At 36.3% G+C, this 67,939-nt stretch overlaps 4 protein-coding genes across 4 annotated transcripts; 3 read left to right on the top strand and 1 right to left on the bottom strand.

The window, feature by feature from the left end:
- Positions 1–1,467: 1,467 nt before the first annotated feature.
- PEX7 (peroxin 7) lies at positions 1,468–2,926 on the bottom strand. Its single transcript, XM_086666706.1, has one exon. It carries the CDS (start codon positions 2,601–2,603, stop codon positions 1,653–1,655), a length of 951 nt encoding a protein of 316 aa, XP_086522832.1. The 5' UTR covers positions 2,604–2,926; the 3' UTR covers positions 1,468–1,652.
- Positions 2,927–13,112: 10,186 nt separating this feature from the next.
- Positions 13,113–13,946, top strand: LOC147548592 (uncharacterized). Its single transcript, XM_086669788.1, has one exon. It carries the CDS (start codon positions 13,298–13,300, stop codon positions 13,808–13,810), a length of 513 nt encoding a protein of 170 aa, XP_086525914.1. The 5' UTR covers positions 13,113–13,297; the 3' UTR covers positions 13,811–13,946.
- An 18,317-nt stretch (positions 13,947–32,263) lies between these two features.
- Positions 32,264–36,136, top strand: LOC147548591 (trihelix transcription factor ENAP2-like). Its single transcript, XM_086670980.1, has 2 exons — positions 32,264–33,458; positions 35,829–36,136. Exons 1-2 carry the CDS (start codon positions 32,597–32,599, stop codon positions 35,840–35,842), a joined length of 876 nt encoding a protein of 291 aa, XP_086527106.1. The 5' UTR covers positions 32,264–32,596; the 3' UTR covers positions 35,843–36,136.
- Positions 36,137–40,556: 4,420 nt separating this feature from the next.
- Positions 40,557–41,057, top strand: LOC147548590 (uncharacterized). Its single transcript, XM_086668079.1, has one exon. The coding sequence runs from the start codon at positions 40,557–40,559 to the stop codon at positions 41,055–41,057; it is 501 nt and encodes a 166-aa protein (XP_086524205.1).
- Positions 41,058–67,939: the final 26,882 nt, after the last annotated feature.

Raw genomic sequence — 67,939 nt, 5'->3', positions numbered from 1 at the left:
ATGATATAATTCAAGTTCTTCGTACTAGACTGAAAATAAACAAGTCTCACAGAGTCGGGAATAAACAGTTTACCCTGAAATTTATATTAATGAAACTAGACCTTACTGAAGTTTCAATTTTCTAAGCTATCAAACAAACAAAGAAGGCCAAAAGCAAGTGGTAACATAAGGCACAGAGAGTTAAGTACCTAAGTAGCTAACAATATCAAAGAAGATAAGTTATGATAACTAAAATATCTGTATCTATTGTAGAAGGTCAATAACTAAATTTTTCGTTCATTATCTGAAGAAAATATGTTTGGGGAACTTAGTTTGCATTATTTAGTAAAGGATAACCACTTGGTTTGAGTTGGACTTGGAGTACTAAAGTTTTAGTTCTGCATGGCAGGAATAGTCATCTGTCACATCGTTTAGACGAAATGAATCATATTGAACAACTAAGAGGTTAGACAGAAAATTTGGCGTAGATTTGGGACTGCAATATCAGTAAGGAGGATTACTCGGATTGGAAAATTCGAAAAGCACGAATAAATTTTTGGAGTTGCTGTCTTGCTGGACGAAACCACTATTTCTATGATGTGTTGGCAAGGGCAGTTAGAAGTTATCCTCCACAGTTGATATGAATACTTAGCTTCCTTTGAAGATGTGGTGTTTTGTTTCCATGGCTCACTCGCTTTTAGAAGACATGCAGAATAGACTGTGTACGAGAAAAGATATGGTATGTTGGTGAATAGATGCATTGGTCCAAGTATGTTGAGGAATCGATGAAACATCAATTTTCCTCTAAGCTATCGCATTTGAAGCTTCTTTACTAAATTTTTTGGATCGCTTGAGTTATTTATAAGAATCAGCGTCCTTGGATAAGATCGGGAGACTATTTCAAAGCGAGGTAGAAACTTTGGAGTTGGTTCCACACGCTACTTTAGGGCAACATAGACAGGAGAAATAAGGTCAAGTCATCTTCAAAGATGTGATCATGAGCAAGTCAAGTTATGTGGTTTCATCTTAGCCTTTTTGGTGCAAAAGGAAGAATTGGAACCTTTTAGCTTCTAGTGGGGACTTCACCCAAAATTAGGAGGCCATGGATTATCTATCCTTATGAGTCTAATGAACCTACTAGTTGTTTTCCTTCATTTTATGTTTCATTGGATCCTAAACGACCTTAACAAAACCTAAGTTCATTATCGGGTTCATTTCCAACTAATATAAAAAAATCCCTATTTCATCTTTCCAAGCTAGTAAACACAGAGGAAAGAGGAGCAACAACGAACGTAAAACGCAAAATACGGTAATGGTGCATAAAACATCAAACATTATCCTAAATATTGATCAAGTATAACAAAGCATTTCTTTGAATTTCCCTAACGAGTTGGTAAAACGTTTCAGCAACTTACAAGTTAGAGAACTAGGAAAGAGCAAAATAACAACTAACTTGTGTAAAACCCTAGCCATTAAGCAGCCACCGTCTGAATTAGAATCTACTTTATTTATTAATTGAGGGTATTCTTCAATGCACTTCAAATATATTTATTCATAACTCATTAAGCATCAAGAAACATGATTAAATTGAAGTACCGTATTCATTAAAAAATAACAACATACCCGATTCGATTCTTCCTTTCATGTAAAAAATGGTAAAGATGAGTCCTTTTTCATGGTGCCCTTGGATCAGTCCCATTTGGCCAAACATAAACCATCTCATCCCAACCAGTACTAGCAAGAAGCCCTTCAACAAGAACACTCATATCAACACCAACAGCAAATTCGGTATGATGATCATATCTTGCCATAAGTGCATCTTCAACTTGATAATCCCATAAACAAACACTCATATCGTAAGAACACGAAGCGATTAAACTTTGTCGATGAGGGGAAAATTTCACCTTTCTCACAGCATAAGCATGTCCATTTAGAACAGTAATTGGAATTCTATAATTTCTAACATCCCAAACTTTAATTGATTTATCAACAGAAGCTGTAGCAATCAAACAATCATCATATTTATTCCAATCACAAGATAAAATCTCAAATTCATGAGCAGGAAGAATCATAGTTGAAACAGGTTCTCTAACATCCCAAACCCTAACAGTACAATCACCAGAAGCAGAACAAAATACATCAGCATGTCTAGGGTTCCAAACAGATGAATAAACACAATAAGCATGTTCTTTAAATGTACGAACACTAGCAGGACGATCAACAGTCCAAAGTTTTACCGTATCATCCCAAGATGAACTGATAAACGAATCACGACGAACTGGATTCCAATCGACTGAATGAACTTCACGAGTATGTTCATGGAGAGAACGGATAGGGTTTGATGTAGGTGGAAGAGCTAGATCGTAAAGTTTAACAGAGCCATCAGCTATGCCGGCGACAAGGAGGTTATCGTTTTCCTCTGACCAAGTACAGTCATAAACACCATCGGCAGTTTCAAAAGAAGCGATTTCAGCGATTGAACCAGTCGGAGTTAGGTCAAGAACATGAACTCGTCCATTACCAATCATTCCGAAGTTTTGAGCGGTTGCTACTGCTAATCGATTCTCGTAAAAGGGACTGAATTTGACGGAGTAACCATTGAAAGCGGTTTTGAAGAAAGGCATCTTGGATTGTTCAAGTTTGTTTGTTTCTCACTCTATCTTCTTCTCTCTCTATCTTGTTTCTCTCTCTAACTGATCATCATTTCTAGGGTTAGAGCCTAATCTACTAATATTTCCTGCAAATTCAACTGATCAAGTTGAGATAATTCAGACAGACTGATGCTGAATTGCTGATGCATCAACTTCAACAACTCTTTTCGTCTGATTGCGGTGCTCGGATCGCGGTTCTAGCAAACCAGTTCTTTTTCTTACAATATGATAAGTTTATAAGCACTTACGATTTCATATAGTCGAATGGATAATTTGTAGACACTACCCCTATTTGACTAGGCAGCCTCATACTCGGGGACTTGGAGTCATAGTTTGTTAATTAAGGTAGGTTACATCATTTCTAATTCAGATAGACATTGTTCTTGTACTATTTTAACAAAAAAATATGGAATAATTTCCCATTCACAAGACAATGAAGGGGTTCGGATCGTTCGAACGATAACATAAACTAAAATATTAACATTTCTAACAACCTTAACAAAAGTAACTTCCTGAAATTTACATTTCAGCTCCTTGATCTCCTCGATAGTGGCTCTGGAGATCCAATTGCAAGTGCTCATCTCAAATGAAACTGCATCAATAACATTCGAAGAGTCTGATTCGATAACTATCTTTGAAAAACAGAGTTGGAACCCCCATTCGAGGGCTAGCGAGAGTGCTCGACACTCTCCGTCTTCGCTGTTGCGGCATCTAATAATATCTGCTATTGCTGTAAGAAAGTTAGCTTTATAATCATGAGCAATGCAACTAATAGTTGTCCGTTTATCTTCCAATATAAAAGAAACATCAACATTTATCTTGATTGTACTAAAAGCAGGAGGTTTCCAACATATATCATGAGAAGGAATTGAGTAATGATTCAAAGTATTAACTTGCTGAGTAACATTAGACCTAAAATGATTATAGGAATAGGTAATTTGGAGGATGATTTGATCCGGAGTTTGTTGTTTGTTTTCAAAGAGGATTGTGCATTCATATATCCATATTTGCCATAAGATAATAGAGTACATGGTGATTTCTATGTGGTCTGATGTATTACTAGAGATAAACCACGAAGATATCCAATTCTTCATAGTGGATGCAGTGATTAAATCAGTTCTAATGCCAAAGTAAAACCATATACAAGGAGAACAATGTAAAAATAAGTGCGTATCAGTTTCAGTATATGGTAGACAAGACAAATATTACTACATTTAATAATATAACAAAGCTTAGTAGTAAGAGGTAAAGCATTTACACAATATTTCTAAATAAAAATCTGAATACGCGGCAAAGTGTGTATGTTCCAAATGTTTTTCCAGAAAGAGACCTCATCCTGAGATGCATTAGGACTAAATATTAAGCTTTTTACAGAGAGAAGAAACTGAATAGTCCCCTGACTTCATAAGAATCCAACGCTTAGGTGTTGTTTGGCAACGAAAAGTATAATAAATTGTGTACGGAAACTAGCTGACCGGGTTCATTACAACACTACTTTCTTTAGCTGACCCACGGGCCCACCCTAATTCACAATTTAGATATAGGCAGCTTTCTAGGAACAAGCCTATCCTTTTCCTTCCCCTTTAATTAAACGGTTTGGTGCCTTAGAGTGTACCCGGTTTGCAACCCTACCTTATTATCTCTTCAACCAGGCCATTTTTTTTCTTCGTCTTCCCGTCAGATGTTCACTCCTTAAAGTAAAACCTTATCTTCTCCTTTCACTTCTTCTTCCCGAGACTTAATCTATCGAGCTAGGGTTTCTACTACCGCCTCCATTGCTAGCCGCACTTGCACAACCCCTCACGGTGACATCCTTTTCCGGCTAACCACCACCGATTCCCCTATGTATTTGGTGAAGTGTCGGTCGAATTTCTTATCGATTTTGGAATCCACCGAACACAATCTCTGTAAATTTCTCTGTTGACTACACCGAGAGAGGCTTGCTCGGACCATTTCTTATCTTCTCAAGGGATTCTCGACGAACCCTAGACGAATTGCTAATCATTAGCAGTGTTTTTGGTTTACCCAATTCAGAGTTCTAGAGCTTTATCTCTCTAGACATACACCACCATTGATGAACCTTATATTGGCTCAAATCAATTGGATTTTGACATATTTTATCAGCATACTATCGATTAGGTTTTGTTTCTCAACCCCTAATCGACTTTCTACTGAAATCCCTAAAGATTAGGTTTGAGATTCCAATCAATTTCTGACTTTGGAAACCCTAATTTTTCTTTAGAGGTTTCTAATTATCCCCAAATTACTTATTTGCGACAACTTCCCTTCCTACTAGTTTGTGACAGTCACTTGCCACAGTTTTAACTGTCGGAAATTTATTTTGTGACAGACCTCTTATATCCAACTTTTTCTGGTTGCGACACTACTTTTTTTGCCACGGTTTCATACGGTTGGAAAATTTCTTTTGTGACAGGCACTTACTGTCACCTATATCCAATTATTTCTAGTTGTGACGTAATTTTTTTGTCACCTTTCTCTTCTGTTTGTGACACTAAAATAGATTAACTTCATCTATTTTTCTTTCCGGATATACCCGTGACATTTCCAAAGTCATACTTTGTTTATCACGATTCAATTTCTCTACCAAAATTTTGGACTTTTCCTTTAACGAAAAAAGAATTCATATTTTGGATTTTAATTCCGGAATACAACCCGCTAAATTTTCTTAATCATAATTCTCTTAAGATGATTTTCTTACCAATTATATTTTGGACTTTTCCTACCACAAATAGAATATATCTATTTTGACCTATATTTCCGAATCCTCCCGTGACATTTTCCAACTCATACTTTGTCTATGATGACTTGTCTTTCCTACCAAATTACATTTTGGACAATTCCTTTCACCTAATAGAATATCTATTCCATGAATAGAATATTTCTATTTTTAATTCTGAAATTATATTCGCGATCTTGCCTTTTTTGGCAATGAATTTCAAGTCGACCATCGTTTTGGTTGTTCCTTATCCAATATTTTTGGTATTCCGACAAAGATTTCTTGTCGATTTCAAACAAAACAACATTATTTTGTTGTCACTCCTAAAGTTCATACTTGACGTTTTTATACGACAAGATATTGATCATCACAACCTTTTAATTGTTGACATTTTCTTCATACAATGACCAACTTTACATACATGAGAAAAATACATGTAATTTCGTTGTCATTGCTTTTCGCTCAATTTTTTGACAGCAACTACCAACCTTTTGGTTGTGACTTAATCATCGTTCAATCATCTTCCAACGCATCCACAATCTAAGAGTTGCAAGAAGACGACTACGACGAATCAAGAAGTATTTCATTTTTCTCTCTCCAAGTCGGACACTTCAAAATTTACGTGCTCCAACTTGGGGGGGGGGGGGTAATAGGATACATTACATAAGGAGGATCGAAAATAGGAGATCCGGCGGTCAAGATAAGTTGCAGAAATAATATACGTGTATGTACGTGACGGATCGAGAAGACGAGATCCGACGATCAAGAAGAATTCAGAATATTTGAAGATATATTGAAGATATGTGAAGATTTAGTTTCTTATATTCAGAATATCTCTTGTAACTATCTAATGGTAATATTAGATAGATTTTGTATTATTTCCTAGTTTAGTAATCAGAAACTAGGAAACCCTAAACCCTAAGTCATCTATAAATAGGAGAGGGTTCTAGGAATAAAACTCATCGAGTTATGTCTGACCAATGTAACCGATCAAACCTACGTACAATTGTATGTGGTGAATTATGAATAAAGAGTTATCTCTCCGTGGATGTAGGTCTTGAGTATTCGACCGAACCACGTTAAATTATCGTGTCTTTACTTTTATCATATATCCGATTATCACATAATCGTGATTTTAACATTAGTGTTGCCAAACGACACCTTAATGTCAGCTAGATTCTTATTTAAAAGATTAGTGAGAATATTATGAACTATGTGTGGTTTTAATGTGGTTTGATGGGTTGCAATTTGTCAATTACCATCCTGAATCAATTGACTAATTGTGCTTAGTGTGGACCCATAAGAGTTAGTGATACGTGAAGGAAAATGAGGTATCCAATTGTAATTCCAAATGCTAATATTCATACCTTTATGAACCTCTCGTATAGAATTCAATAATACGAAAAGTATTATAAATACCTCTCCAAAGCCAAGAATTATTATCTATTAAGCTCCGGAGGTTCTCTATTATGATAATATTTAGTTTGAAGTAAAAGAGTTCAAGGCTTAGGTTTGGATGTAAGAAGTTTCCAAGCTATCTTAGTCAACGTTGCAATGTTATCAGTTTCAGGAACATGTATACCTAAGCCATCATTTCTTATGCAATACTCAATTTAATTTTATAAACCTAAATATCTAAATAAACCTAAATAATTCGTGAAGGATATTTTTGTTATAAGACATGTATGTAGTTGACATGTGAACCAGTTAACTACTATCTAACAAAAAAAATCAACGCCCTGTATATTTTTATTCTGGGCACCAGTCATATTATCGCTAAATTGTTAAGATTCAATGTCTAAATAACCTAAACAAATAACAAATTGTATCTAAAAGCATGGAGTTCGGTTGTACCTCAAAGCATTAGAGGTGTGCAGAAGACTATGCCTGTGCCACAACAACCATCTAAGTCATTGCTCATAAATTTAATACCAATATTAGGTAACACATGACGAGTGATTTCTCTCCGGATTTTAACCAGTGGCGTGGCCGAGAATTTGGGGGTCCGGTGCGAAAAAATTTTTGGGGCCCTTTCTCCAATGATATCAAAACGTAAACTCTTTTCACACATTATACGTTTAGTAATTATCTCTAAAATTCGATAAGAAAAAGAAAAAATTTAACTCCTTCCGTGAAGTTGAATACTTATTCTAAGTTGTGTATTTTTTTCATCCCAAATACTTCTATGCAAAAACCATACACATTTGACAACACCCTTTCCACGAAAAGATAGAACAATAAGTATTCGACTTCGACTTCATAAACATACAAACTAAACTAATAGATTATCACTTTATCCATAACTTAATACCATAACTAATAGTTGTTATTTTTTTGTGAAGAAAATAGTTGTTGTTAGAAACAGTTGGAGATAATAACGAGTTCATTGTTATTTAATCACTTATGAATGAAATATTGTTTCGTGTGATTTCAAAAAAAAACAAAAAAGTGATTGTTGGGTGGATTGGACCTAAGACCTCTTAGTTAACATTCAAGAGGTTTGCCAATTCAACTACATCACCATCTTGTTTCATTGTGTACTGCTAAATTAATATAACCGATCGGAATTTAGGGGCTCATATCTCTATGAGAAAATTATGTGGTTTGGGGGGGGGGGGGGGGGGTCCGGTGTGACGGCACGGGTCGCACCCCCTCAAACACGCCCCTGATTTTAACCATCAAGAGATACAAACACAAACTTCTTGGTTTTGGGTAGGGTAGGACTTTGAGTAAGAAGTCATAAAAATGGTTGATCTGATTTGTTTGTATAAAACCATTATTTGCATTTGTGTAAAGAAATAATATGGTGGTAAAGCATTCCTAGAGATGGACCAGTCTGATTTCTCATAGTGTATGAAAACCTTACTCTAGAATTGCCATCAAAAGATCATGATTTTGTTCGAAAATCACACTTTCGGTACTGTAACGTGGTGGTTGTTTGATGATTCTGTGGCTCAAAATATCAAGATAATGACGATGGATTAAGAGAGGTGGCCTTAACATTCCATCTTCAACAAATTTATTAAGGTGGGCCAGTTAATTGATAATGGATGGGAATGATGAACCACTTATAAAGTTTAAAAGGAATTTGAATGCTCTTAGTTGAAAATTGGATACATCAAACCATTCGTTTTCTTGTTGTCATGATCATCTTGCTTTTTCAACAAGTATGATAACTTCAAGTGATTAGCAATTGAAAAACAGGCATTGGCAGTCCTAAGCACATCCTTCACTTCACAAAAAAGACCTAAAGCCAACTAATTAATAAAAGCTAGAGTCTAAGCCCTAAAGTCACTGCTCCATAGTTCTTGTTGAGCAAACAACAAAACTATAACTGTTAGATTAGGCAAGTGGATCAAGTTAGAGTTGACCCTATATGGGTTGGTGGGTTTAAAGTGTATAGTTTAGAACTAGAATTCACCATACCGAAGTTCCCTAATTTCTTTTTGGTTGTTGCGTCCGGGAATCAAAGTAATTTTATGGAGTATTTTTAAGTGCGAAAAAATGGTACATTTTGTTTTCTCTGAACACCACTCTTAATATTTTTCACTTTCTTTTTCTTTCATCTTTCCCTCCCACCACAACCAACAACACCACCATTAACTTTAGCGCCACCAACACTTTTTTATTCCCAATGTTGCCACCACTTTCCTTCCTCTCTCGTCTTATTATTCTTTCTTTCTATCTCTCTCTTTCCCTCTTTCGCCTCTCTCTCTCTCTCTCTCTCTCTCTCTCTCTCTCTCTCTCTCTCTCTCTTTCTCTCTCTCTCTCTTCTTTCTTTCTTCTCTTCTCTATGTTTCGGGGAAGAAAGTGCCCTTCTGGCGGAATTCTCATTTGATTTTCTAGACAACGGATATACACATTTTTAACTCAAATATATTTCTAATTCAAAGACTTACAACAAATAAAGAAATAACAAGCAAAAATAACTATAAAGAAACAAATCAAGTCTTGCAGAAAAGAACAATTATACTCCATATTGCTTGCGAGGTTTGGTTTTCGATAAGTGCTCTATAAGATTTGCTTTTAATTATGTATGAACTTCTTTTTTTGTCGATTCGGGCAAGAAGAGCAAATATTTCTTCGACTATGGCTACCCCATGTATCATCGGTTCCGTTGTAACAGTTCCATCAAAATTGGTACTTCCATCACATCCTTCATTTTCGGTTGTCATGTTATGTGTTTTATTACAAGCCTTCATGATATTAGCCAATGTTTCAATATCTCAAAAACGTATCAATCCTCAAATAACAACAAAACGAGCTTGCAGTACGTCAAAGGCTCGTTTAACATCTTTTTTCTGACTCTTGTTGTTTGAAGATGTATTGTTCTTGCAGAGTGAATGGATATGGTATGGGTTTAACAAAAGCACCTCGTTGAGGATATATCCCTTCAGCGAGATAATAACCCACATGAAATTCATTACCATTTACTTCAGAATTAACAGGACGACCCATACATGTCGTTATTGTATCAAATGCTGGAGAACACTCTAAAACATTGATGCCATTACACGATCAAGGTAACCCAAAAAAATACATGTATCGATAGATGAAATGATGCAACGACAATGAGTATGATAATTGGTAACCAGTTTACTTGCGGTTAGGCAATTTTTCCACTCCAAATGCATGCAATCTGTAATCTCTTACCTTCCTTGGAGTCTCTATTGTTCACCGAGCGATAAAAGAGCTTAGAAATATCAGTTTTATAACTTTATTTGAAAACTTTTTTGTGTTGATGGCCAACCACATAGACAATTGTTACTAAAAATTCTCTTACATATTCGATTGTAGTGGTCTCTCCAATTCGAACGTATTCGTCCATTGAATGGACCAGCGTCCCATAACCAAGCAGTCTCACTAAAATAGTTGTCTTTTGATTCGACGACAAACATTTAATGTGGATGAGGTCTCTTTTGTATAAAATTGGGATTATGGTCAACAAAAGTATCGAGGATATGTAAAAATAAATTACGACTCATCCGTTATCGACTTCGGAATGTTTCACCATCAAAACTAGGATTCTCCTCAAAACATTTTTTTGTTAAGCAAAAGCAAAAGAATAATTTGGTTTAAAGAAAAAATGTAGAAAACTTAATAGAAGAATGATTGTATTTATAGATGAACAAAAGGTGTAACTTGTTAGGACAAGGGGAAATTTTGCTCCTCTAACAATTGGGTCAAAATTGATATTCAAATTCCCTCCTCTTTTGGTTCAATTTAAAATTCAAAATTTGAACTTGGAGCATATAATTTCATTGCTGAAAATTGGTACCCAAATTCTAGAAATGTACAAAACAAATTAAATTTCCGTCAGAGACCTATTACTCTCCCATAGATATAGTAAATAATATAATAATCTGTCGGGTTTTAGGGCTCTTTCATGTTGTCGGACTTTAGACCTCTTTCATTATGGTTTAAATTATAATTTTTGGTTCTTAGTCCAAAAATCTACACCTAAACACACATTTAGTCCACCTTAATATTAATATAGGATTTAAAGCCAAAATAATAATTATAATGGATATTTAGTCTAAATTGACCCATCTCTATAGAAAAAACAGATCTTTATCGTTTCTATTTAATTATAATACCATATCCTTTTACATAAGAAAAAATCTACTTTTGAAAACCAAACCCCCAAATTCTCTTTCTTTTTTTTTTCTCAAATTTTTTCGATTGATTTCAAACTTACTATTTGTTTCGCAATATATACGTTATTTAGTATCAATTACATATATTTCTACAACAAAACACATTTAGTATAGTTAAAGTATGTCTAGATGTCAAAGTTACAGCGTTTTTCTGTTTATTGATTTTTGTTTTGTTTCATAAATAACGTGTTATTTATTGTGAAAGTTTTATACTTTATTTCATTTTTTTTATATATATCATACATAACACATTATGTATCAGTAATGTTTCTTCCAAAAGGGAAAATGACTAAAATCCTAATTTCTAGGAAGATTGGACCTTAATCCCTTTTTGAATTTTATTTTGGCCCTAAAACCCGTAGACCCTTTAAATTAGGCAGTTATCGTGCTCATCGCATCTTCATGATGTATCAATGCCTCGTAACAACTAATGTACATGGTAGTTGAAATCTAAAAAGAAATGACCTTTATTGAAATTTAAGAGAGAAAGAGGCTCATCAACACTTGGTTGTCCAAGCGGTTTAAAGTGTTGACATAAATAATCAACAACAATAACAAATTTTGATTAAAAAGCAGAACCAATTGAATTTTTCTCTGCTCTCTCTCTAAAGTTTTCTAAATAACCTTTTCCAGATCTAGTTTTGAATCTTCCGGCGAAGGGTCCTCCCTTCGCCGGAACCCTTAGTGGTTCCTTATTACTTCTCTTTTCCTCTTTCTCTTTCTCTTATACAGTAAAACCGTTTCGTGTTTTGGATGGTGGTGGGGCGAATGGGTTATATGGTATGATTTGGTGGTGTTTTGTGTTAGGATGTGGTGGAGTCTAGTAATGGTAATGGTTTGAAGGTGGGGGTGGTGCGGCGGTGGTATGACTGGTTTTAGGGCTAGATTCATTTTCGAGTGGATTTAGAGTTTTCTAGATTCATCGCTATAGGGTTAGATACACTCCAAAATCGGTTCCAAAAACCTTTCTAGATCGATCTAATGGAAATCTCTTCAATCGATCCACTCTACTTAATGGTGGTGTTAAATTCAGATCTATTGGTGGAGCGATGGGTTAATGGTAATATGGTGATGATGTGATGGTGGTGGTGTTTTTAAATGCAGGGGGTGGGTGGTGGTGGTGTTTTTAAATGCAGGGGGTGGGTGGGTGGTGGTGTTTTATTGATGGTGATGGGTGGTGGTGGTGGAGCGATTGGTTTCTACGGCAAGATCGGGTGGTGCTTCGTGAAGGTGGTGTGGTGGTAATGTGATTTCTATGGTGGTGTGATGGCGACGATTCTCCGGTGACGGAGGCGGTTTTCTGGCGGCAGCGGCGGTTTTCTGGCGGCAGCGGCGGTTTTCCTATCGACGGCGGTTTTCCGGTGACGGCGACGGTTTTCCGGCAACAAGGCGGTGGTTCTTTTATAAGTTTTACTGTAATATTTTGTCGACCTTTAGGGTCTTTTCATTCACGGTTTTTAGGATCTTTTGTCGGCCTTTAGGGTCTTTTGTTTGAATCAGTGTCTAGTCCCATTTCTTTCTCTTCATGACACACTTTGCATTTAAAGGTATGTAACTCTCATGAAGTTTTTAGAGGAGAGAAATAAAAATGACGTATCATCCATTGTAAACAATGTGATTTTATCACTTATTAATAGAAATGGTTCCCTTGACTTCAAATCCAAAAAAAAAAAAAAGAGAGAGAGAAAGAGGCTCCAAGAATTTAGAGGCTCCCTGCCTGTGTGGACGTCCCTACTGTGGACTACCATGTGTCACCCATAAATCTTGCCCTTACTGCCCCACCCAACCCCCATGAAATACACCACATACACACATTATTATTGATATTAAAGGAGAAGTGGACACACAAGAGAAAAGAGGGAACTAAATGATGAATCCAAAAGTTAAGTACAGGAAGTGGTGCAATTATTAAATCCTTAGAATTTTCCCTAAGCAACAAATAAATGAAGAAATTTCTCTTTTTTCTTTTCTCATATTCTTCTTCTTTTTTTCTTTTTATTGTTCTCTCTTTTCTCCCCTTAAAAAAAGAGAGAGAAAAAGTATATATAGAATTAACATTTCTTAACCAAAGTTCTATGTGTTTGATTCCCAATCTCAATTTTCACACATATAGAGAATAAAAAAGAGAGAGAGTTCTCTTTGTGTCTCTCTCTTAAATATATCTTCTACTACCCTTCTTTCTCTCTCTCTAAAATAAAATTTTCTCTCTCTCTAGAACTCTTTAACTATCTATGAGAGAGTAAGAGGTGGGAAGGGAAAAAAAAAGTTAAAGAATGAACACTATTAGGTGTTGTATCTCTTGCATTCTTCCTTGTGGGGCATTAGATGTTATAAGAATTGTTCATTCAAATGGTAAAGTTGAAGAAATCAGTGGAACATTAAGAGCAAGTGAAATTATGAAAGCAAATCCAAAACATGTATTAAAAAAACCATCTTCATCTTTATCAAATGATGGTGATTGTGTCATTCAAAAAATTGTAATTGTTCCACCTGATGCTGAATTACAAAAAGGGAAAATTTATTTCTTAGTTCCTCAACCAAATTCACCACTTAATCAACAAAAGAAGAAGAATACTTCATCAACCAAGCGAACGACGAAGAAGAAAGTAACTACAGAGGAGAATTCAGTCACTATGAATGATAAAGTTTTGATTTCGGATCGATATTTGAAGGAAATTTTATCAGAGAATAAAGTTTTGAATAATCAAAGAGGTCGAAGACGAGGAAGAATTGGTGTTTGGAGACCTCATCTTGAAAGTATTTCAGAAATTCCAATCGATCAATAATATCGAAATGATTTCGATCTCTTTTTCTTTTTTGTATGGGTGAAGAATTGAATAGATGAATACCCATTTTCATTTGATGAATTTGACCTGATTTTTGTATATAAATCATAAAATCAATGAAGTTTAATTGTTTCAATTTTGGGGTGGTTGTTTTTTCTTATTTCATTTCATGTTTACTTGATCCAATAAAGAGAGTGAATATTTTATAATGAATATAATAATTCTGGGTTTTATTCTTCAATTTTTTATGTAACTTGTGACAAATTAATTCATTTTGCTTAAGTATAAATTTTCTTGAATAGTTGCAGAAGTTCAGGGTCTTCTGTTCTTCATTATGAAATCATTGCAGACGGGGCCGGAACCTTTGTGTGAAGAAGTTAGTGTGAATATATATTCTACTAAATGCATTAGTGGTTGGACACCAACTCTCCAACACGGAGGTCTCAGGTTTCATTTTGCTCAAGTATAAATTTTCTTGAATACAATAATATGTATTGAACTTGGCTTTTAGACCCTTTAGGTTGGCCTCTAAGAGCAAATGTATATGGTCCGTAAGACGCAGATTTGGCAGGTATAGTGCATAGAGGCCGGTTTTAACGAAATAAGTTAAGATAAAAATGACAATGAGTGAAACCTAGGAAAGATTTCATAATTATTATTCAGATAAAAAGTATATAAAGAACAAAATATCATTTTTGTAATTGATTCTTTAACTTTTTCTTCTTTTAGCATTAACCCCTATTGCTTAGCTCTTATGCTATCATACCCTTGTGTTCTTTTTGTTTCCTTTGATGATACTTTTTGTTATGGTATTATTTTTCTCTCAAAAAAAAAACTTTTTTTCTTTTAGTTTTAAATACATATAATTTTTCATTAAATCGGATTTCGGTAAAACTTATACATTTGAAAATATTTTTCATTAGCTTTCTAACAAGATCCACTTTCAATACCTCATTTTCGTTAAAAAAAAACTTAGAAAAAAAAGACATTTTTCCCATTATCTATAACTGCATTTGCATTCTTGTAAATTGCAAATGCGGCTGCAAAATGTAAATTGGAAACTTGATTTCCAAGCTTTGCAGAATGTAATCTCGGGTTGCAGATCTTGCAAACTCAATTTGCAAAGTTTGCAAATCGAGAAAAAAAAAAACCGAAGTTTCTTTTTGTTCAAATCCGAAAAAATTCTTCTTCATCATCATCAAATAAATTAGGATTTTAGATTTGGTGGCATATCAACATCAAATTCATCATCATCAAATTTAGGGTTTCGACTTTTCATTTGGTAACTTCTACCTAATAGAAATCGAATTATCATCATCAAAACCCCTAATAATTCTTGATATGAAATCAACAAAGTATAAAATAAATCAACACTCAAAATACATAGGATTAAGCAATAACCCACATCTTACTTGGATTTTGAAGTTGAAACTGCTAATTTTCAAATTCCAACATTAAGTCAGCAACTCAAGATTATATGTTGTTTACCAAAACCCAAAAATTAAATAAGATTCACTAAAAAGTTTAAAATATGAAAATATATAAAAACTATATTTGAACCAGATCCAGCACAAGCTCTCTAAATGGAAAGCTTCTCTTCTCTCTCAAGCTGGCCGCTCTATTGTGATCTCCACAATAGCTGCGGTTGTTCCCCGATACCAAATGCAATGCTTTGCTATCCCGAAGGGCGTAAGCAGACGCATTGAGGCCCTTCAAAGGGCTTTCTGGTGGGGAAAATTCAAATCCATACATACTATTAACTGGTCTGCTATTTGTCTCCCCAAAAATCTTGACGGCCTTGGCTTTCGCCTCCCGGAACTCGACAACCAAGCTTTCCTCAGCAAATTAGTTTGGCGTCTCTTTAAAAACCCAGATTCACCTTGGGCCAAAATTCTTAATGCTAAATACTTTAATAAAGAGCAATTCCCTAAAGAAGCAAAAAATCACCATTCCTGGCTTTGGAAATCCATATCCAAACATATTAGTAAAGTGTCCGAACTAGTCTTCTGGGATGTCAATAAAGGTACTAATATTAATATTTGGCATGACTACTGGATTCCTAATCATCCCCCTCCGCTGACCAACGATAATAATTGTCAGCTCACTGTTGTGGCACAACTTATTAACAATAACCATTGGAATACGAATATTTTATCTCAATACTTTAATGCTAATGTATGTAATGCAATTTTGAGTATTAATCTGCAGGCACATCAGATGGATATAGCTAGATGGTCATTAACCAAATCGGGAAACTTCACTATCAAATTCATGTATAACTATTTACGCTCTTAGAGAAACCAACATGAAACAAAGGAATGGAAATTTATATGGGATATGCCTGTTATTCCTAGAATTAAATTATTTGTTTGGAAATGTTGTACCAATAGCCTACCAGTCCGGGACAAAATAGGAAAGTACATTAGAGGATTATACGAATGTGAATATTGTAATGATAGGGAGACTATGAACCATGTTCTTCTTCATTGTGATTTTGCTAAATCAGTATGGTTCTTATTTAATATTATTTCAGAACATATTAATATCTTGCAGGAATGGATTATCTCTTGGAAGGACATAGACGAAGACTCCCAGGTCCTTTTTCAACCGTATTGTGGCATATATGGAAGGCAAGATGTGATAAATGTCTCTCCCATATCAATACTACTTATGAGATGATGATAACCAGGATTAGGGGTTCCCCAACACTTACCAAGATACATCAAATCATTGAGGAGTCTAATGTAACCAGTCATTCATTTCAGCCTTTGACACCTTTTGTCAAGATCAATGTTGATGCTTCTTTCATAGCCGTGACCGAAAATGTTGGAGTGGTTGTTTCATGCAGGACGAGCATTCAGTGTTTGTAGCAACTGCAGCTTATTATATTAGGGGTCAGAATGCGGAAGAATGTGAATGTTGGGCAATCATTAAGGCGTCGCAGTGGGCCAAATTCAATAGCATCCTTGCATTCGAATTGAGAGTGATAATCTCAACATTATTCGGAGAATACGTCAGGAAGAATCGACGATCTATTGGCAATCAGAAAATCTTATGCAGATCATTTACCAGCTGGCGAATGAATTAGTAGAAGTGGTATTCTCATTTATCCCGAGGGAGAGTGACACCAGGGCAGATCAGTTAGCTAAATGGGGACGAACGCATGAAGGAGACTGGATGTTGCTCTCGGAACAGGCATATCGGGAGGCTTTTCTTTCTTTTAGTTCTTAATATTTTCTTGTTTTCTCAACAAATATATACATATATATATATACATATATATATATATATATATATATATATATAACTATGTTATTTTTTTAACGAGAAAACTAACATTTAATTATATTTAAATAACAAGGAATGTTTCGTGAAAACTTAAAAAATTAATGGAGATTTTCCACAATCTTCACCCCTAGCTAATACCCAATCGATTCAGCCTCTTTCAAAAATTTTGTATGCTTAACCTAAGGAGTAACTGAACTTCAAATTACTAAATTACCCCTAATTTTTGTCCAAAAGAAAATTGAAATTTTCGACGGCCAGTTGCCTAGTTTGTACTCTTATTGGGTCCACCCTTGATTACAAAAGCAGTAGTTTCGAGAGAAAGATAGGGGGGTTTGTATTCTTTTTGTGAGTGAAACTATGGAAGTTTAATTGCTGGAAGAAGTCGTTTTGTTGTTAACGTGATACATCATAAATTAAGTAAATATAGACATTTTGGTCGGTAAAGGCTATATAATCTTCATCACTAAATATATCTTGGACCCTACAAGCCATATAAAGACCCTTAAAACCATCTGTTATTCTCACCCTTGAATTGACTAGAGTCAACGACTCTGACCGCGTGCCTACAGTAAAATGTGGTGTGCCTATCGAGGCACCCTTTTGTTATTACATTTCAAAGGTAAGTCGATAAATGATATATTTCCACTTCCACCGTTAAATGAATATGCGACCTTCATATTGTTGTAGTAGATGCACAACCAACTTATCAAATAGTTGTTTGCGCGACCCTTAACTTCTCTCACAAGTACTTTGGACATTAAATTTGTTTAATGTACTTGGGGCATGAAAAAAATTCCAACGAGCGTAGGGTCCATTAACACATCCAAAACAGATATTCAAATGAATCTTAAAAGTAAATAGGAATCAAGCATTTCGGATGAACGGTCAACTTCTGCCCATTTGTTTAAGCTCAATGGACCATGTTATCGTCTTCCTATTCTCACAAAAAACTTAGCCTTTCACATCCCATCTCATTAAGAGATAATGTCTTCCAACCAATCCTTGGATAAAAACCTTTCTTCTCTTACAAAAACTCTTATCTCTCCCTTAAAAATGTCTCGCTCTCTCTTTCCCCACTTTTTCTAAAACCATTCATGAAGTCGGTGAAATCGTGCAAGTCTGATCGGAAAAACCAACTCTGAGCTTAAAAAGTCTAAGGTCCAAGGATGTACTTCAGTCCATAAATTTTGTCTAATTTAGTCGAGATCTTCATATCAGAAAGGTTAAACCATCAAGGTCGAGCATCAACAACGATGAACAAAGTCTGTGTATATTCAACGATTGTTGCAGCGTTCAGAACAGATGTTTAAATAACTAAAATAGAAATAGAATACAGCGATAAACCAAAGTTAAATTTCTTATTTATAATTAAAGATTCTATTACAGGAAAAATTACAGACCCATAAAATAGAGTTGCTGGGGTTCAAAGCCTAATTACAGAAGAAATTACAGAGTATAAAAAAGAGAAGCGAAGAAGAAAATACAAAATATATTCCCTCGTGCAAGAAGGAATACAGAGGCGGAGGAAACCAAACACCCCTTAGAGAATCAGATGAATTTATCGAAATATCCAAGTGATGAGGATCCTTATCAACAAACCCTCAACGACACATAGTTGTCCTCCAGAACCCACCTCTAATCCTGCCAGGAAAAAAGGAGGAAACAACAAAAAGGAAAAAAAAACAGACAACAAACAAAAGAAAGAGAAAAACAAACAAAAGAAAAAAGAAAAAGAGAGGATAAAAGAGATGAAAAGGCAGAGTTTGGTCCTAAGTTAGCTCTTCAACCACCGCCAGTGTTGCGAAAGTCATGGTTTATAACAGACCAACCCCTCAATGAAAAGGCATGGACTTCGGCAGAAACTACCGTCGGTAGAAAGGCAAGTCATAGGTCCCTACAGAGAATTTCAAATGGAACATAGGTCGCTGCAGCAGTTCTAGAAAAGGTCGTAAGTGCTCGTCCGGTAACAGTCAGAAAAAACCTCGCTAAACGTACGTGAAGAAAATTAAATTCCATTAGGCATGTATGTAAAAATATTTCAAAAAGGAAAGGGAACACCGAGATAAGAGAAACAGTTGCCATTAGAGCAAGAAGGAAAAGATCTAGAAAAGTTAGGACGATGAGTCTTCTGTTCCGAAGCACCCCATTTAATGGAATAATTGTTGCATTAATATGACACGAAAAAAAATCACACACGTTAAGTGCAAGATGATTATGAGGGAGATCTTTAGGTAGCTGCCACGGGAATTTGATCCGTTAGAATGTGGATGGACGTTGGGGTCATGGTGTCAACTAACTCGCCAAGTCCCCGGAGAAGACTGGCCCTAGTAAGCAAAAGGATCAAGGTGAGGATTAAAGATAGGAAGTGTGTCGATCAGGTGTTATGCTCTAAAGAAGAATCCAAAATTGACTCGCGGAGCAATGCATATTGCCCTGTCTAAAGTATGACTTGCCTCTTTCAACTTAAGGTAATTGATAATATGGATTTTTCCTATGACTAACCACGATAGGTTGAGAAGTATCGAGTTGTTCTACTTCGTAGCATCTCTACAATCTTGTAAGAATCGAGTTGGGGGGACTCGTGTTGAACCCAATATCGGTTAGTGTTGACCATAAAAGAAAGTAAACTTATTAAAGGTGGGGCCCGAATCTCTGAATACGCACAAGTGTGCCCTTGACTAAACCAGCGGAGAGGTGGACTTGGAAGAATTTTGCAACCTAAGGTCTAATTGACACGGGAGGTCAGCATGAGTCTCCTAGGCACCTTGAGCTCTGTCAAGAATTAAAGTCCATCAAGAGGGTGGATCCAAGTGAATTTCTTCAACTTGGGTCCTGACATAGGAGGTCTGCAAGAACTATGCTCGACACCTTGACCTTTGTTTTGCTTGAGAAAAATGTCGGTTACGCGGGAGTCTAGATAAAGCGTAATATCTGCCTGCCTTCTCATGAGATACGATCATATTTGCTATGATTAGAAAGATTATATTAACAACACTACCACGTAGCCTCCTTTAAGCCATTGGTTTACCACCACCATGCAAGCATATATATAAATGACACATGTTTGCTCTGAAAAGAGATTTGACGTTTATCTTTTGATTTTATATTTGACTTTCAACCAGCAACACTAAATTGACTTAAGCGTCAGAGTATCTTTTCAGGTACCCCCCCCCCCCCCCCCCCCACTCACACACACCCTTATCTCCTCAATGGCGAAACAGATGAAAAGTAACCCGAAGGTTATAAAATGACTTTCAGAATAATTTCAGGAATTTCAGGGAAACCAATTTCCGACATCATGACTCGCCATCCAAAAACTTAGGTTTCTAGATGAAGGGTCTTTCATCTAAGAATTCTAGACAAAGGATCTCTCCTTCAAATAAGATTTTCAGGCTAAAATACTTTTGTTTCGGCAAAGGCAAAAAGCAAGGGGGATGCCGATAAGAGAAAATGGACAAGGGATCGAGAGAGGGGAGAGAATGGAAGAAGGAAAAGGAGAAATAGGTTCGATTGATAAGATGGTCGGAGAGGATGCCATATAAATTTATGGTTTGGAGGGTTATCGTTAAATCTAATAGGTAGGTGTTTGATTGGAAGCAAAAGACGATATTAATCAAAGAAGAAGCAAAAAACAGAAATCAACTGTCTCATCATTCTAATCTTTTGTCCCACGTTTGAAGATCATTCAAAGCAAAAGACGTAACAAATTGTTTTAAAGCAAAAGACGAAATCAATGTTTCAAAGTAAAAGACGAAGTCAATCAAAGAAAACGACTCAAACAAATACGAGTTTGGTGTGGGTTTTCATTTGTATTAGGTCTGCAGTTTTAGGGAGGTGATGTAGAGGAATTGGCCGAGAAATACATGGATGAAATAGAAGCGGCTAAATTCAAAGGTGACAGACTAAAACGGCCAAAACCGAAGCTACGGGTGTCGGAATTGGACGAAATTTTGAAGGATGGTGCGAAATAGCGTTCCGGTCATTCATTGTCGCTTCGCCACAACGGACCCACTTTGAGGGGCAAATTCCATCGTTTAGGGCCTCAAAACGAACTTTTACTAGTTTTTTTCTATTTTTGGAATTGTTATCAGTTTAGGATTACTACTATTCTAGTATTTTATTTTATTAGGAGTTGCTATTGGAGTTTGACCAAGATTAGGAAACCCTAGGTCTATATAAAGAGGGCTTAGAAGTTGTTTCAGTCATTCATTCAAGTTTATCAATAAAATTCAGTATTTAGTAGTAAATCTTCTTAGTTTCGGTTTAATAGTCTTTAGACGAAGATCTAAGACTCTTTTATTAGTTTTCCGCTGCGTCAGGAGGTTTCACTAAATCTTTGGATTTCTCTTTAAGGCTTCATTTGGAGTTCGTGCAACCAGATCTTTATGCCCTAAAATACTCACTATGTTTTACTTTCCCTTCTTTAGTCACCAATCTTCCATGATTATACAATCTTTTCAAAAACGATACCATATGACATGGTAAATAATTTATTATGTTTTATATGTTTTGGCAACATGAATATGTTTCGAGTCCTCTTTGTAATGGATTGATGAAGGTCATATTTTTGGACCGATAGATGCGGCAAACCGAGTTTAGAAAATTTGGCAAAATCAGTTTACATCTGCAAAGATAGTTTGCCAGATTTGTAAATCCAATTTGTATTTGCAAACCTTTACAAACCCATTTGCAAAAAGAAGATATCGTTCTTTCTTTCTGAAAATATGTGTTGAAAGTGAATCTTGTTACGAAGATAAAAGAAAAATCATTTCTAACTATAAATTTAATCGAAATTCTACATCTAACAAAAATGTTACATATGCTTAAATTTAAAAGAGAAAAATAAAAGAATGAATCACAAAAAAAATGATATTTTAGCTTTCATTTATCTTTTGACCCCATCCATAATTTTGAATATTTTTTGTTTTTTGCTTGTTTTGAATTTATTTTGACGGATTTAGCCATTATCCCTTGTCTTAACTTGTTCACTAAGTGTTTTTTTTTTTTGTTGAAAGATGTTCACTAAGTTGTTAGATGACATTGCTCAACAAAAAAAAAAAGTTGTTAGATGACATTGTTTGGAGCCCAAAGGCACAACTTATGCATAATATGCTATATTTATTGATCAATCCTCAAATTATGTTAACCAAGGTCCTCCTGGTCGTATAGATCGACTTATTTTAACAAAGTAGCTCTGATAAGATCATATTCTTATTATACATAGTTGTGTACAGTTGTAATGATATCATGAATTGACCACAACATTTGGAAAAAAATCTGAATCAAATGATTTGAGGAAAGACCCACTAAATAGATAATGAAGGATAATGTTCATAAAGGTTGATGTACCTAAAGTTCCATCAAAATCCAAAGAAAAAGAATCGGAATAAAAGTAAGATTTATAAGCACATAGAATCTAGTCCATTCTTTACTTATCTACTTCAAAAATAAGCATAAATAGAACACAAGAGTACCTAAAGATTGCCCTCAAAGCTAACAAGTAGCATTCAAAATTTCAGGGTTTTGGCAGTGGGAAAACCTAATTTGGTACTTAACCCTTTGATTTATTGTGTTACAGATAGATAGAACTTAGAAGTAGAGAGAAAATTTATAACTTTATGGTCCCAATCATATTGTTCCAATGAAAAGCAAGCACTAAAAATTGATACCCTTATGTGATGCTATGCTACCAAACTGTCCTTTTCACTTCTTTGTAAACAATAGTTTGATTTTGAGAAAAAAAAATATTGGTGGAAAACTAAACTATTATTCTTCTTTCAACAAAAAAATCAATTAAGAAAACAGATATGCAATAATAATACATATACGTCGATATTTGTTTCATCTACTCTTAAAATTTGAAGTCAATGATTCAATTCAGGGTAAAGTTTATATTTGTTGGATTTTTTTTTTTGAACTGTACGTTGGCCTCGAACCCTTGATCTCTAGGTGGAAGATTATACCTTTTACCACTCCAACCAGAATTGTTGGTTATATTTATTGACTTAGCATTAAAGGGCATAAATGTTGAACGAAATAGAGAAAACACCTTCTAATACACAAAAAGAAATTATTATTCAAAGAAAAAGACTTATTTGCAGCACTATAAAAGCTTCACATATGACATAATAATAAATAGATTTTAATTAATGTATTGCATCAAATCACCAACAATCAATATTGATTTTTGGACATTTAATTTAGAATGGAGAAGATTTTGTAAAGATCCAATGTTTAGCTTCAAGAACCACTAACTTTATCTTAATCCGAGCAAAAGTAGTTACCCAAGTAAAGTTGGGGCAAAACATGTTTCTTCTTTAATCGGGTTCTACATTTCCAAATAACTATACACATTTTAAGGTTAACTATTGCAAAACCCCACGACTAAAGTAAACTTTTAGAAATAGTTTTAGAACAATTTCTCTTATGAAGAAGAATAATAATTATAAATAATTTTTAGTTATCCCTTTTTAGGAAACGGACTACGATTATTAAATTTAACTCCAAAAACGGGCCTAAATCCCAACTAAAGTAGAGGCCTAAAGCCCATCGAACTACTTTATTTATACATTTTAATAATCTAATTTCAAATTCTAAAAATAACTCAATTTCAATAAGTTATGGATTTACTTCCTCTTCGAATCGAACTTGGGACCTCTATAATTTTGGAGCACATGCACTACCAACTGAGCTATCACTCGTAGGCAATATTTTTAATTATCAAAATGAAGAATGTAAAGGAACGGTGAATAAAACTGACTTTCTTTTAAATTGGTTTACTTGGAAAAAATTATTTAATCTTAAAAAGTGAAAAACGATAAAATTATAACAAATTTTTTTTTTTTTTTTAATGGTTAGCGTGCTTCGAACCCTTAATCTCTAGTTTGAAAGACTAAACCTCTTATAAAATTAGGATTTTTGAGTTTAAGGTCCAAAAATAGGGGGGTAATTAGTCATATATCCACTCCTAAATCAATAAATAAAATAAAACCAAAATAAACCGAAAATGTAAAATAAGTCAAAAAATTCACTATTTGGTGGGCCCCATGCATCAATCCTTTAATTTTCTCTCAATTTTGCCCTTTCATAAATATTTTTTAACCATTGGTAAACCAAAGGTTTATAATGGTTGAGTTAATACAATTATTCTTTCCATAAATTTTATGAAAGAATATTTATGGTGGATATTTAATGTTAATCTTTATTTCCAAAACTTATATTTTTCTAAAGTAACCTACCAAATCAATGTATATTTACCTAAAACTAGTTTCTCTCCCCCAAACACGAGTTTTTCTTTCTGTAACTATATGTTCTTTGAATTCAAGAAAATATATTATTTCCAAAACTGATATTTGTCTAAATTAACCTACCAATTCAATGAATATTTACCTAAAACGAGATGCTCTCTCCCAAAAACGATTTTCTCTCTCTGTAACTCTATGTTCTTTGAACTTCAAGAAAGTATGAATTTGTGATTTGTTTTTTATCTCTATCTCGATCCAATTAAACATCTACAAATTCTTTTGTGAGGTTAAAATGCAAACTATTTTGCTAGCATCTTACTGATTCTACTAGCATATTTTACATTCTACTAGCATCTGATGAATGCATCGGACAAAGTAGTTTAAAAAGCAAATACTATTTAGCTAGCATCTTATTGATTCAAATAGTAATTTTTACATTCTATTAGCATCGGTTGAATAAATTTGAATACAGTAGTTTAAAAAGCAAGAATATTTTGCTAGCATCTTATAAATTTGTTACAATAGGTAAACAAATACTTTTTAGTAATTTTATGAAAGAATATTTATGGTGGATATTTAATGTTAATCTTTATTTCCAAAACTTATATTTTTCTAAAGTAACCTACCAAATCAATGGATATTTACCTAAATCTAGTTCTCTCTCTCCCAAACACGAGTTTCTCTTTCTGTAACTATATGTTCTTTGAATTCAAGAAAATATATTATTTCCAAAACTGATATTTGTCTAAATTAACCTACCAATTGAATCAATATTTACCTAAAACGAGATGCTCTCTCCCAAAAACGATTTTCTCTCTTTGTAACTCTATGTTCTTTGAACTTCAAGAAAGTATGAATTTGTGATTTGCTTTTTATCTCTACCTCGATCCAATTAAACATCTACAAATTCTTTTGTGAGGTTAAAAAGCAAACTATTTTGCTAGCATCTTACTGATTCTACTAGCATATTTTACGTTCTACTAACATTTGATGAATGAATTTGATAAAGTATTTTAAAAAGCAAATACTATTTAGCTAGCATCTTATTGATTCTAATAGCAACTTTTACATTATATTAGCATCGGTTGAATAAATTTGAATACAGTAGTTTAAAAAGCAAGAATATTTTGCTAGCATCTTATGAATTTGTTACAATAGGTTAACAAATACTTTTTAGTAATTAAAATATATTATGTGAAATTGTTTTTGTTACATTTTCAGTATTTTACTAGCATTTTCTTGATTCTGTTACCATCTGATATGAATTTGTTACAATAGGTTGATTCTAATAAAATTTTATGCTGGTAGAATCTTATCGAGTCTAACAGCATTTTTAACATTTTATTGTAACGTTTGTTTTTTCTTACTCTTCACTACTGTAGATGATGAATGAAACCATCAATCGATTCTCTCTCTCTCTCTCCCACTCGATGCTTTCACCTTTTTCACTCGGTTTAATTTGGGCGTCGATGATGAATGAAATCAAAACCTAATTCATATATTAGAAAGTGACGATGCTCTCTCTCTCTTCGGTTTGCTTTTGCCCAATTCTAATAGAAATGTAAAAGAAAGTATTCTGCTAAACGGTAAAGGCAACTATTTTTCCGGAAGGAAAGTTTATTTTTGAGGAAATCATTTAATGAATCTCTAAATATTATGGTATATATTATTTTAGGTTATTTTTTTTAACTTAGGATAGGTTAGGCAGTAAAAGAGAATGAGAGGATAGACATGTAATTTACTTTGAGTGGATTTATTTTCTATTTCAGATTATCTTTGGTCTCTAGACTCATTGATCATGCGATTTTGGACTTAAAACACATCCCCCGATAAAATTATAACAATTATCAATAACCAGAAGTAAAATTATATAAATTAAACATAACAATTACCATCAACTAAAAGTAAAATTCGATTAAAAAAAAAAGAACTAAAAGTAAAATTATATAAATTAAACTAGTTGTTTATACAAATTTGTAAAATGACCCAATCTTGAAACAAATGAATCCGATACAAAGAAGAGACAATTTTCCCATGTTTTATGGTGTTGAAAATGAGTTTACCTTTCAAAAAAGAGAAGCTCAATCATTCAACGGCATCACTCATTTTCTATTGCTTTTAAGCATCACTATCTTCAACATTTGCTTTCATATCTTTATTGACATCTACATATATCTTATTCCACCCAATCTTCCTATAAACTATTAACAATTTGTTTACCTACAAAGTTCCAAGCATATTTTTGGGATCAGATGTATAAAGAAAGGTTAGTTCCTATTTGGCGTCTGTACTGTGTTCAATTCTTTTTAGTTGATAGGTTTGTCCAACTCTAAGTTTGCCGTCCTACTGATGATTTTAGCTATTTCAATCAAAATAATATTAAAAAAAAAACTATTTCATTATTATTATTTAAGTATTTCAATCCAAATTACTAATAAAAACTAAAATACTTTTTTGAGTAATTTTTCTCTTTAATTTTGAATATATCTAATTTTTGTATTGGATGTCAGACTTCGATAAAACTTATAGATATAGATACAACTTTTCATAATCTTTCTAATAAGGTCCATCTCAATACTCTTTTCTAAAAAACAATATATAGAGTTATTTTTTTTGGCCCCCTCCTTGTCAGCTTCTTTTTTGGTCTCCTGTTTTTTGTAAATTCAAAATTGACTCTTTTTTGTTAACACAGTCAGTTGACTTTAATGAATAATTTTTTTGTTTTCATAATTGCCCTCATAAAAAATGATTTGTAAATTCAATATTGACCCCCTTTTAAATCTAGATTAATTTCCCAAAAAAATCAATTTTTTTAGAGTTAGCTTGGGGGCCAAAATGGAATTCATTTTCAAACATTTTAAGAAGATTAAAGACACCTAGCTCATTTCTCCCTCTCTCTTCTCCATTCCATCACCTCTCTATTCTACATCATCTCTCTTGCCACCTCATTATCTTCTCCGACGAAGGTTGCCGACCGACCAAACTTCCCAGCGACCTTCAAACTTAAACTGAAAAAATTCAGAGTGCCACCTAGGATTTTTGGAATTTTTTGTAAGAAAACTCTCTCCAATGCAACACTCAATTTGGATCTCAGGGTGACGTGGCATCATTTAATGTTGAGATATCTCTAGAAGAAACTCAATATTTAAGATTTCTTTTACGGATCTCAATTGACCACTCAGTCTTAAAAGCAAATCTAACCATCTAGGGAAAGAGATACTTAATTGAGCCTTGCCACATAGGACAATTTGAGTTTTTTTCGAGTTTCGCATTAGAGATGCTCTAAGACCCTTCGCCAGAGATATTTTGAGAGAGAAAGTACAGAGAAGAAAGAATAGAGAAAAAGAAGAACATCAAGAGTGATGAACGTCAAAAAACCTCTCATTGACAAGATTTGAGAGATTCCTCAAAACATGGGTGTTTCACTCATCTTATGTAAGGTATGTTTGACTTTAGTTCCGTTAAAGGTCGCGCTGTAGAAGAAGATTATAAAGGCGGACACTGGGAAAGACATGATAGACCTGAAGCTGAGTGGGAGTGCAAGAATGACCTATGTCGTCCTAATTTAATTAGGATAAGTATCTCCGGGCCACTTGATGAGTAGAAACTGAAAAATGCATGGTCGTGCTCAAATGGATTAAAAGGTTAATTATTTGTTTTTTTTTACAGTTGTACTCAAGATCAAGAAAGTCTGAAAAGGGATGACGTATCAGATGGGATACAAGTGACATGAGAATCGAACATTGCACTTGTTCTAAGTACAAGTAGGAGGCTGAAGGAGATGTCCTTCGACCAGAATAACAATGCGAACAATTTGTCGGATGAGGCAATTGGTGAAGAAGATCATCAAAGTTCGACGATTTAGGGATCTTAATGTTTAATTAGCTAGAAACCAACTGCGATCGACGAATCACTGGGTGATTCGTGGCTAACTTCGTCTGGATCCTACATCGGGATACACCAAAGAGTGTTTGTTTGATCGGAAGATATGACTAGAGGTAAGACATATAAGTATGAATTATATCCATAAATATGTCCAAAAGACCGTAGACAAAGATAGCAAAGTTAAGGCCAAAAGCAGTTTTGGGCCGAGCATGAAAAGCCCACAAGTGGTTGGCCATGGCGTGGTTGGTCATGGCATGGTCGGCCACACCATAAAGGGGTCGGCCAGGCCAAACTCCTTAGGGCATAGGGCGGCCGGTCATAACAAGGAATCCCAAATAGGACAGACTTTCCATCTGGGTATCCCATTAGGGTTAGACCCGAAATTTATTTCTGTGGCTATAAACGAATCCTTGTCCGAATGGGATTCTAACTCCTAGAATTCTATATAAGAGTTTCATTAGAACAGAAATAGGTGTGGAAAATTCTCAAAGAGACTTACATATTTACAACATCAAGTAAAGAGAGAAAGAGAAAATAGTTTCTAGCTATCTATCTAGTCTAAAGAAGGAGTTCTTCGTCTAACTGTCGAGAAGTTCTAGCTAAATTTTCAGGAAAATTTTCTTGAAGCCACTTTTCGACATCATCAAATTTTTGTAAGCAACTCACATCGTTCCAATAGAGGACTAATAACTTCACTACGGAGAACCGAAACCTACTCAAAACTATGAATATTCGTAGAATTGTCGTTCTATTAAAAAAATCACATTTATCTCCAAGATTCGTCATATGTAATTATAAGTACTAAATAAATTAAACCACTTAAAATAAGGATCTTTTTTTAAATTTATGGCTAATTATGATGATGTCTACAATTTACATTTCTAGGTTGTATTTATCTCGAGGATATAATCAATTTCATATCCCCAGAATTGGTCTCCACTTTTTGGTGGCTCGTAGAGTAGAAAAATGTGACCCTATACCATATATATGTTTGAGGTATGTATTGCTTGTACCTAAGGTACCATGACAGTTTGATTTAAAATGTGTATTTTCTTTTATTAAAATGTTGAGTCGAAAAATTTTGTTTTTCCGAAACTCCCATCACCACTTTTCATCTTCACACTGGCAAGGGTAGCCGCCATATTGTCATTGTTTGCGACTTTTTGAAAAAAAATTAAATCTTTTTCTTCTTTCTCGTCTCCTTCCACCATCGACCACCACCATCAGTTCTCTTTCATCCTGCCTCTTTTTATTTGTTTTGGCGAAGGGAAGGGTCGTCTTCGGCAGATCGACTTGAAGATATTTCTTTTAAACCAGGATGCATTCTGCTTTAAGGAAAGTTCCTCAATAGATGGGCGCCTCGACGAATGGACCTTCCCCATCGCCAGAACAAATAGAAAGAGAGAAGAGAGATGAAGGGAGGAGGAGAAAGGGAAGAGAGAAAGGGAAATGAAAGAGTTGTATTTTGTGTATCACACATTTCCTCATTCTCTGCAATTTTGATTTATATTTTGTGTATTGTAAACTGCTTTGAAGTTTAATGTATTTCCATTTCAAAAAAAAATTGTTAAGATGTTTTTTTTACGAAACCACGCGAAACCATATTTCATTCATAAGTGATACGATCACAGATTTACATGGATATAATTGATTATCCCTCTCGGTTAGCAACATAAGAGTTACATAAGTAAATTCTCAGAACTTTGAATGTAAAGTACTTCATGAAGTGAGAGAAATTGACTAGACACTGACAAAAAGAAGAAAGATGAAAAATAAAAAGATCCTAAAGATCAAAGATGAAAAGACCCTAAAGATCACCAACAAAAACTAAGACTAAACTACTTCAGCCGATTGAGCCACCAACGCCATTACCAAGAAAGTCGCCGCCGACACTGAAGAACCGCCAATTTATTGTACTAAGTATATAGAAAACTAATAACTCTCTCTCCTTTGCTCCGCAACACCACCACTGCCATGTAACACGCCACTTAAAACACCCCACAAAACCCGCCATCACCACCATAACCCTCAACATCTTCTACACCACAACACCACCACCATCACCAAACACCAACGCCCAACATCATCACTAAACACCACCACTGCCACCGAAGCCTCCACTAGAACAAACAACCATCGCTAAAACACCACCGCCCACACAAAGACAATAGAATCTGCCACCACCACCATTAAAACCCTCTTGTTTTCCAATTCCCCACACTACAACCACCACACCACCACTGAACTACAACTCCACCGCCATCACCAGTAAAACACATCTGTATTATTCACTTCTCCAAACTACCAACACCACCACCACCGACAAACAGAACCCGCCACTAAACACCACCAGATCCAGACATCAACACCACCTCTAATCACACCCAACAACCAGATCATGTCATTAAAGTAGAACACTCCACCACCATATTCAAACCCCATCATCACTGTCACTAAAACACCACCAGATCTGAAACCCGACATCCCCGTTCAATCTACCCCACAACCAGATCTAATCAACGATTAAAGAGAGAGAGAGGGAAAGAAAATGAAAGCATAACAGAAGAAAATCCCGCGAAGGGAGTCCCTACGCGGCTACGCCAGAAAACTAGATCTCGAACTCTCTTTCTCTCTCTAGGTATAAACGGTTATGCAGAGTCAAAAAAATTTTTCCCATTCAACAATTGTCATTTGTATTGCAGTTGTTAAGATGTTTGACGACAGGAGGAAAATGGAAAGAAAGAGGTTTCTTTTTTTTTAAGAAGGAAAGAAAGAGGTTGATATTAATTTGTTAAACAATTTTATATGGGCTCACCTTTTATTTAAGATTGGAGTTACTAAAGAATGAAGAAAGAGGCCAAATCAATGATTTACGTGGCCGAGTTCTACTAAATATTATGTGGGCACCTAATTAGTACCCTTACTAGATTCTTCCTACACGGGTCCTAAAATTGTTTGTCCAAAGCAATGTTTTTGTCGTTTGGATCCTGCATATGGCCAGGGTAACGACTTTTACTACTTTTTATCAAACAAATATAAGAAAAGGAGACCTTTAGCGTCCGGGATAATCACTGATCTATCTTATTAAGAGCATCCACTCAAATTGAAAAACTTTTGGTGTCGCATAAATTTTTTTTGGTCTCGAATGCAAACTCAATTTAGGCCTTAAAATGATTTGACAACATTTAATCTTAAGATGTCTCAAGAAGGAACTCAACAATTAATGGTGTGTTTGGATGGCGGAATCATGAATCCGCAGATTCATGAGTCCTTGGGATTTGTGATTCCACGGATTTAGGAATCCAAGTAATATATTTTGGTTTGTTTGGCAACTAAGAATTCTATGATTTATTATTCTTTGAGTATTTTTAAACGTCTTTACAAAAAATATGATTTTTAAAAAAAATAATGATTTTGAAGAAAAATAATGATTTTGTAGAAAGAAACATTTTTTTGTTGATTTTAAATTTTTAAGTTCATTAATCCAAAATCATAGCAAATCCTAGGGGGTAGGGTGGGATTTTGATCCAATACAAATTTTGGAATTAGAAATCCTTAGGATTTAAGAGTCGTAGGATTCTTGGTAGCCAAACAGACCAAGAATTCATGATTCCTACCAAATTCCACTTTTGATATAAATTCTACTTAGGAATCCTGCAACCAAACACACCATAAGATTTGTTTTGAGGATTTCAATTATCCACTCAATATTGAATACAAACTAATCATCTAAGTAATGACACCTAAGTAATTTATAAGTTTTGAGAGTGTTGCATTGGAAATGTGTTTGAGTCGAGGATTTCAATAATGTCATCTTGAAGAGAGAATTTCAATTGAAACTGAACATGTACAAATTCAATTGAGACTTTACATATAAAAAAATTCTAGTTTATTTTTAGTTTTCCATCGCACCAACATCCGATTTTCGTAATTTTCCAAAATATACCCTCACAAAAATGTACATATATATAATAACTCTTAAAGGATGGTTAAGTAATTTCCTGTAATTAATCCGAAGACGGTTCTAAAGTTCTACGTGAGAAAGAAAGGAGGGAGGGAGAGAGGGAGCGAAAGAGATAACCGGACGCATTGTTTTCCGTTCACCGCCCATTAACCAATTTTATGAAGATCCGTAATAACGGAGCCGAGCCGATTCTATCGGAGCCGGAGCCGACCGTGACGTTATCATGCCCTTTTACGTCAATCACACGCGCTCCCGGCGATCTCACCAGTACTATTCCTGTGTCACGCGACTCTTTCGACGCCCCCACTTCTGACTATCGCCGTTTCATTACTTCATACCTCTATGAAAAGCCCTAAATTTCTGACCTAACCCTAAAAATCGAAATCTAAGAAGAAGAAGAAGAAGATGGATGGAGGTGAAACCCTAGCGCCGACGAGATTATCATCAAGACCAGGAGGATTACCGATTCGTGAAGATTGTTGGACGGAAGAAGCTAGTTATACGTTGATTGAAGCTTGGGGCGAACGTTATCTCGAATTGAATCGTGGTAATCTTCGTCAAAAACATTGGCAAGAAGTTGCAGATTCTGTTAATGCTCATCATGGTGCTATTAAGAAAGCTCGAAGAACAGATATTCAGTGTAAGAATCGGATCGATACATTAAAGAAGAAATATAAGTTGGAAAAATCTAGGATTTTAGCTTCAGGTGGAACTGTTAAAAGTAATTGGACTTTTTATGATCAACTTGATGCCCTAATTGGAACTTCTGTTCATCCTAAGAAGTTTCAATCTCCTCCTCCTCCTCTTCCTCTTGCTGTTTCATTACCTTATCGGAAAACACAACCCTCTCTTCCTCAGGCGATGATTGTTCCGGTTGCTGCTAGGTCTACAAGAGAGAAACGACATTCTCCTGCTGTTGATGATTCATTTTTTAAGAGGAATTATTCTGCTGTTGCTGCAGCTGCTGCGGCAGCTGCTGATCCGGCTGATTCTGATTCGTCTAGATCGAGTAGTGAGAGTAGTCGACGGAGGGGAGATGGAGATGGAGAAGGAGAAGGAGATGGGTTTCGAGAATTGGCTCAAGCGATTTCAAGCTTTGCTGATATATATGAAAGAGTAGAAGCTAAGAAACAGAGACAAATGCTTGAATTGGAGAAAGAGAAAATGGAGTTTATGAAGAGTTTAGAGTTTCAAAGGATGCAACTTTTTATGGATTCACAAATTCAGATTGAGAAGATTAAGCGTGCTAAACGAACTGCTGAAAATGGTGATATATAATTTTCTCTCTTGATCTTTTGATATTGTTCTTTATTTCTTACTTTATCCATGGGTTCGATATCTACATATGTGTTTAGATCAAGGGTATCTTTGCAGATGAGATATTGTGGTGAAGTGTGTGTATTACTTAGTTTGTTTCATTACCTTGTCTGAACAATCTCATTTGCTTTGTTCCCTTAAATCATATATTTCGATAATTTGTTTCTTTCTTTGGAATTGAACTATATTAACCATGTTATATATATACTCATGTGTGTGTTTGTGTGTGTCTCTATATGTATAATGTATATATATGTAAAGATATGTTTGAGTGGATCGAAACTTGGGTATTTTAATGAGTTATCAATTTAGCTTCTAGAGGCTCCTCAATACTCCATATCTCTTTCTAGAATTGTGATCCTATATGTGAGTTAAACCTAAAGGGTGTTTTTCATAACTTAAATGCGATAGCACTGTTTATAACTTCGAAATTTTATTTGTTTTTTTTTTCGCAACTTAAAGAGCAAGCTGTTCCCATATCACTTAGAAGTGCTACTGCAAATGATGATTTCAAAACCACTCTAATGTACTATCATGTTAATTCTACTTTTGAAAAAGGATCATATTTAACTTCAATTCAACATAATAGCACTTTATGAGTGTTAATAACTTATATATTCTGTTACTTACTCAATAGGTTTTGTTTTTAGTAACTTGTCAGAGCAAGCTGTTTTTATACTTAAGAGTGCTATAGAAAATGATGGTTGTCGAATTTACCCTAACTTACAACCGTACGTGTTCCATAAATTTTCTTTATTTTTTCAATGTTACTTGTATACTTATAAAGGACGGTCATATTTAATTTCAACATCGGATAGTGAATGAATATATAAAATATAAGTAGTAGAAAGTAATGAATAATCCATGGGCAAAACTTTTCTCCATTTTACTCTGTTTACTATTTTCAACTCAGAGTAAGAATAAGAGTAGAGAGGAAAAGGGATTAAGGGAATGCCCTTTCCGACAAATTCCTCGGTGTTGCTATAATGCTATGTGCTTAGATGGCCAAGACGAGTGCATTCTCAGTTAGTTATGTTTTGAGCAATTTAAGTTTATGCAAATTGTAGTTTAAGTTCTTTTTGTTTATCTAAGAGTTGTAGTTTAATTCTAATTGATGCAAGTCTATATCTGACTTGTGCATAATATCTCAAGGTTTACTCAGGTTTTGTTCCTTGTAGTACTACTTGTTGCGTAGCTTCTTGAAGTTGTAGTTGAGAACTTCTACTTTATTTCGAAGTGTAAACTTCCTTAGAAGCTTCCGCCTCCGTGTTTACACCAAATTAAGTAGTTGATTTTGTTTAATGCATGAACCGGTTAAATATATCCATATTGATAAAAAGCTAATCATTTTCATCTTATTAAAATGCAACATGATCATTATACGGGCAACTTCTATTAGATATTCTCCTTTAGACTTTAAATTTAATAACAAGATGCACGTAGTACCTCCAAATGGTTGGAGGCATTTTATGGGACTTGATGTTTCTACCAGAGATGGATATTTACTACCTTCTTAGTGATCCTGGATTAGGTATGGGGACTGCTGTTCATTTGTTCTTCGCGTTCTTTTTTCCTGTCAATATTGTAGTCTGAAGTCTTTACCTCTTAAGCAAGGGCCACATTGAACTTCGTTTTTTTTCCATTGACATTGAGGATAGTGTTCCCTAGATTGAATTGTTACGTTAAATTTGATATATTGGACTAGGTATTTTCTTGAGGAATGATCTTGGTGGAACTCTTACACTTGTAGTGAACTAGAGGTAGGAAATTTTGTCGAGATGTTTTATGGATAAGATTAAGTGGAACTATATCCTATCGGAGTAGACGGTAACTTATGACCAGCGATATAAATGCATTAGGTAACTCACCTTGGAGTACAAGGACAAGTTGCATATGGGATACGAAAAGCCATCGAACTGAATTTTTATAATTTAATTTGAATTATTAAAGTACAGTTTATGGCGTCTGTTTTCAAGTGTGTGTCTGGGTGTGTTTGTGAGTCTAAAGGTCTTCAAACGGGAATGTAGCTTTTGACAATGTCATGAAATGCAAACTAAGCTTATTCTAAAGCATGTCTTTTCAGACGATAATAACGCCCTATAGTTTTAAGATTTCAATGAAAACTAGGTTGAATTACTCGGATCGAATGGAGATTGGTAATTAACCCATGTCCCGAGCTAATCTCGCCCCTAAGATATAGAAAGCCTTGTTAAATGAATTTTGTCGGCTGATCTTGTTTGTGCTTCTCGTTTAGATGATGTGGTGTCATTCAGTTGTTTACCTGTGTAATAATCCTACCTTAATTGTTTTATTGTGACAGACACATATAAGTAGCAAGCTTGGAGAAGACATTATTCCATAATAGGGAAGACATATGGTTCTTACAGGACCGACGAAGATTCACATAGAACGTGTCAGCAGAGCTAGTTCCTGGATGAGAGAGAAACCAGAAACAGTTCTTGCAATGAAGAAGACTACCTAAGAAGTTGTATATCATCAGTGAACTATCTAGTGAGTGTTTATTTATAGATTGCGAGGCAAATCATGTTATATGATTATGAGCATTATAAGATCTATATGTCAATATCTTATTGAATTATAATATAGTCCTTGTGATTCCTCCTTTTAGTTTTGCTTCTTAAACATTATCTGTACCTGAAAAGGTGAGATTTTTATCTCATCTTTTTGTTCTAATTATCATCAAGATGGCGGTGGCTTATAAGTTGCATCTGTCGGTTCTTTGCAGTTCAAGCATCTAATTAGTAAGTCCACGGCAAGATGAGTGCTTGCCTAAAAATTTATAAACGTAGTTAAATATTTTGATATTATATTTAAATCTTCCTCCTTGATTGAAAGAAATTCACATTAGGCTGTTGTTGACAGTCGTCCAATAAAAATTGTGGCGTACATATGATGGTAGACGGAGATGTTTGGTGCAAGAAAACGTATCCTAATTTTAGGTCGACTTCAAATGCATCCTGAGGAATGGATTTTTTTCAAACCTTGGTACCGTGAATGTATCAGTTCAACTTAGCTATGTGTGAAGTAAACATGAAGATATTTGGTCTTCCTTTCAATCTTTGGAATGAAGTGGTTTTCCGAGACATAGCTAACACTTTTGGTGATTTCGCTGGTATTGACGATGATACTATTTCGTTCTCTGGCTTTCGCGTGGATTACGCTCAGATGTGATATTTCTACGAAGATCCCTGATAGGCTAATCCTCTTGGACAGAGGGGAGGTTGTCGAAATTTTCATGCACTGTACGTTCGTGCCGAAAACCATGGATAGGTCAGAGGTCAGTTCGCCGACAAACCTCTCTTACCACTCATCAAATTTCGAGGAGAGATGCGTCAGTGATACAGACCACATCATTAGAGAGCAACAGAGGATGACAATCCAAGAGGAAGCCACCATGGAGATCAGTCAAATCTGAGGCCCTAACAAAAGAAAATGGAAGGGAGGTTCAAACCCTACAACTCTATTTTTTCAATCCGAGAGCCTTTTCACTATTGAGGAAACTGTTTTGCCTCCTCCTCCACCCTTCCCCGATGCTGGCCAAACTCAGGTAAACTTTCAAACTTTGGCGGGAAAGGACAATGTCCAAGCTTAGTCGTCTTCAATTCTGACCCCTATCTCCCAGCTGTTGACATGGAACAGGGAGAGCTCGAGAAGGATACTATGGAAATAAACTTTGGAGGTATCTCCAGTGGAAGTTTCTCAGAGCCCCGTCGAGGATAAATCAAGCCCACCCAGGAAGAGTATTAAATTTCATTATAAGAGGAAGCTGGCCCTCGAAAAGCCCATGATGTCTACCAAGGCACCATCCTACAAACTTACTGGGCTAGGCAACAAAATCATCAACCATCAGAAGGGGATCCTAGGGAAAAGCCCATCTTTGCATCCTTTTACTTGTGTTGACAACTCTTGGACTGGGGTGACTCATCCTCCACGCGTGGCGGTCATCCAAGATAAGGACCCACTTTCTTAAGCCCTTGCTATTAGTGTGGTTACTTCGAGTATGTATCAGAGGATGAAAGAGTTCATGAAAACTGGCTCGGACCTAGGGTTTGAAGTGAAAGGATCGACAGGGTGATTGGAAGAGCTTCTCAAGGTGATCGGGAACGAAATCAAAGAGGGGACGGATAATGGATCGGAGGACTCTATCATCGTGGCTACTCCTCTGGCGACAATTCTCCCAGATGTTGACATGGAACAGGGAGAGCTCGAGAAGGATACTATGGAAATAAAGGGTTAGTAGATAATCTCAAGGAGAATGAAGACAATCTTTCGACACCAGAACCAGAACCCAAAGGATCCAGAGGAAGACCTAGGGGATCAGAACAACAAGGGTAAAAGGGCAGGGTCATTGTCAAAGGCATAAAGGGAGGCTCGCAAGCTGAAATGGACCTTGGAACCAAGTTCTGAAGGAGATAGGAGGGCTAGATCTTGTTCTATTTTGGGTTCTTGTGTTGGTAATGTTAATTAACTTCTTAAGTTGGAATATCAGGGGTCTTGGAGTTGCTACGAAGAAAGCAACAGTTAGGAGGAACATGGTCGATCTGAAGGCCAATTTTGTGTTTTTGCAGGAAACTACACTAGCCAGTTTTAGTAGCAATACTGTTTTTGGGCTTTGGGGTAATTGTAATGTGGATTGGTGTGTTCTCCAGTCACTGGAGCTGCTGGGGGGATTTTATGTATGTGGGATCCCTCTATTTTTGTGTGTTCTGATAGATTCATAGGTAGATTCTCGATTTCTCTTAAAGTTTGTAATGTTTCAGATGGTTTTGAAAGGATTGCTACTTCGGTGTATGGTCCTTGTCTTTATAGTCTTAGAGAGGATTTCTGGGCTGAGTTGGATTCAATTCATGTTAAATGGGATCTTCCCTGGTGTATAGGGGGGATTTCAATGTTACTAGATTCGCCAATGAAAAGAGGAATAAGATATCCATCACCTCTAAAATGAAAAGGATTCGACGATTGGGTCAATAATATTTGCCTTATAGATTTGCTCGACAACAGTATGACGTTTACTTGGTCTAATAACTAGTCGAATCCTTTTATGAGTAGGTTGGATAGATTCTTGATCAACAAGGAGTGGGAGGAGCATTTTCCCCTAGTTACTCAGATTATCCTCCCTAAACCTCTGTTTGATCATTTTCCTATTCTGATAAAATCAGAGTTCATTAGAAGTGGTTCCCCCCTTTTAGACTCGAAGATATTTGGCTTCTTGACAAAGATTTCCTCTCCAAGGTGAAGGACTGGTGGAAGGAGATGGAGGAGTTACCTCTTTGGTCGAAGCTCAATCTTTTGAAATCCAAATTGAAACCTTGGTCTAGAGAGAAATTCAACGCTGAAAAGGTTTCTTTCAATAACATCCAAGCAGAAATTCACTCCCTGGATAGAATCGAAGAGGGTTAAGACCTTGACAGTGCTGAATTTTCGAGGAGAGCAGAGCTTAGAGCTGATTTAGAAAAGATTCTAAAACTCCAGGAGATCAATTTGCGTCAAAAATCGAGGGTCAATTGGCTAGAGGCTAGGACAGGAATACGAAATATTTTAATGGTATTATTAACTGTAGAAGGCGTTCCAACAGAATTGCAGCTCTTAGAGTGGGAAACGAGCTCATTCTGGAGGATCAAGAGATCAAAAACCGACTGGTCGATCAGTTTGCTTTGATTTACTCTGAGCCAACTCAGTGGAAGCCAAGAATTGAGGGTCTTGATCTTCCTGCTATTTCGGGCTTTCAAGCTATTGAGTTAGAGAAGGAATTTTCAGAGGAAGAAGTTCTTAATGCCATTAATGATCTAGTTAAAGATAAGGCTCCCGAGCCTGACGGGTTCTCAATTAATTTCTATCTGAAATGTTGGAACATTATTGGGCATGATGTTATGAAGATGATTACTTCTTTCTTGTTTTCATGTAGTTTTGATTGGCGTTTAAGTCAAACTTTTCTAGATCTGATCCCCAAGAAGGACATTACTGTATCTCTAAATGATTATCGCCCGATTAGTCTTGTGGGAGGTCCGTATAAAATTCTCCCTAAGATTCTTGCTAACCATCTAAAAAGTTATTTGAGTTCTATCATTTCCTCTAACTAGGGGGCCTTGACAGAAGATAGGCAGATCTTGGATGGCGTTCTTATTGCAAATAAATTACTTGACTCCATAATTAAGTCTAAAGTTGCTGGTATTATAGTGAAAGTTGACTTAGAAAAAGCTTATGATAAGATCAACTGGGATTTTCTATATGCAGCTTTGGTCAAGATGGGCTCCAATTATAGATGGAGGGCATGGGTTTTCAATTGTATTCAACAGTTTCCTTCTCAGCTTTAGTGAATGGGTCCCCCTCCTCTGCCTTTGAAAACTCTTGGGGATTACGGCAGAGGAACCCCTTATCTCCCCTTCTTTTTCTTATTGTGACAGAGGTATTAAGCTATATGATCTCTAAAGGAGAATATCTTCTTTGGTTTGATGGGTTTAAAGCGTCACAATGGCAAAGTGGTTTCTCACTTACAATTTACGAATGATACGTTGTTCTTCCTCCGAGATGAGGTTAGACAAATCTAGAAACTCAAAGATACCCTCATCTGGTTTGAAGTTGCCTTAGGCCTGAAAGTGAATTTTGGCAAAAGGCAAGTGACGAAGTAGGGAGGGTGAGGGATTTGGATTTAATTGCCAAGCTCTTGGATGCAACAAGGCTTCTCTGCCCATTTCGTATTTGGGTCTTCCCCTAGGTCAACCCTATAGATCTAAGCACCTTTGGGACCCTGTTATGGAGAACGTGTCTCGTCGCCTCTCTTCCTGGAAGGATATGCTCCTATCGAGAGCATGTAAGCTTACTTTGGTGAAGGTCGTTCTTTCTGCTCTCCCAATCTACTTCCTCTCTCTTTTCTCGACTCCTGTTTCTTTTTGCAATTCTTTAGAAACAAGATTCAGGGATTTCTTTTGGGATACAAACGAGAACAACAAAAGAATTCATTGGATGACTTGGGAGATGGCCTATAAGCCAATGATGCAGGGGTCTTGGGATCAAAAAGTTGAGAACAATGAATGATGCGTTACTTTCGAAATGGTTATGGAGATTTGGGAGTGAAAAAGATCACCTTTGGAGGAAAATTATTGTGGACAAGTATGGGGAATCTGAGTCTGGGTGGACTTCCAAACCCCCCAAAGGAAGCTATGGGATTTCGGTATGGAAAGGCATTTACAACACATGGAACAAATTTCATTCTAGATCTAAAATAAAGATTGGCAATGGGAAGAATGCGAGTTTCTGGGCAGATTCGTGGACTCTCAATATCCCTCTCAAAGAAGCTTTTCCCTCTTTATTCTTATTATCTTCGAACCAAGATGGTCATGTTTGTGAGTTCTTTGACGCAGATTCAAATTCTTGGCGGTTAGATTTGAGAAGATGTCTTTTCGATTGGGAAGTGGGGGAGGCCAACAACCTGCTGGAAGCCATTTCCCCTTTCTACATCACAGATCATGCTGACTCTAGAATTTGGAGATCTTCTAGGTTTAAGGACTTATCTGTTAAGGCCCTCTAGACCATTCTGGATTCTGGGAGTCAATAGGGTAGTCCTATCTTCACAGAGATATGGAAAAAGAACATACCAATGAGGGTCAATGTGTTCTTATGGGCTGTTTGCTTGGAAAAGGTGCTGACTATGGGTATGTTAAGAGTAAGAGGTTTGACTACCCCTAATTGATGCCCATTGTGTGGGATGGCAGAAGGGTCTCACCTGTTCATTGTTTGCTCAATCTCTCTTAACATCTGGTTCAGTTTCAATGACAACCTAGGCTTATGTGGGCGTTCCAAACTCGGTCTCAGCTATTCTCTTGGCGTGGAAAGGTATTAAAGGAACAAAGCATAGGTGAAGCATCATCAATATGATCCCTAAAGCTATCATTTGGGCGATTTAGAAGGGGAGAAATAAGGCAATCTTTATAGACAAACCCCAATCCAAGGATAAATTTTTCTTCGTGGCTAAATGCCTCCCTTACCATTAGAGTAGACAATACCCTTGGGCTAGGAGTGTCTCGTTTTTTAACATGGTTGAGTGTTGGGACTCCTTCATTGCAACATTATAATTGTGTCTGTCTTTTCTTTTTTCCTTTTCCTCTTTCTCTTTTTGTTTGCTCTTCCTTAGAGTTGTATCTTCCCTTTCTTTCACTAATTTAATCATCCCATCAAAAAAAAATATTTTAGTTGTGTTGTTTAATTCGAATTTTATGGAAAATGAACCAACTGAGAAAAAAATGATAAGTTGGGAAAATGTATGACTAATTAGACTGGACTAAGACAACACAAAAAACATATATCTTGAACAATAGTTTAAGGTATTAGCAACAAAAATTAAGTTGAGACTGACCTATTAAATATCAAGATAGTGAAGCTCAGACAAACCTTTCACTAACCATTAAAGTTACAAATGATTACAACGACACATGTGTATACAAAATTTTAGACTCAATGACAAATGTTTAGCATGGGAAAAGAAGAATTCAATTCTAAAGAATATCAATTTAGTAATGTGACTCCTAGCAAGCACAAACTTTGGTCTTCATTTGGTTGTCAGTTGTTATTTCGTTGAAATATATCAATTGTTATTTAGTCGACTACTAATTTGTATGAACTTGAAAAATCATAGTTTAGGAGTTTGGAATTTGGGTAGAATTAAGAAGTCTCACTTTTTTTTTTGTTGAAAGAATTAAGAAGTCTCACTTACTGCTTATGTTGTCAAAATTACACTTTTATCTTTTCCTTTTACATGGACTCCAAGAGTCATTACATTCATTAAGGTAATCTTAGGGGCATGAAAGTCCATTCGTACCAGTCATTTTTAGAAGCATGAAAACCCATTCCTACCTTAACTTTATTTATATTTTTTGACACAAGTCAATAAATGATAGATTTCGTCTCTACCGTGAATCGGACTTGACACTTTTATCCTTATATTGTCAAAATAGATTTTTTTATCATTAATGTGAGATTGACATTTGTAAATGTTATAAATTGAAAGTGACAATCTTACGTTTATGCTTTCAAATGCTATCCTGATGTTACTGAAATGACATTTTTATCTTTCTGTCAACAAAATGTTATTTCTACCTTTATATTTATAAAATAATATTTTTGTAACTTTTACGTTGTCAAAATAATATTTTTAGTGTCATACAGTACCAAGTGACATTGTTATCTTTATTTGTCAAAATGACACTTTTATTCTTCTAAATTAACAACATGGTATTTTTATACTTGTGTGTTACCAAACTCTTACCTTAACGTTCTCAAACTAACAATTTTACCCTTTTTTCAGACATAAAACTACAAGAGTCACTACAAGGAATTGATACATCATGAGGAGATAAGACAAAGGCACATTACATTACTCAAATCCAACAAATCTTGGATGACCAATTGTATGGGACCGAATTTGGGACTTCGGATTAGGGAGTGCGCATTACATTACTACACCAGGAAGTGGTGGACAGTTTTTACCCTTATATTACAAAAACTACATTTTTACCTTTAAAGTTGTTATGACATTTTGTTAATATAAATTCATTTTGTCAATATAAAATTGAACAACGTGACTTTGTTAATATACAAAAGTTAAACTTTAATTCTACCAAAATATAAGGGTAAAAAAATATCATTTTGACATTTAGGAGTAAAAATGATAATGTTTTAATGTAGAAGGACATAAAAATATGTCCTTTAATAAGAAGGGACTAGTCAGCCGGCCCAGACCTAGCTACCAGGCGTGGATGTCACGATAGTCAACACCTTTTATTTGGGTAAAACCTTTTGCAACAAGGCATGCTTTATGACGTTCGATAGAACCGTCAGAACGATACTTGATTTTGTAAACCCATTTACAACTAATGGGTCTCTTGCCAAGAGGCAAGGGAGTCAGAGTCTAAGTATTATTAGCCTCTAGTGCGGAAATTTCTTTAGACATGTCGTCACGCCAGATAGGAGAAGCAGAAGCGATTTTGTAAGACTTAGGTTCATCCATTGTGATGACGGAGGTGAGGAAGACCCGACTGAGGAGGACTGAAATTCTCGAAAGTGATATAATCAATTAATGAGTAGGGAGTCCGTGAAGGGTGAGACTCGAAACTTGTAAGGATGTAATCAGCCAAGTAACTCGGTGGGTGTCGTTCCCGAACAGGGCGAGAAGGAATCTGCTCGGAAGAAAGCGAGTCGTCGGACTGTGGGAAAGCAGAAGTAGAAGAATGTAAATCGGGATCATCGCCTAGGTTGTCCACCAACTCGGAAGAGGTGGGAGAATTTGCTTTAACGGATGTAGGCGAGGAAGGTACACCCGAGACTTCACTGTTGGAAGGGAAGGTGTCAGGGGAACCCATATGAGAAAGCGGAGAAACCACATGTGGATTAGGTAAAATAGAAGTTAGAGGGGAATATGTGATCAGCCACAATATGAAGATTAAAGGGGGGTGTAAGTATATGATTCTGAAGAATCAAGAGAAACTGTAGAAAAGGGAAGGTTGTCCTCAAAGAAGCGAACATTTTGTGATTCATAGAGAGTCTTGCTCTCGAGGTCATAAACGGTGTAGGCCTTCTGCAGACAGGGTAGCCAACAAATATACTTGATTTCATTTGGTGATCAAATTTGTTTGTAGCATAAACGTCGTGAGCAAAACAAAGGCAACCAAACACCGGTAGAGGTTGATAATCCGACGGGGCACTGTATAAGAGCTCATGAGGAGACTCATTGGAAAGGAGCAGGGTATGCATCTTGTTGATAAGATACATAGCCGTTTTGAGACATTCACCCTGAAAGAAAGAAAAAGATTAGATTGGAAACGTAAAACACGAGCAACATCGAGTAAGTGGCGATGTTTGTGCTCGACCACGCCATTATATTCAGAAGTGTAGACATAACTACGTTGATGAACAATGCCATTTGATTGGAACCACGATTGAAGGTCCTTTATTAGAAATTCAATTTCGTTATCAAAACGAAAGGTCTGAATAGGGCAGGTGCTAGGAAGACCTAAGGCTGGGAATTAAGCTCGAGAGCCCGAAACTCGGGCCAGAATGCCCGAGATGACGGGAAAAAGCCCGCCCGAAGCCCGACATGGGCAATACCCGCCTAGAGATAATGGGCGGGCTTGGGATCTGTCCAGAAAACCCCCACCCGAGCTATAGACCCGCCTCTAAAGACCGGTAGCAAGGCTCGTGCGCTAAGCCCTCATGGTAGTCCCACGTGGGAAAACATCCATCGTAAATCCCTTGATCTTACGATAAGAATTCAACCGTCCCTTGAGTCTGAACGTTCAATCTAGGATCATAAGCCTATAAATAAACTTTACCCCTAATTTATTTCCAACCCACCACCAGAAAAGCAGCTTCGACTGCTTCCACCATCTTCTTAACCCCTCCACTACCTATAACGACCTTAGGTCCTACCCTTTTAGCCCAACTGCCTAACCTCCATCTTCTACGTACGTTTTCTTCTTCAAAGCTATGTCTCAGATTCAACGTAAGTTCTATTTCGAGTCTGATCTTCGACAAATTTTCCTCTATTTTATGAGGTTAACCCTCTGAAAGAGGAACTTAGTTTGTTTGAATGATGGACTTCTTTAATGTTTGTTTTATCTTTTTTTTTTTTTAAATTTCTTTCTAAATCTCTCTTCTAGCTCTCTGTTTTTTTCATAGATCTATATTAGTGACCTTCAAATGAGACAAATATGCTGATTTGCGGAGTTCGCCCATATGGTCTGTCTTCCACGACTAACCTCTGTTGGTGAGCTTCAAATCCGACAAATACTTGATATTTCTTACGAAATAGATGAAAGTTTTTCATGGTTTTTTTTGTTCCCTTTTAGATTTGAGATGCCTTTGTAGTATAATATGTTGCAAACTGGTGACTTGAATCTTTTACCATATGATGTAAGACCATAGAGATCTACTGATGATAATACAACGATATCTCTCCATCTCTATCTTTTTCTACGTTCATCTCTCTGTTTTTTTTCTAACTTTATACCTCTCTGTCTTCACCTAAAGGTAGAAAAAGAACCTCAAGTGCATGGGTAATGTGTGATTTTGTGGATTTGCCTGATCCTGAAAATGATCAAATTGTGAAGAGTGTTGCGAAGTGTAAGATTTGTGGGGGAAATGAAAGATCCTAAATCAACTAGTGGGACTATTCATTTCATCAGACACACGAAATCATGTTCGAAGAAGCATAAGGTTGATACTTGATAACAACATGTTTTGTTATCTTTTTGTGAAGGTCGGTGATGGAGTTTCAAGAATTTTTGAAGAATGATGAAGGAACTTGTTTCAGAGTTGGGTTGATATAGTATAGTATTTATATGGCATTGCAATTGTTGTTTTTTTGGTTCATCATTCTTGTTGATGTGGTTAAAGATTGTAATGCCAAAAGTGTTCTGTAATTTTTTGTGAAAGAGAAGGGAAAATGTGAAAGTTGTTATTTAAATTTGTCCGTTTCACTATTTTTTTGTTTCATTTAAAATTTGAAAATTTTGGAGTGATTATGCCCGAGCCCGGCCGAAGCCCGTTAGGATTCTAACGGGCTAGTACCCATGGCTGGCTTTGTGCAGAAAATTTTGAATTTTACCCGGCCCGAGCCCGCTCGCTAAGGCATGAAGTCCAAAAGAATAGATAACCGGAACGCCCGAATCCGATATAGTGGTACGGTACCCGAGCCCGACCTGTTTCCCACCCCTAGGATGACCGAAGTCAGAAAAAATTGTTTAGATAGATTTCTAATATTGTTTAATTATGAATTTGAAGAAAAAACCTAAATAAGACTTCCATTTAGACTCAGACTGCATTAAGAAAGTCCAAGTGTAATGAAAATACTCATCAACTAAAGTGAGTAAGTAACGTTTGTTTGAAAGAGATAGGACAGAAAAAAGTCCCCAAATATCAGCATGTACTAATTGAAAAGGAAAAGGAAAAGTACCAACGGAATAACTTTTATTAAAAGGTAATTTGGATTGTTTTGCCATAGGGCAAACAGTACAATTATCCTAATGAGGAATAAAAATATAATGAAAATGTTTAAGAAGAAAACACAAACGGCCTAAACTAGGATGTCCAAGGAGACGGTGCCAAACGTCGAGCGACTTATCGCATATAAGCACTGGAAAAGTACTATGTAAGTAATAGAAACCCTCATGTTCATCTACCTGACCAGTCAGACGATTCGTCGAAAGTGGCTGAAAAATACAACAGTGGTGTTAAAAGTGACAAAACAATTGAAAATTTGAAACGGGGTAGACATTGTCGATGTAGATAGAGTCGGAGAAAACAACTTACCAACATGTTGAACTAAAAAAATTGCTCCCATCGGGTATTTGAACATAAAGAGAACGAGGGGCAGTTTGATAAGAAGTAAAAATACTCAATGAGGGGAAAAAAATATGATTTTATCATAGTATTCTCTAGAAATAGTCAGAGCGGGAGAAGTGGTTGAAGTAGAAGTTCGAGAAACCGCCAAAGATCGTTTAGTACCTTGAGAACGATCAGGTCGACCATGGAAAATGAAGCACGGTTCAATGGGGTGACCAGTTTTCTTACAATGGTCACAAACGACATTTCTATTGTAATGGTCAATAATGTGACTGTGTCGTTCACACGCCTCGCAATAAAGGCAAGGGTTCTTACCCTAGTAGGAAGGTTCAGAAGACTGTCATTGAGAAGATTGAGTCACCTTAGCAGTGAGGGCCGAATAATCAAAGGGAGCGCCAACAATGATATGTTGTTGTTGCTCTTTTTGCTTAATTAAGTTATACACCCGTGTAAAAGGGGGCGATGGGTCTATAAATAAAATACTACTCACAACGAAAAAATGATCATGGAGGTCTTCAAGGAATTCCATAATGTGGATAGTGCTAACATATTCAAGTATAGCCTTACTAGCACCACAAACACAAAGGTGTGGAGGCATTACTGTGTCATGTTCATCTCAAAGGGACTTCAGTTTGGAAAAATAAGAAGTAACAGTCAAAGTACCTTGACAAAGTGGGGCAATATTCTTGCGGATTTGAAACATGTATGGGTTATTTGACAGAGCATAATGTTCCTTCAGAAATTTCCAAATCAAAAACGCAGAAGGACAACGCATACAACACTTCAGAATTTTAGGACAAACATGTTGGGATATGGTGGTGTCTACTAATGTCGTATAAGCGGAATCTCAGACATCACATGTCTTGACATTAGTATTCCCCAAGATCATCATGCATAAACTAGCAATTAAACTAATAGGAGATAGAAGATTACCTTAATCGCTATTTCCCTCAAACTATTCCAATAGATTAAGAAGACCAAGAGCTCCAATCGTCGCTCCTCTACTTGGGACACTGAATGGTGTATTTAATCTCCCTCCTTGAAATCTTGCTAGAACTCCAATGGTGGTTTGATAATTAGAAGACCTTCTTCTTGCTTGACTAGTTGATAGCTTGGAAATTAGCTCACTTTCTCCTCTCTACTTGATGTGGTAGAGCATGAAAGCTTAAGGAGAAAGTCCACACCTTATTCTTTGCCCTAAGAGTCTTTATGATGCAGGGGCACCCGGCGTGGAGGCTTTTTCCATGACCAAAACGGGCCATGGGCCAACCGGCCATGGAGAGTAGTTTTAGGAAAGCCCAATTTTAGTATGATTATTAGAGAAATTAGGTTTAGGAAATTATGTTATTTTAGTATTTCCAATAATTGGAAAGGTCCAGATTTGAGTCTAGTTATTTAGGAAGTTGCAGTATTTTAATTATTTAGGAAAGTCAAATTCAAGTCTATCTAGCAAAGTCCAGAATCCTATAAAAGGATATCTAGTTTGTCCATTATTCTCATGTTGAAGAGAAAACCCCCTTGAGTTTAATAAAGTTTATCAAGTTTTAAAGTTATTTTAATCTTGCTTTTTAATTGTTCTTCGTTTATTTATTGTCTTCTTTATTTCCGCTGCGTTTTACATCAAGTGGTATTCAAAGCCATAATTTTTTTTCCTCTTCTTCACTTTTATCACCATGGTTAATACTACTATCACCGCTACACCAACTAAGGAGAAAACACCAACCTTTTCATCCGAATGGGACACCATTAAAGAAGGGCTATCTGCAGGCAAAAAGTTGGAAGAAGGTTTCAATGAGTACAAAAAAGAAACAACAGAAAAATTCGATAAAATCAATCAACGATTCGATAAACTCAACGACTCCATCAACTTCATCTCCAAACAACTCGAAGGTATGTGTAAAAACTAAACTCCACCCCCACCACTATCACAACTCAACAACCCTCACAACTACCGACTACCACCAACACAAACCGATTTCCACCTCTCGGTTTTCAACCCGAACCCACTACATCACTCTTCGGTCACACCATTAGCAACCCCCCTCCGGTTATTACTCCACCCTTCATCACATCTTATTCACAAAACACACCTTTACAAACACCTACGTACCCCTCCTATACCCACACGTCAACACCACCATCGTTCTCCTTCCCCGGGCCAACTACAACACCACATCGACCACCACACGAAACCCACTTCTCAGCCGAACACCATCTCCTCACCAACTCCCAAACCAACAACCGAAACAATGCCAACCAACCCCAACCAATCGCCCCTTTGGGAACCATTCCAACCTACCAAGACCCCCGTGTTCTTTACCCGTACACCCGATACACACCAAACCCTATCAACCAAACCGAGAACCACTCACAATATCAACCTCATCACACCAACCACAACCTCCAAACCGAACCAAGATACAACCCCACGGTTCGTGATCCGGTTACACCACCTATCCACCACCGCCGTCCACATGAAACCGAGACGACCATCACCCTTCCTCAACAACCCGACCACACCACACACCCACGTCACCGAGAACAACTCCTTCCATTAACCCGAAACCGAGAACCCAACTTCACCCATACCCAAACCCGAGAACCTACCACACCTATCCACCGTCCATTCACACTACCCCAACGACCACTCTTAGTTTTCCAACCCACTCAAACCGAACTTGAACACCACACTCCACCAACCGAAACCGAATGTCCAAACCCTAGTTCATCGTACCGTATTCGAATGGAAGTACCATCATATGATGGTTCGATAAATATTGAAGATTTCTTGGATTACGTCTCACGACTCGAGATCTTCTTTGATGTTATGCAAGTGGAAGGTCCTGAACAGGTACGTTGTGTTACTGGTTACTTATCTAAAACTGCTCTTACTTGGTGGAAACAGGAATCCGAAAATCGTCGTTTATTACACCTACCTCCTATTTCTTCTTGGTTAGAATTGAAACCATTAATGTTCTCACAATTCCTTCCTCCGGATTATGAAAACCAATTGTGTGTTGATTATTTACGTTGCCGTCAAGGAAGACGTTCAGTTGAGGAATATGCTTCGGAATTCCAACGACTAAGGCTTAATCTCCCAGATTCAGAATCAATGAAAGTAGACAAATTCAAAGACGGACTTCGGAATGATATTAAAGATTTGGTTAATTTAAGGTCTTTTAATTCGGTCTCTGAATGTATCAGTGTAGCTCGGTCTATTGAATCAGATTCACGTTCCATCTTCCGGGGACACAGTACTAGAAGTCAAGCAGTAAGAACTCTACCGGATGAATTAGATCAATCAAAACAATCGGAGGAGGGTACTAAATCGGTAGCCGATAATCCTTATAAAAAACCTCCACCAGTAAAGTGTTATCGTTGTTTTGAAACGGGACACTATTCTAATGCTTGCCCCTCTCGCGGTAAAGCAAATATTGTAGAAAAGAAATCAGATTCAGATTCAGATTCAGATGAAGATCAATTGGAACGTATTAACACTATTCCAGACAACGGTGATCGGGTTATGTTACTCACTCGGAGAGTTCTTTTTACACCTTTCGAGAGGAATTTATCTCAACGAAAGAATTTGTTCGTTACACGGGGAACAGTACTGAATAAAGTATGTACTATTGTAATTGACAATGGTTGAATTTCTACAAAGCTTGTCAACTTCTTGGGTATTACTACAATGATTAAGTCAAACCCGTATAAAACCGCTTGGATTCAGTCGGGTACTACTACACGGGTTGATCACATGTGTACTATTACTCTTTCTATTGGTTCTTCTTATTTGTCTACAGTTACTTGTGATGTCACAGATATGGATTTATGCCACATCATATTGGGACGACCATGGCAATCTGATGTTGATGCCACTTACCGTGGTCGTTTGAATGTTTATGAATTTCCGTGGAAAAAGAAGATTGTGACGTTATTACCAATTGAAGATGGATCAGAGGAACTACATTCTCTTCAAAAACGGTTCGGGATGAACCTCTTGGGAGAAGGGGATGCTGATGCAGGGGCACCCGGCGTGGAGGCTTTTTCCATGACCAAACCGGGCCATGGGCCAACCGACCATGGAGAGTAGTTTTAGGAAGTCCCAATTTTAGTATGATTATTAGAGAAATTAGGTTTAGGAAATTATGTTATTTTAGTATTTCCAATAATTGGAAAGGTCCAAATTTGAGTCTAGTTATTTAGGAAGTTGCAGTATTTTAATTATTTAGGAAAGTCTAATTCAAGTCTATCTGGGAAAGTCCAGAATCCTATAAAAGGATATCTAGTTTGTCCATTATTCTCATGTTGAAGAGAAAACCCCCTTGAGTTTAATAAAGTTTATCAAGTTTTAGAGTTATTTTAATCTTGCTTTTTAATTGTTCTTCGTTTATTTATTGTCTTCTTTATTTCCGCTGCGTTCTACATCACTTTATATAGAACCCTAATAAGAATCCACCTCCAATTAGGTTTCCTAAAAGACCCTTTAGAATAAGAATTAAGGAAATTGCTGAAAATAGCAACTAGTTGATATTTTCTTAATTCCTCGAGGAGGTGACGTCCAAACCCTCCAAAAATCAGCCAAATTCGAGCCCTAAAAGTGTTCCAATCAGTTTAGGCTCAAAACCCCGTTTTTGGGCCTTTTTGCTATCTTTTGCCTAAATTCTCTTTAGGCCTATGAGATATGTTTATGGGACACTCCCATGGTTATATCACACTCCCACTAGTCATATCATCCGATTAAATACCCATTCTTATGTGTAACCCGTTGTAGGATTCGATCGAAGCTAGTCGCGAATTACGTAGTTGGTTTCTAGCTAAACATTACGACCCCTAAATCAATCGGACTTGATGATCTTCTTCATCAATTGTCCTAGCTGACAAATTTCTCGCATTGCAATCTTGGTCGAAGGACATCTCCTTTAGACTCCCACTTGGACTTCGAACAAGTGCAATGCTCGATTCCCGTGTCAATTTGTATCCCATCTGATACATCACGTCATTCAGACTTTTTTGATATCTGAGTACAACTGTTAAAGACAGACGATTAACTCCTAATCCATTTGAGCGGGGCCATGCATTCTCAGTTGTCAACGAACTCATCAAGTGGCCTTGAGACACTTTGTACCTAATGTGATTAGGATGACACAATCCATGCTTGCGCTCCCACTTAACTTCATGTCTATCCTGTCCTTCCCAGTATCCGCCTTTATAACCTCCTTTTACGGCGCGGCGTTTAATGGAACCAAAGTCGGACATTCCTTACATAAGATGAGTGGAACACTCATGTTTTGAGGAATCTTTCCAATTTCGTCTTAATGAGAAGCGTTTGACGTTCATCACGAGTGATGTATTTCTCATTAGAGGGTTATCCAGTGTATAAACCTTTTACACACCCACGTAGTCGACTCGAATACTCATATTCAATAGCCCCAGTGATGCTTAAAAGGCTAGGTTGGGCCAGCCCGGCTTGAGCCTGTCCAGGTCGGGCCAGTTACCAGGCCGGGCCTAGCCAACCTGGGTTGAAGTGTCCCGGGCCTAGCTAACCCGGGTTGAAGTGTCCCGGGCCTAGCCAACCCGGGTTGAAGTGTCCTGGGTCGGGCCTCAACCCGGGTTGGCTATACAAAGGCCCAGCTCGGGACTGGGTATAGACCTAGGCCTGGCCGGCCCGGGTTGAATCCGGGTTGAGTCCGGGCCGGGCCAGCCCGGATTTGATATAACTTTTTTTTTTCTTTTTTAAATTTGAAAAACCAAAATTTATAGTTTATTTTGAATATATAAATTAAAAGTTTAGAGACGATTTTTTATAAATAATGACATGATTAGAAATGACTTTTTGAAAGATTTTAGGAATAGTTATTAGTTAATAGGATATGATTTTCATAAATAAGTATAGAAAAGATTTTTAGAAAGAGTTTTTTGAATTGATTTTAGAAATTACTTTGTGGAAATAATTAATAGAGGGTGACTTACATAAATAAATTAATAAGTTTAGGAAAGATTCTATGAAAAGTTTTTTGGAAAATGATTTTAGAAATTATATTTTGAAACTTATTAGTAGAGGATGATTTACATAAATAGAAGATGATTTGCATAAATAGGTTAACAAGTTTAACAAAGATTTTTGAAAAGATTTCGTGAAAGTGATTTTAGAAATTACGTTTTGGAAATAATATAGAGGATGATTTAAACAGATAAATTAACAAGTTAGGAAAGATTTTTCGAAAATATTTTATGGAAATGAATCTTTTAGGAATGATTTTGTTGGATAGATCTTTTCGGAAAGGAATGTTTACAATTTCTCTGTGAAATTTTTAAAAATAAGGCATGGAAAAAAAAAAGAAGGTTTTGACGAGCCGGGCTGGGCCCAAACAATAGGCCCAGCCCGGACCCGGAATAGAACCCGGGTTGGCCAGGGTCGTTTTCCGTACGGCCAGGGCGGGCCGGGCCTGTACGGAACGGGCCGGTCCCGGGCCTAACTGGCCTTTATAACATCACTAAATAACCCATGAAACTGCGCTATATTGTCCATCTTACGTGCTAGTCTTCCTTGGTCGTTGTTGTCCAAGCAATAACCTGGACTAGGGAGATGATAATAAATATTCCAAGTTCACTTAATAGGGTTTCATTCATCAGATCATGTATCTGACAAACCTATTCGAAATGTTTTATTATCTGTGGACTGTCGTTTAAATACTAAACCAAATTTAGAAGACTGTGACATAATCAACTTATTTCCGATAACGAGAGTTTGTAAATTTGAGTCTCTTTCGTAAAACTCCTTTTACCTGCTCAATTTTACTTGTCGAGGTTTATTCAAAATATACCTCATGCCTTAGACTTGCGTATGAATCTCATACTTTGTCTTTGGTGACAGTTTAGTTTGACTACCGATGTAGTCCGTTTTAAACTTTGCTAATTATCAATTAATTTGAAGATTGCTTTCTTCAACCTAGATAATTTCTATTAACCTTTACTAGAGTTAAGGCTTTTAATCTTTATGTAGTATTTGCAACAGTTTCCGGCTTAAACACTTTCAACCTAATTTCCTTCCATGTCTGGAAGTTTGCTATGATGACTTTTTTCAACTTTTGTACTACTTCATCCTTTAGCCTTCTAGGATGTTTCTAAGTAGTGTTTCGGTTTTCCAATCCGAATTTGGATGTTTAAATGCTAATCATGTCCAACATGATTGACTTTATGTTTTTCGAACATAAATGTCTCTCTCATGCGTGCTTGATCATCGGTGTCTTTTAGACACCGAGTCTTGCAACGCTCTTTATCATGAGTTTTTGGGTCGAAAGCTTTTAGACTTTTCTCAGTATCAGATTTTCGATTTTGGATCTCAAGCGTCTCAGCGTACTGAGTCTTTCTAATCCTATCATCTTTTTGATCTATGCTTATAGATCTTAGATGCCCAAAATGGCATTTTATCCTCGTGTGTGGTCCTTTTATTGAGTCAGTTCGTTACTGTTATACAACATCTTATGTTGTACGTAATCTTTTGCATGTACTCTACATACGGACCCGGAAGGTTTGTTACTCCCACTTACCTTCTTGAAATTTCGGGGTTCAAGAATTTCTTCATTCCTCAGGAATCAAAACTACTTTGATTACCTCTATGAATAGAAGATTCCGACTCTTGCGTGCTATAATCCGTCGATGAATTCCTAAAGCATGCGTATAGACATAACTGGACTGGAAGAATTTCATTCCTTTTGTCTAGTTTTTGGAAACTCGAATGTTTCCATCTTACTAATTTTTCTACTCTGGAAAACTAATTTAGGTCTTCCGTTGACTTAAATTATCAAGCTACATGTCTTGACGAGATATGGATTCCATGATGATTTTGGCTTCTAGCCAAAATCTAGAGTCAGTTTTCGTCTCTGCGCAGGTCTTTTATCTCTTCAGAAATAACCTTTATCTTTTGAATCTTTGAGATTACTTTTGACCTTAAGGGCTTTTGAACAACAATTTGGAATACTCTCAGTTGCTAGAGAGTTCTCTTGCGAATTAACATTCGCTTTAGTGCGGTAGTTTCTTATGATCACATCTTTACCTCTTCCTTTTCCGAGGAACTGCGGTTTACTGTCTTTCAACAGTTTTGTTGCTCTTGGTCGAATTCAATCGGCCTGTACAATTTTCATGATTGTTCTTCATGACTCTTCATGATTTTTCTCATGGTCGAATTAAATCGACTTGTACTTTTCTCCCATAATACTAGGTATGCTAAATACTTTGAGAATACTATTATGAGCAACAAACACTTTGTTCTCTTGATCGTTTGTGGAAAATGCCCAAATTTCTTCTAAAGAAATTGTGTCAAAATTCAGCTAATTTTTGTATCCTCGTAAAACACTTTTACACAAGGTTTGACCTTTTAGATGGATTAGGTTAAGTGTGAAAACAATCGTTTCTAGAATATAATATTCGGAAGACTTGGCTCAAACCCATCATTGATCGAATCATGCATAGCAGTGTTCGATTACTCCCACTGAATCCACCATCCGTCGGATGTGTTCCATGGAGCAGAGTTAGAAAACTGTTTCTCAACCCCTTTGATGGTTATCAAGTGTCTGACTCAAGTTTTCACCAGTACTCCAATCTAATCGGATGGCTTAAACTCTCTAGTCAAAGTGATTCTTTACTTCAGTTTGTACTTTGTTTGAACCTTTCAAACATTCCGACTTACACTTTATGATTTGTATGTTTGCATACTTCATGAAGTTGTCAGAGTACGTATTGAAGTTTCTCTCATTAGCTTCTGCAAGTAAACTTATAGGTCTGCATAAAACCGTATGAGTCCTAATAGATTACTAGTCTCTTTGCCTTTTTGAAAAGGGTGACTTTGTCAATTAGTACTTAAGACCCAATTGACAATGTTGAAGTTAATGAGTTTGAATATCTTGATATCAGCCATTATCAATGTTAACCTTTAGTTAATTTACCACTGGTTTAAAACATCAGATGTTTCTAGAAGAACAAAATAATCATTATGAAGTTCTAAGCTAGATCAGTGTCTAAAAGAAGACTTTGATCCCTTTCAGCATCCCTAGCATTACTGCTTCTGCTCTCTCTTGGATCTTTTCTTCTTTTAGTCAAGTATGTAATTCCCTTAAGTTCCCACTGAGCAGCTCATCTGGTCTTAAATACTTGATGAAGGAATTCTATGATACTTGTTTTAACTTTGTTAACAAGGATACTGGAACCGGAATTCATAATTCCATTCCTTTTGTCCTCCAGGTGCTAAGGGTAGTTTCCTCTAAGATGGTCTAGCCATTGTTTGGAAACATTCACAGTAATGAGGAATATCTTTGATCATGTACTTGGAAACTGCTTGCCTTTTCTTTGATCAAATATTTTTCTCACTTTACTGAGCCTTTGCCCTTTTGAATCTCAAGAACTCTTTCTTAGATTCCTTCCATCGAATCTCAAGAACTGTTTCTTAGATTCGATGTTCCAGTGTGTTTTGCTCAGTTGTTCATAACAATCTGAGTGACTCATCTAAGGTCTTATCTATCTTTGTTCAATCGACATTGAATTGGGTGATAGATGAATTTTGATGTCTTCCATTAGGATGACTTTCAGATTGCCTTTGGGTTATCGTACCTCTCTATTTATGACTTCTGTAGGAACCTCTTCCTCAATTTGTCTTAATGGTCATGCTAGCATCCATTACTCTTTCAAAGAGAACGTTATACGATTGCTTGCAAAAGGCGTTTGACCTTATCAGGTATGAGTCAACATTGGGATTGGGTATTCTAAGACGCTTTTCTTTTGGATCTGAGAACTATTCTCGAATTCATTCTTCCATTCTAGGAAGTTGATCAGCACCTCCCTTAGGTGTGATTCAAAGTGGAACTCGTTTCCTTGTGTCATATTAAAAATACATAAATAATTGCAAAGTTTTAAACCCGTTATCGTTTTTCAAAAACATTAGTTTTCCTACATTATTCAATATAAAAACGTCCCTGATTGAATAAGTGATTCCAAGACCCTAGTTCTTCGGAGTCAAGCGGACTATGACCCTACCCTTTGACTCCGTCGTTCCGGGTGAGTGAACTACTTCACTGATCATACCCTTATGACTCTTGGTTGATAGATTTCATTGATGAATGACTAATCTACCCTTTTGCCTCGAGTACCCAAAACTCTTTTGCTGATCTCGTTGAGTAGAACCATTTGGACATGTAGGCCTCTTCTATAGGCCTATCCGCATTGTCCCAAGGTAGAGGAGGTACTCTGCTTTGGCCGACCCACCTTCCTCGAACAAGGGCGCAAAGAGTGTCTTAATTTGGATAGGCACTTTACTCAAAATTACTTTTAGGGACTTTTACGCTAGTCTGTCGTTTGTTATAGTGAACTATTTAGCCTAACTAACATCCACGACATAAAGCGTAAATAAGTAAGTAAATGCGCGTGAGAAAGTAAATCAAGCAGACATGGATCCTAGTATGGCCCCTAACCTAGAAGATCTAATCTCCTGTGGTTTTCTTCTTGTTTCGCCATTTGGTTCGTCTTAGATCGCCATCTTTGAATCTCCTTGATTTCTCCCACTCGCCTTTGGATTCCATCCTCGAGTTTCGTCAATGGACTCATAAACCCTAAACTCTAATTACAAGACTCTAACGATTCGCAGATCGTATAAACTTGAAATTAAAATTAATTACAAATTATCCACCCATCCGTGCTTAAAACAGGAATAAAGAAACAAATCTATGACCATACTAGTTTCCCGCATTCACGTCACATGCATTCATATAATATATTAAGGCTAGGAATTATATGTGCATGATAATCCGGGAGATACTTTTGTCGACATCACATGTCACATTACGGACCTTAAGTCTAAATTCGAAGAATTCGACTAATGGTGCGTTCCGGTTTTATCTTTTATGATTTCTAAAATCAACTTCAAGAAAAACTCCGTTTTGAGTTTTTGAATGCCCGGGTCAATTTCGGAAAAAATCGGTTTGATTCTTAATGATTTCACAAATTAATTTTAAGAAAAAACCCGTTTTGGCTTTTCAGATGGTCCGGAATAATTTTGGCAAAATTTGGGTGGAATCGGGAGAAAATTTGGACAAAACTCCCACTCGAATCATCGTCCCTTTTATGGTCCGAAAAGCCTCGAAAAAGCCCGGGACAAGTCTTCACAAAGTCCAAGACAAGTCCCAGCCCAAACCCATTAAGGACTCGGACAAGGTCCAGACATGGCACGGGCCAAAGGGCCGGGATGTCCTGGTCCAGCGCTTCTCGGCTTGGTCGCGTCCTGGGCATAGGCTAGGACGCGGGTCCTTGCTCCAGACGCGTCCTAGACGCATCTGGTGCAAGACCGGACTAAGATGGGATGTCTCGGAATATACCGAAACACCCTTGGGACTTCCAGACGCGTCTGGTGCAAGACACGTCTTGTCGAGTGCTCTAGACGCGTCTCCAAGACGCATCTAGGAAGCTCCTGTCGCCAGCAATAGACGCGTGCTCTGGGTGCATCTCCCAGACGCGTCCAGGAAGCTTCTGTCGGCAGCTGTTGGCCGCGTCTAGAGACGCGTGTTGGATGCGTCTCCAAGACGAGTCCTCCAGCAGCTGCTCTGGACGCGTCTCCAAGACGCGTCTCCAAGACGCGTCCAGGAAGCTTCCAAAGCATCCTGGCCGGATTTTTAGGAGTTTCCAAATTTTTTTTTTTCCTTTTGCAAATCTAATTTGCCATTTCCTTCTCAAGCATCAAATTCCAACTTTTAGAAATTTCCAAATATTTAAATTTGATTTCCAAAACTCTTTAAAGTCTTAAAATCACAACTTTTGATCTTTTTAGGAACTTCTAAAACTCAATTTCTTAGTTCTTGAGACAATTCCAATTTTTAGTAACTACTAAAAAACCCAATTTCTTGATTCTCATCCAATTAATCAAAATCAATGAAAATCAAAGATTTGAAAACACTTTTCAATGCCAAAATCAATCAAATTGATCTATTTGAAACACTTTCAATCATCAATCTTTGATTATCAATTTGAAAACCATTGAATCCCATTCAAGACATTCAAATTGGATGTTTAAAACACTTTTAAACATAACTATCAACCTAATCAAACATGGATTAGTTCGAATCTTAGCAAAAATTAGTTATTTGCAAGAGGCTCTGACGCCACTGTTGGGATATGGTGGTGTCTACTAATGTCGTATAAGCGGAATCTTAGACATCACATATCTTGACATTAGTATGTCCCAAGATCATCATGCATAAACTAGCAATTAAACTAATAGGAGATAGAAGATTACTTTAATCGCTATTTCCCTCGAACTATTCCAATAGATTAAGAAAACCAAGAGCTCCAATCGTCGCTCCTCTACTTGGGACACCGAATGGTGCATTTAATATCCCTCCTTGAAAGCTTGCTAGAACTCCAATGGAGGTTTGATAATAAGAAGACCTTCTTCTTGCTTGACTAGTTGATAGCTTGGGAATTAGCTCACTTTCTCCTCTCTACTTGATGTGGTAGAGCATGAAAGCTTAAGGAGGAATTCCACACCTTATTCTCTGCCCTAAGAGTCTTTATATAGAACCCTAATAAGAATCCACCTCAAATTAGGTTTCCTAAAAGACCCTTTAGAATAAGATTTAAGGAAATTGTCGAAAATAGCAACTAGTTGATATTTTCTCAATTCTTTGAGGAGTTGACATCCAAACCCAGCTAAAAGTAGCAGATTCAATGTTCCTAACATAAGGAACCGACCCTCCAAAATCAGCCCAATCCGAGCCCTAAAAGTGCTCCAATCGGTTTAGGCCCAACACCTCGTTTTCGGGCCTTTTTGCTATTTAATAAGTCAAAGAAAAAAATCGTGTTCGAGGAGTCATCAGAGACAGTCGTGTTTGAGGGAATCGTAGAGTCAGAAGTCATGACTATTTAATAAGTCAAAGAAAAAAATCGATTAATTGGAAGGAAATTAATGAAAAATAAAATGTTAAAATAAGACACCAACTAAGGTAGTGAGAAAATTGCAAACAAAAGAACAATTCATGTCCAATTGAAATAAGTGGAAATGGTCGGATGGACCTTAGAGGAAAATTAGGTTGTGGACTTAGATTGAACTAGGGTGTTCTTTATTTTTATTAGCAGTAGGACCAAATAGAATTATTAGTCCAGGGGTATGAGGGAGTTGTAAAAATATTTCATTATTATTAGTCACCTATTCCTAATAGTTGGTTTGGTCTAAAAGGTGTTTTTTTTTTTGATGAAGGGTCTAAAAGGTGTTAGGGTTTGTTTTTTTTTTTTGTTGAACAGGTGTTAGGGTTTGTGAAAAAAGGAAAACAGAAGATTAAGAGAAAGTGGGGTGGGGGCTAGGAAAAGGTTAAAACAAGTGGACCGAATGACTAGAAGGCCCAGTCTGATTGGTCAGGGGTAATAAGTTGTTATTCCCAAATGTCTCCTGATTTTGAAAGAAAACAACAGGGATTGGGAAGGGAGAGGTGCGGCTGTTTGAAGAAGATGTTGACGCCTTGACGGATGTGATCGACGACCAAAAAGATAAGGTCACCGGAATAAGGTGTGTCCTAGTGCTTTGTCTCCTTCCATCTCCTTTTCTCGTGTTGTTTCTCGCTCTCTAAGTGGAAGTGTCAGCTCAGTGTATGATTATGGAAGAAATAGACCTTGAATTAGGTCGGGATTAATAGGGTTGAAGGGAGTCAGACTAGTAAGGTTCTAGTCTGAACGATGTGAACAAAAACAAGAGTCGAATCAGACCTGTAAGGTTTGACTGGAATTTGAAACAATATAGAACAAGAGGAACATAGTAAAATAAAATAATAATAATAATCATAAAGGACAAGAGGTAAAGTTGACCTGATCGATGAAATGAGTTGGGAAGAAACGAAGTTAAGAACCAATAAGTTGATCGATGAAGACGATAATATCGCGAGAACAAAATTTAGGCTCGTGATACCATATGAAATTATCGATTTGGCTATGAATATTAGAACTTAAAACATAACAATTGTAGTCGAAAAGATGATTTTGTATTATTAACAAGCTGTATATATAGTTTACATTAGGGTTTAAATATAATTTTATATATAGAAAGAAATTATTCAGGAAAGTTATCTTAGATTTCTTTCCTCATGTCTTGATACGTCTCGAATTTATTTCTCTATTCTTGATACACCAATATCCATCACCCTTACTGACGAAACCCTGAAGTTCTTCATCAGTTGGAATTATTCATTCATCATTTTCTTCTACCTCCCTTGAAACAATTGGATCAATTGCATCATTTCTTCTTGGTCGACGCACATTGTTTTTAGCTATACTTTGAATCTTCAACTTCATATTATATTGTATGTAGATGACATCATTCAATTTACTTTAAATCAAGTAATTTATCTTCTTTAAATGTACCTTAAAAAAATAAAAAAGACACAAGTATTAAAGAAGTATTTAACTTATTAAGTTAGGGAGATTTTATAAGCAATGCCCAAAGTAGTTATTAGGCAATTTCGCTAAAGGCAATTCCTAATTTGGTTAAAGGAAATGTATGTTGAGGAGGCAATGCCTATTGATCTCAAATCGCCGGCCGTAAATGCGTGAAGTCGTCGACCGGAAATGTTGTCAAGTCGCCGACTGACAAATCCCTGTGGGCAACCTTAGCTTAAAAAAAAAACTTTCTCTCTCTCTTCTTCTTTCTCTTCTTCTTTCTTTTCTCTTTTCTTCTCTTCACTCCCTCGCCCACCTCTATCTTTAGTGAAGTTTTTAGAACGACTCTCACTGATTAACATTACTAGGGTTTGACAGTGACCACTTGACTTGCAATGAGAGAAGGATAAAGAATGAATGTTCTTGATGAACTATAACTCAAAATCGCTAATACCCATGGATTGAATCGATCTCTATTCGCAGAGATAGTGAAGAATGAACTGATTAATAGGTATGGTTTAGGTAATGGAGAAGATGATGATGAAGTTTTAGTGAAGAAGAAGGTAGAGATGAAGAAGAAGTGGGGAATGAAAGGAAGCCATGGAAGAATTCAAGTTCTAACATTGATGAACTCTAGATCAGAAAGTCAGTTGATTGGTTTATCTTTCAAAGTGAAGTATCGGGGAGTCTGGATATATATAAAATAGGGTGTGGTTTATCTCATAGATGGCGTCAATGGATATCAAAATTGATTTGATCTTCAATTTCTATCCAAAGGTACCCATTAAAGAAGAACTATAAATTAAGAGTAAAGACTATATCACCATTAATTTATCCTCTAAAAGATTCCAAAATTCCTAAGGGTGACAGAGTTGTTCACTGTAAACCCTAGTAATGTTCATCAGTGAGAGTTGTTCTAAAAACTTCACCTAAGACGAGGTGAGAGAGGAAGTAAAGAGAAGAAGACGTAGACGAAAAAGAAGAAGAAAAAGAAGAAAAAGAAGAAGAAGAATAGAGGAAGAAAAAGAATAACAGAGATTTTGTTTTGTTTTGTTTCAAGTTAAGGTCGCCGGTCGCGAATTATCGACCGACGACTTTGCCAGAAGAATGGGATTGCATTGCCTCTAACTAAATTTGGTCAACTTGTTTTAACCAAGTCTTGGGGACAAAATACATTTCCTTTGACAAAAGATCACATTGCCTTTAAAAATTCCCATTAAATTAATGGGTAAAAATAAGATTATTAAATTAAATGTAACTTACATGATCTAATGCACTACAATTCTTCTCATACGGCGAAGCACTACATGTCTGACTTAAAACTCTTTGTGCAAATGCTTGAAGGTAAGGTAGTCCCTTCCGATATTGTGTCCACCATTTATCTAAATTAGGCCACAAAATAAAAGAACCATAAAATCGTCACAAAAGTAAAACAAATGTGACATTTAAAAAAACTTATACGGTAAACATTTGTGGATTCTTTTCTTTGCAAATACATGTCCTAATGATCCGGTTGCACTCCTATAGTGAAACATCTCACTATTCATTTCATCCAAAACATTCTCATCAGAAACCAATTTACTAATAGCAAGAAAAACTTGATTCTTAACCGCATCAGTCTCAACCACTTGCAAACCCTTTCCATAGTAAATCGAGGGGATTCATATAATAAACAACTGCATGTAAAGGGTGACGAAGTTGATCTGTCCATCAATCATCAATATTTCCCAAACTTTGGCTCGTGTCATGTAGTCACTACCAAGGTTCTTCTTAATTTGGTCCTTTCCTATAACATTGCTTCGTATATGTATCCCATACTTGGTCTCTCTTCAGTATTCACCAACCTTACCACATCAAGCAGTGGTGCCAACACTTGACATGCAAACTGCACATTTCCCAAAAACTATTTTTAACCAATATCCTTGCACATCTCATACCATCAGCTTTTTCAGCAAAATCAGATTGTGTCCATTGATCTGACACAAATAACATTTGTAAATGACCCATATTCTTGTAAATATTCTTGATTGTGTAGAAAGTAGTAGCAAATCTTGTCATAAAAGATCGGTGCAACTCTTTCCCACCAGTGAACTTCTTCATGAAGTTTAAAACTCTAGGATTGTTATAGATGTATTTCTAACGACTTTAGACTCACTCAAAACACTCTTAATCTTCTAAAATATCACCAACATCTTGCAACATTAAGTTGACAAAATTGCCCGCACAAGGAGTCCAAAACATATCAGGATGTTGTTGCATTAAGATCTTTCCTACAACCTTAAAATTATAACCGTTGCCGTTAATAAACGAAATAACAAAAAAAAGTAATTAGTTTAGTAATTAATGTAAGGTTAATGCAAAAACAAATGAAAATTAAAAGATATACCTGAACAACATTCTCTTCGCCTACATCTTCAATAACTTCATTAATCATGCCTACAATGAGAGTGACATCCTTAATGTACTCAGATGCATTAATAGACTTTAGCAAAATTGATCCTTGCGTACAATTAACTAAGCAGTTAATGAAACATCTTCTTTTTCCATTAGTCCAAATAACATACATTGTTGAACATTTATAAGCCTTCCAATGTGGTTGAAAGGATTCAATGAAGTCATATGTTTTTTTTAAACTTTCCTTAAACAATGTTGTTCTCACATGGTAGGGAGATGGTGCTGGCATTCTTTGCCATTCTCTCCGAAAGAATTTAAAAATCTTTGGAAACTTTCACCTTCACTTGGATTGAAAGGTAATCTCTTCTCAAGTGCCCAACGGGCATAATCCTTCCAAGATATTTTCTTTAATCCAATTTTAATCGTATTTTTTTGATTCAATGTAGTTGGGTTCATATTTTTATAATCAGGACTAAAGACAATATCCAAAAGACCTCTAACATTGCTTGATTGCTTCAGACTTCTTCTACTAACCACTACCAACTACCTCAAGTTGCGCAGCTTTATAGGCTAGACATCTTCTTGTTACATAATTTACACCGAACTAAATTCAAATCATTAGCATCCCGATATTGCCCCCATTCCCTTGCCATATCTCTATAATTTCTTTTTAAGACATGAACACTCGAAGCACCTGAACCAATAGAAGCCATCAAAGCAAACTAAGAAGAACAATTGAATTACAAAAAGAAACAAACATCAGTCCACAAACTATAAAAGCAATTATAGACATTACACTAGAAAGCAAAATCAATCCACAAAGACACATTATAGCAATTATGGGCATATTTGATTCATAAAACTATAGAAAAAAATCAAGAAATTATATAAGTTAGAGAGCAAAAAAAGTCCACAAAGACACATTATAGAAATTATAGACATAATTGATTCATTAAAAATTCAAAACTATAAAAAAAATCAAACAATTATATATGTTAGAGAGCAAAGTCTGTCCACAAAGACACATTATAGCAATTATAGACATAATTGATTCATTAAAAATTCAAAACTGTAAAAGAAATCAAACAAATATAGATATTAAAAAGTATGGACATTTGATTATATCAAGTATGGACATTTGATTCATTACAAAATCAAAAAATATAAAAAAAAAGGCCACGACTTTGGGGAATAAAGAAACCTCTCTGGGGAATAAAGACCTAGTCAGTCAAGGTTGACTTAGGGGGAATATTTAGATTTTAGCCCAAAAAATCACAAGATTGAACTTCGCTCCCTGGTCTCTAATCCTTATCTCTTCATCTTTCTCTCACCTTCTCTATTCATCTCCCCCACTCCTCTCTCTCTAAACACAAACCCTAAATCAACAAATGAATCAAAGAAACCAATATCAAATTGTCAAAGAAGACAATGGGTAAAAGTTAGATCAAAAGTTTGGTGGGATCAACGTAATAACCCTAACTTTCCTGGATCAGAAATTTGGTACGAATCCTTCACGGTGATCTCCTCCTCCACCATCACCACATTACTACATGAGAGGGAAACAAGTTAGAGAGAGAAATCACAGGAGAAATTGAATGGAATTAGAAGGTAGGGTTACTTCATAATGAAGATTCGATCTGGGTTTCGGATGAAGATGAGAACTGAAAAGGCGAAAATTTTGAGGTTATGATAGTGTCGGCTCTTCTCTTCTTTAAATTAGTGGAATGTAGATAGATGGAAGACACATCCTAGATTCAAACCATAATAAGAAAATGATGTGACTTTGATCCAATAATTACAAATACTCATTCCTCAAACTCAATCTAATTCCAGCTTGTACATCAAATAATCTCCAATTAGTCAAATCCAGAAAGATCAGATTCCATAACATACATTTTTTCCAATCAATTAGGGTTTTCAGCAACCATAATTGGGAGTTTACAGCAACAAGATCAACAAAATACATGGAAGCAAAAATAAATTAGGGTTTTCAACAACCATACATGGGAGGTACTAATGTTTCTTCTCTCTAGGTAAGAAGATGGTGGGGATTAGTTGTCTGTTGTTTTCACAAGTTCAGAGAGAGAAAGTAGAGAGAGATGTTGTGTAGATGATGAGTTAGTTTCACGGAATGTTGGAATCCAATCCAAATTCCGTAGCGGGCAAGTATGAAGCAAGTGGGGTTGATGGGCGTTTTCTCTCAATGTAAATTTAGTCGAGACAGTGAGAGACAAGTTTGTTAATTTCATTAATTTTTGGGATGAGGTTTGAAGAAGATGGAGATTAGGGGGTAAGAGACAAGTTTGTTATTTTTTGGGTCAAAATATAAATATGACCCTTAGTCAATTGTGGGTGACTAAGTCTTTATTCCCTAAAGAGTTTTCTTTATTCCCCGAAACCTCAACCAAAAAAAACAACCAATAATACTCATTAGAGACCAAAATCAGACCATTATATCAATTTTTGATGAGAAAAAAACGAAGAAAAGAAATCAAACTATGAGAGTGAAACATAAAAAAAAACTAGAGAGGGAGGGAGAGATGGAAAATAAGTAGTAACGTGTTTAGAGAGAGAAAGAGGAGAAAAAATAATTATAAAGAGAGAAACTTACTTTAATGGAGGTTTTGGAGCTTCAAATTCTTGAAAAAGTGAAGGGATCAAGGGAAGAAGGAGAAGAGAGAGTTTAGAGTCGTCTGCCTAGTTAGGCAAAAACTTTAAAACCCTAGCTCTTAGTTAAAACCATATTTACAATAAATAAATAAATATAATACCCGCCGGCGTTCTTTAAAGCATAGTAGTAACTACAACACAACACCTTCGTTGTTTGGTTTGTAGGGAATAAAGTTGTTGGCAGTTTATGTGATTAACGATTGTAAGATAAACCGAACTACAAACCACCCACCTTACATTTGAGATTCTCCCTTTCAAAGAAATCCTATTCACCTATGATGCATAGTGTTAGGTTTTCCTCCTAGTGGGGTAACCTAGTTGGGTTTGGTCTAGTAAACCAAATCCGGACCCAAGTTGGTTTTCTATGGGTTGGTGGAATAAGGGTTAAGGGGGAATTTATGAATACTACCTTAACCTAATTTAGAAGTGTGCGAAAAGCACCAACACAATTAGAAACGCACAACAGAAGAGAGGAGGGAGAAAGAGGTCTACCGAGAGGAAGTTGTCATCGAGGCTGAGTATTTTCAGCACGTACAGTCTTCGGTGTCCGGGAAATCCGACGGTGAGATTTTCTCCGATTGAGCTAAAATTTTGCAAAGATATTTCTGACTTGTTCATCTAGTATTTGTACGGCGGGATTGGTATTTGGTGGACGAAATCCTAGTGAATTTGGGGTCGTTTTGGACTGCATATTGCTGGGTTGTTTTACTCATGCTTGTGAGGTTTTCTTCGTGTCTGAGATTGATTCTGTTTGGAGTCCGAGTCTCGGGTTTTGTTATTTTGAACAAGTAGGGCGTAGTCTGTAAATCAATTGCTTATTATAGTTGATTTGGAGTGGACTACTAGTCCCGAGATTTTTACTTCTCATTTTGTGGAGGTTTTCCACTTGCCTTATTTACTTTTGGTTCTTCGTTTATTGCTACCACTATTCTACATATTTTTCTTATAACTAACACAAAGGGGGGAAATTATATTTCCGCTGCGTCGACTCGACCCGTTTTTTCCAACGCATAGGTCTATTAACCACTGTTTGGGAACAAGGTATCTAGTAAAATACTCCATTCCCACAAGCCATTTAGTCTCAATGAGGAGCTCAAAATGTGTATACACATCAATTCCAAATTAGATTGACTAAGGTCAATCTCTGTTGACCCCAAACATCCATTAGCGTCCGGGTATGAAGGTCTGAGATTGACACGCACGAAACCCAAAGCAAACCTTCGGGCTAGGACCAATACGAAAGCTTTCAAATTGACCAATACGAAAGGTCTCGGACCAGTCCGAGCCTTTGCTTTGTCCTTTAGACTGGTCAGTTCGAGTGCTTAGGCCAGACTAGGACTGACCAGTTCGATAGGATTTTTAATGGCGATTTTGGATCAAGAATTTGGAACCAAGGTTTTGTCTCTCTCTAATTTTTCATCTTAGATCAAGGTTGGGTTGGAATCAAGGTTCATTCAAGTTTCCACGATGATTTTACTATCTTTCTCTTTCTAAAACAAAGTTTTTTTTCTCTCTAATTCATTATAGATTGATGATGATGGGTTTGGAAACAAGGTTGTTTCCATGATGATGATGATGATAAGAAGGAGAAGAGATTAAGAAGAT

Source organism: Eschscholzia californica, unplaced genomic scaffold (assembly GCF_041429995.1).
Source record: "Eschscholzia californica isolate CP2 unplaced genomic scaffold, dmEscCali1.0.p SCAF_3, whole genome shotgun sequence".
Taxonomy (NCBI): Eukaryota; Viridiplantae; Streptophyta; class Magnoliopsida; order Ranunculales; family Papaveraceae; genus Eschscholzia; species Eschscholzia californica.
The sequence above is the reverse complement of the archived record's forward strand: the minus strand, read 5'-3'. Positions and strand labels throughout refer to the sequence as shown.

What these genes read in the sequence shown, in the direction of transcription:
- LOC147548592 (XM_086669788.1), top strand. Translation starts at nt 13,298, where the DNA reads ATGAACACTATTAGGTGTTGTATCTCTTGCATTCTTCCTTGTGGGGCA.
- LOC147548590 (XM_086668079.1), top strand. Translation starts at nt 40,557, where the DNA reads ATGAATGATGCGTTACTTTCGAAATGGTTATGGAGATTTGGGAGTGAA.
- PEX7 (XM_086666706.1), bottom strand. Translation starts at nt 2,603, where the DNA reads ATGCCTTTCTTCAAAACCGCTTTCAATGGTTACTCCGTCAAATTCAGT.
- LOC147548591 (XM_086670980.1), top strand. Translation starts at nt 32,597, where the DNA reads ATGGATGGAGGTGAAACCCTAGCGCCGACGAGATTATCATCAAGACCA.